The following is a 72,089-nucleotide window of genomic DNA, read 5'->3' on the forward strand; positions in this document are numbered from 1 at the left end:
CACCTCAGCCTGCTCTCGGAATCTGCCATCTGTTGATTCTCCCCTAGCGTCTGGCCGCTGCTAGTGTTATAATACAGGTACTAGTTCACAACCTTCAACCTCCAATTGTTTATGCCCCCTCAAAAAAAACTTTAACAAACAACCATTGGAATAGGCAAAAAGAAGTTGCCAGCATTGCAAGAACAAAAGAAAAATGAGGAAATTTTTTATTGTACATACATTTTTTAATATGGTCGTTCTGTTGGGCATAATGCCTTCTTGGTCATATATAAGGTAACAAAAACGCTTCTGGCACTTTTTTATTACAACTTTTCAGCAAGCTGCACAGCAGCCACACTTCTCTACAGTACAGCTTAAACACATTGGCAAAGTCAATAGCTCTGGCTAAACACCTATAAGGCCCGAAAGGAGAGACCTATTGGCTATGCCAATGCTTGTGCTATATAAGTGGCCGCTCCTATACCTACAATACGTTTCAAGTAATGTATGTTGCACACACACCTTATTTTCCTCTGAAATCGTAAAGACAGGAATGCTTGGTATCTTACAACAATTTTTGCTGTCCCACTCTGTGACTAGTATCATTATACACATTTTCTGCTCCTCCTTTCAACCCCCTAACACCCGCTCTCAGCCAGCACACTCTTTAAAAGAAGAATTGCTGATTGTCCGTGAAGTGAGGCATGTGGGCAGGATCTGTTAGCAAGAAAGAAAGCCCTCCAGTGTCTGCAGCGCCGTTCTGGCTGCACCTCACACCGGTACAGTGCATATGTAACGTGCACGTGCACCCCGATGCTGGCACACTGCAGTGGGGCATCAGCGGGTGATGTACCAGAACCGGAAGCTGGTGGAATCTGGCTCGTCCTCACCGGTCGCAGGCACTGTCAGGCACGCTTTGTGTCACCAGACCCTGTCACTCATCTCATGGTCTCACCGGGCAGCTGCTGTAAGGATAGCGTCTGCAGAGGCATCTGCTGATCTTGCGACCGTAGGCGCTGTATGATGCGCCTAGATGTCATCTGGACCATGCAATGCACGCAGCGCCCAGAGAAGAGGACAGGATCAGTCGGGCAACTGGATATTTAGAGGAAACCTGCACAGAGGAAGGAAGTCAGGGTCATGCTTGTTGTGTTAAGACTCTCTTAAGCCACGGACAAACCTCGGTCAAACAGGCCCATTGACTCCTAGAACAAAGGGAGGAACCCACAGGCAGCATCGCACACAGGTCCGAGCAGCTGCTGGTGGAAACGTGTCAGTGGTGCATGAGAATTCAGCTACTCGCCGATGGGGCGTGAAATCCTTTTACAGGGGCGGCTTCTGTTTTCTTGAATTCCAGCGTTTAATTTGTGAGAATTTCAGCTACGCTAACCTCAGTCTAATTCATGTGTTCTTCCATCTTGGATGTGACGTCGTAATGTACCATGTGATCACTGTCGCTGTTGTTTCTCTTGGTGTAATAAAGAATTGTGAACCTTGCACTGGAAGCCTGAGACTTTCCCAGTCACACTGAACGTGGTGTACCTAATCAAGGACAACCCTAGCAGTCCTGGGCTCATTTGCATATTATGTATCAAGTCGTGTCACCTGGATAGACTCTGGGGACCTCTGAATCTACTTGTGGACTTGGTGAGAGAATCCACAAATTTATTCTGTAATAAATTGTTCCTTTAAGCTTCTTCCCCATTGGTGCATACTTTGAGAACCTTGTATTGGCCTGTTGCATCTATGAAACGCTTTGTCTGAAGTCCTTATAAAAGATCCGCTTTACTCTGTTAGAGCCCCCCCCCTTTTCCCTTTCTTTGAAGGTGAAGCTATGCTGGATTTTCAAGAGAACTTCACTGAGTGCACTTAATGATTTAGAGGCCTACATGCTTAGTTGGCTGATGGCCCAGCTATGTATTTCTGAGTTTACATTATCTGAATCAACTTTTAAACTCTAGCCCTTCTCTGTCATTCTTATTGAGGATGTTTACCACTTCATTCTGATGTACAGAATTTATTAAGTAGAGACGGGTCCATCGGGGAGCACCAAAGTCCGCATAGGGGCACTACAGCGCTCCCGGTCCAATCCGTCGCAGCGCAGTGTGAGATAATGCGAGACAGGTTTTTACGCTGACACAAGTCCTTAGAGAATAGTAAAATAATACATTATAAAGTAGTACTTAATGTTGTCGTTTTTTGCCACTTCAAAGTGCTTTATATAATTATTGTTGGTAGGGCCCAGTTTAATAGTACCCAGTTGATTAACATAGGAAGGGTAAAGTGCTCAGTGGCGCCCTCAGTGAGTTCTCCACCCTCAATCCTTAGCAGGACGCCCTCCACTAGCGTGCTTTCCTTGCTTACATGGGGCCATTCAGGGTATATGTCAGAGTTGGGATGTCTTAGGTGTGGCACAGAACAGAGATCTAGACCCTCCAATTACACACAAAAAATGCAAAGTGAAGCCAGAAAACAGGCAAGGACAGAATATGTGAAGAAGTCACTGTGACAGCATCCCTACACTATAACAATAGCAAACGAGACACAATCAGGCACTGTGTGGCACTGTGTGCTTGCATCCAGACTCCTTAACTCATCACTGTTAAAATGGGATTTTTGGTAGGCTAGGGAATGCGCCAAGAACCAGCTGGAAAGGACCTCTAGTGTACAGGCCCCCGGGCCCGTTACTGGGCTTTACTAACCAGTTATTAGAATTCATCTCTCCTCATGTGATTGCCACCCGCAATTTCCTCCTCTTAGGAGATTTTAACATTCATAGTGAAGATGCCCTCAACCATGACGCCATGTTGTGTCTGAAAGACCTGGCCTCTTCTGGACTTGTAAAAATTGATAACACCCCCACTCATGTAGCTGGTCACACCCTAGACCTCATTTTAACTAACTCCCAGAACATTGAATGTGGAGACACTCATCCTCTTATTTGGTCGGACCACTCCTTGGTGAGCTTCCAACTTACCAGCCCCATTATCTCCCCCAGCCCGACAACTCACCTTAATCGCTGGTATAGACCCTGGCACAAATTAACGCCCGATCATCTTCTGTCCCCTTTTCTTTCCTGGGACATGGACACCGTCTCTTATAATGTAGAACAACAACTATCCCATTTTAACTCTGTCACCCTAAATACTATAAACAAGGCAGCCCCTATGAAACTTCAAACCCACCCTCCTAAATCCACCCCCTCTAATTGGTATTCCCCCGCCTTGCGGGCGGAAAAGAGCCAATGCAAGAAGCTAGAGCGGATTTGGCGACTTTCTCACAATGAGCAAAACAAAGCGAGCTACAAGACCGCTCTGACTTCATACCATAAAAATATAAAAAATGCTTGCAAACTCCACATCTCATTTCAATTGGATCAAGCCGGAAACAATTCTAGGACTCTCTTTCAAATCCTTAAATCTTTTACTAATCCTAGAGCCTGTTATACGGCAGAATCCCCATCGCAATCTCTGTGTGATAACATAGCCTCCTTTTTTATTCAAAAAATTGAAAAAATGTATCAGAAAATTATCTCATCTAATGCTTTCTCCCCCCTCCATAGCGGACCATACTAGCCATCAAAACATTCCCTTCCAACTACACAGCTTTCCTTCTCTCGCCGTCACAGAAGTCATGTCTCTTCTTAAATGTACTAAATCAGACTCCCCCCTTGATGCTATCCCTGCCAAAATATCTTCTAGACTCTCGACTCAACTCGCAATACCCATCTGCTCTATCCTCAACAGCTCCTTGAGCTCAGGCAGACTTCCTTCGGAATGGAAAAATGCTCAAATAATCCCCATACGTAAAAACCTCAAGATTCAGACTCCTGAGCTGACCAACTATCGCCCCATATCCCTGCTTCCCCTACAGAGTAAGCTTATTGAGAGACACATTAATAAGCATCTGTCTGCTTTCATCGAATCCGCTCACCTACTAGACGTCTCCCAGTCGGGCTTCCGGGCCAAACACAGTACCGAAACAGCCCTAGTGGAGGTGACTGATAACATCAGGATGGCACGAGACAATGGTCAGGCAGCACTTTTGGTGCTGCTTGACCTTTCAGCAGCATTTGACACCATTTCACATCAGATTCTGTTAAAGAGACTACAAGACATAGGCGTTCAGGGACTTGCATTGAAATGGATGACTGGCTTTCTAACTGATAGAACCCAGACTGTCACCTTGGGCCCCTTTAAATCTGCCCCTTCCCAGGTCACCAAGGGGGTCCCCCAGGGCTCATGTTTGAGCCCCACTCTTTTTAACATTTATGTGACCCCCCTGGCTAAACTCATGAGGAACTTAGGGTTCAATCCCATATCATACGCAGATGATACCCAGCTCCTCCTCACCTTTGACAAGAACAGACCAGACATCCAACTCATCTTCTCCAAGGGCACGATGGCTATTGCTTCCTGGATGCAAAGTAATTTCCATCAATTAAACACCGAAAAATCTGAAATCATGCTGTTTGGAGGAGCTGCCATATGTTGGTCACCTAGCTGGTGGCCCGAGGAGTTGGGTAAAGCCCCGTCACCTCAGGAAGTGGTCAAGAACCTAGGTATCAGAATCGATCAGAAGCTCACTCTAGATGCTCACGCCAAGACCACTACTGGCACCAGCTATTATATTTTAGGTCTACTCAGAAGGATCTTTCCTCTACTACCCCCTTCCACTAAAAAAACGCTGATGCAAGCCCTGATACTAAGTAGAATAGACTACTGTAATGCCCTGCTTCTTTCGGCCAATGAAGCCTCCTTAACAAGCTACAGGTTGTGCAGAACATGGCTGCCCGCCTGGTTGCGGGCGCCCCTTCTAGAACCCCCTCTATCCCCCTTCTCAAAAAACTCCACTGGTTCCCTGTAAGAAAGCGAGTGAATTTCAAGATAGGCTGCACTGTCTTCAAGGCCTTAAACGACCTCGGCCCGTCCTGACTCTCTAGTAAACTAAGTACACCCCCTCGCGCTCTCTTAGGTCAGGCTCTAAATGCCTACTATGTAGCCCTAGAATAAAAAAGACATGCAGTGGAGGCAAAGCTTTCTCTCACCATGCCCCTGCTTTTTGGAATGAACTGCCTCTCCAACTTCGCAACTGTACGACCTTCTCGCAGTTCAGAAAACTTCTGAAAACTCACCTCTTCTAGCACTTGATTTGACTGTTCAGGATTACCGTCCAAGCGCAGAGATACCCCATTGGGGTGATTCAGCGCTATATAAACCTATAAACTTCAAACTTCAAAGCCAGGCAGAAACCACCACTCTAGTCAGGATAAGGGAGTTACATTCCTAAAACAACCCCTGCTCACCCCCTTGGTAGCTTGGCACGAGCAGTCAGGCTTATCTTAGAGGCAGTGTGTAAAGCATTTGCACATAACCAACAGTAATACAGTGTAAGCACTACAAAAGAACACCACACCAGTTTAGGAATGCACCAAAGTCAGGCAGAAACCACCACTCTAGTCAGGATAAGGGAGTTACACTCCTAAAATAACCCCTGCTCACCCCCTTAGTAGCTTGGCACGAGCAGTCAGGCTTATCTTAGAGGCAGTGTGTAAAGCATTTGTGCATAACCAACAGTAATACAGTGTAAGCACTACAAAATGATACCACACAAGTTTAGGAAAATATTCAATGTTTTTATATACTTAAGACAAGACCAAAAACGATAAAAATGCACCATACTGTATTTAGAAATCTTCAATTATCAAAATGTGCTTGAAAAATAGTTCCTTGATGTAGATAGCTCCGTTTGGGGCTATCACAGCATCGTGAACAAACAAATCCAAACAGTTCTGGCTGACCGCGGCGTCGCGGGCCAGCTAATGTGTTGGGAAGACCCGCAAAACAGTACCTTTTATAAATACAGGGTGTCGACGACCTCTCGTTGAGCTTCCGAAAGCATGGCGTCCGCAGGCGTTAGTTCCGGAGGTTGGTTCCCGAGTCATTGGGGCCCTCGAAGTCACACGCATTGCAGATTGAACTCCTCTCTGTTGAAGTCAGTAGCGCTGGCGTCGCCAGGCATCGGGTGCTGCGGACCGAAGTGCAGCGGTGCGGTGCCCTCAGGTCGGTGTGGGCAGCAGCTTGGTGGCGGCGTCAGATGGCGTCGTGGTGCGAAGTGAATGCGGTGCTCGTTGCAGTGCTGGCATGTCGCGGTGCAAGATGCACCATCGTCGTTGCTGAAGCACTGTCGTCGGCTGATGAACTGGAGTCGATGGCTCCTGCGTCCATAGGCCAAGGCTATGGTGCGGGATGAGGGAGGTGCTTCATGTAACGTTGCGAGCCGTGCCCTCGAACCACGGTGCAAGCAGCGGACTTAGATTTGGGTGTGGAGCGACATCATCAGGGATACCAAGGCGTTGTTATGAAGCGAGGAACCGCAGAGTGCGGTGCTCACAGGTCGCGAGCAGCGGCTCGGTGGCGGCGTCAGCAGGCATCATCGGTGAGACCAGGGTCGCGGTGCTGCATTGCGGTGCCTTCAGGACACGGAGTCGGCAGCTGCGTCATTGACATTGTAGGGTTGCTTTTTCTTCTGTTGCAGCACAAAACACACAGCCCCCAGTGCTGAGGGCAGAAGAGCTTTAAGTCTTTGTTGTTCCTGAGACTTCTTGAAAAGGGGGCAAGCTCTACCTCAAGCCCATGGAGAAACTCACAAAAGAGATTGCAGGAAGTCCAGTCTAGTCCTTTCACTGCCCAAGACAGAAGCAGTCACTGCAGGCCAACACAGCAAAGCACACATCAAAGTGGTAGTTCCTCCTCACAGCTTCTCCAGCTCTTCTTCTTGGCAGTCTTCTTGGTCCAAAAGAATTCTAAAGTTCAGGGTTCTGGGCCCTAATATTTATATCCTAAAATCCTTTGATCTCTTAGGCAGAGAGTGTCTGTGCCCAGCCAGAACCAGTTCTGCCTTCTCTGGTGTGACTTCCTGGCAGGAGGTGGAGAGACGGCATTGTCAGAGGCAGACCATCCCTTTGAGGAGCAAGGAAATCTCCTCCCCCTTCCCCAATTACAGCCCAGGTCTATTCAGCCCTTTCCTGACCAACCCAGACTATCTGGAGCCACTCCTGCTCCCCAGCCTTCTGTCATCCAAAACCCAGACAGGCAATCCACATTCCAGCAGAGGCACACGGGATGGCTGAGCAAGAAAACACCTTCTTTCTAAAAGTGGTGTTTTCAAACACAGAATGTAAAATTCACCTTCACTAAAAGATGCATCTTTAGATTCTGAGTTCAGGCATACTAAACTTTATTTCCCTTCCTAATTCCCCGGGACAGTTATGTTTATAAGATGTTATAAACAAACTCCCCATTTTGTCCTATGCCACACACACCAGGGCATGTCCTACCTTTCACATACACTGCACTCTGCCCACAGGGGTACCTTGGGCCTACCTTAGGGGTGCCTGACATGTAAGAAAAGGGAAGGTTAGGGACTGGCAAGTGGGTGCACTTGCCAAGTTGACATGGCAGTTACAAACTGCGTGCAGACTCTGCAATGGCAGGTCTGAGTTGCCTTCTTAGGGCTACTCACGTGGGTGGCACAATCAGTGCTGCAGGCCCACTAGTAGTATTTGATTTACAGGCCCTGGCACACGCAGTGCACTTTACTAGGGTCTAACAAGTAAATCAAATATCCAATCATGGAAACACCAATCTATAACACAATTTACACAGAGAGCATATACACTTTAGCATTGATTAGCAGTGGTAAAGTGCCCAGAGTCCTAAAACCAACACAAACAGGTCAGGAAAAAATTGGAGGAAGAAGCAAAATGTTTGGGCATAACCCTGCAAAAAGAGCCATTTCCAACAATCACTCATCCTTCTGAGTCTCCTTGCCGGAAGCTTATTGAGTGCAGGAACAGGTAAAGAATTGACTAATGCAGGAACACATACAGAAATGATGAATGCAGGAACGGGTAAAGAAATGATGTCTGCAGGAACGGGTAAAGAAATGATGGCTGCGGGAACGGGTAAAGTAATGATGGCTGCAGGAATGGGTAAAGAAATGATGAATGAAGGAATGGGTAAAGAAATTATGAATGCAGGAGCAGGTCAAGAAATGATGAATGCAGGAACGAGTAAAGAAATGATAAATGCAAGAACATGTAAATAAATGATGACTACAGGAACACATAAAGTAATGATGCTGCAGGAACAGGTAAAGAAATGATGGCTGCAGGAATGGGTAAAGAAACGATGAATGAAGGAACTGGTAAAGAAATGATGGCTGCAGGAACAGGTAAAGAAATGATTAATGCAGGAACGGGTAAAGAAATGATGAATGAAGAAACAGGTAAAGAAATGATGAATGCAGGAGCAGGTCAAGAAATGATGAATGCAAGAACATGTAAAGAAATGATGTATTCAGAAACACATAAAGTAATGATGGCCGCAGGAACGGGTAAAGTAATGATGGCCGCAGGAGCGGGTAAAGAAATGAATGCAAGAACGGGTAAAGAAATTATGAATGCAGGAACACGTAAATATTAGATCGAAGCAGGAACACGTAATTATATGATAGATACAGGAACGGGTAAATATATGATAGATGCAGGAACAGTTAAAGAAATGGCAGTGATCCTAGCAGAGGTGATTCATGTTCAGGAATCTCTTGGATGTGAGAGGGTGCCTCCTTTCTACTGTAAACACACTAATGAAAAAAAGAACTTTGAACAATAGTAAACAGACTACCTATTATTACACACCTCTCACTTTTTTGTGGCTTTTATGTCATGTGTGATGATCGTTAATCATGTAGCAGGGACCAGTTTAGTTAGAGTTTGTGTCACTATTCAGTTTTATAGCTATTGCCATGTAACTTATTAGGTTTTGTCTGCAGATAGCACTTGTACTGTCTTCAGTGGAAGTCTTTTGTAGACTAAAAGCTTAATAGAAGCTTAGAGCCTACTCATTACTTGCCATTGGTGGGCTTGCATGTCATTCTCGTTTACTTGCTTCTTATTGGTCAGTGGTTCCCTGCTTTGCCCTGAGCTTCGAGTTCCATCCCTACCAGTGGAGCATGGACCAATTACAGTCTCCTGTCTGCAGCCAGTGTCCTGCCACTGGCTACGTGCTACCCGAGGTACATCTTTTTTTTACTTTTCGACATGCAGTCTCTAAGAGTGCATGTGTCTGCAGTCAGTCCATCCTCCCCAGGGACCATAGTTTACCTGACTCCCTCTCACCTCCTGCGTCCGTGCTCTTGCTCAGACCTCCTTCTTCCATCCCCCCTCATGTTTCTTTCCCTCCCTCCAAGTCCCCCGGTATCCATTTTCTTTGTGCCCTCCCACCCTCCTACTTCCCTTCCTCGTTTGCCATTCCCTTCCTGTGTTGCTGGCCCATCTCTCCCTACTCCCCCTCCTGCTGTCCACTGTCCCTCCATGCCCCGCTGGCCCTCCCGTCTGCAACAAACAAAACATTAGCATAGCGCCATAACTCGTGCAGAGGTATTGGGCTATGTTAATGTTTTTAAAAGCGTTGCCTAGTAGCGTGGGCTGCTGTGCAACAGAGCTTAAAGTAAACAAAAAAGCACTATGATACAGTCAACACTGGCTTTGCCATAGCGCTTTATTTTTATTTATTTGAAGCCAGGTTGCACAGCAGCCCACACGTCCTTGCAACACCTCTAAACAAGCATTGGCATAGCCAATAGGTCTCGCCTTTGGGACCTTATAAGTGTTTAGCCATGCAACAGTTGCATAACTAAATACTTATAAGGTCCCATAAGCGAGACCTATTGGCTATGCCAAGCGGCGTTGCGGCCGCGAAAGTGAAAGTGATCGCGATTGAGATCGCGATCAAGCATCAAAGCGGCCATGCGGCCGCGAAAGTGAAAGTATTCGCGGTAAAACGCGGCGCGCGCGCCCGCGCACATGCACTGTAGCTCTAGGCTGGCCTGGTAGCACTTTTTGGAGCCCTCTCAATAAGTCTCGCCAGACCAGCGCATGCGCTGGGTCAGGCGAGACCTAAAAAACATTGACAATGCCAATAGGCCTCGCATAGGCGAAACCTATTGGCTTTGCCAATGCTTGTTTTTGTTTAGCCATTCATATCACATTCTTATGCATTCCTAACTGCTTTATATAACATTTGTTATCATTATCTTATTTTGTTGTGCTTATGAATAGTATATGTACTATTACATAGCCCATTATTTATTGTATTTCTTTGAACATTACAGTGAGTTAACAAAATTCTACAAAGATTTGGTAATTGACACTAATCAGACGGTCCCAAAAAAGAAAAGAACATTTTAAAAAATCAGTACATACTAAGCATTTGAGGTTATATGGCAAGCCCAGCAGCAGGGCTTGGAGTGCCCAGGGAGGCACGCGATGAGACCCTTATCAAAGGACCCCAAAAAGATTAGGGTCACGGGCTAGTGCCCACTTTGCCCAAGCCTTAAAACGTCCCTGTAGTGGTCCTCTTCATCACTACCCTGTGCCACCAGAAAGCAATAATATTTTCTTTATAGACCTTAAGATGATGGATCGCTCCAATCAATTCACTATGTTACGCACGCGCCCGCGCAGAATCACACAATGAAGGCGGTCTGCCCACTTTTCAGTTTCAGTTTCAGTGTCTTTCCAAATTAATTACAACTGTTAAAGATCCCAATTCATCTTCACTTTTGGCACAAACTTAGTCAGTTACTCAGAATCAAATTGTGCATTTCATTGAGCTGCCATCCGTAGAATGATGGAGGGAAGTGCATAACTAATGAATTTATAGAACTAAAAATCCAGTACAATCTTACATCTCTGAGTTTTACGATTAATAGCAGTGGTGGATTTTAAAAGTGGTGGGGCAGAAATGTCATACCCTAGTATAATACACGAGCAAGCATAGCAAGTGAGCCCAAATTCAAAAAGGTGTGGGGTGGGGAATCGGGGTATGGAGGTGGAGAAGGGGTAAGTACACACACACACGCATACACACACACACACACACACACGTACGCACTCACACACGCACACACACACGCACACACACACCCTCCCCCTCTACTACCCATGTGCCATCAACACATTCTCCTTTTTTTTTTGCTCCTTGTTCTTGTTTGAGCTCCTCATTTCTCATTCATAAAAAAATGTTTTTATTTTTTATTTTTTTGGAAGGAAGGGGGGGGAGGGAGACAGGTAGCACTAGGCACCAAGTCATAGTGCCAGTCAAGAGGTGGGGGGGAAGCGTGCCAGATGTGAGCAGGGACGGCGATCTGCTCATGGTGGCGTCGGGAGTTGGGTGGGGTCTCGGTGGTGGAAAAGGGAGCATGGGGAAAAAACGAAATAGATATTTTAAATCCATATACATTCACTTTCATTCATTAATAGACTCACATTTTATTAGATTTCAGACAGGGCCATTGATCATTGTTGTAGTCTTTCAGCACATTTCTATCTATGTTATTAGGCTACTTAGATATTACCTTGCCTATTGTTAATGGATACAAAGAGAACTTTGAAAATAGTTTATTTTAATGTTAACGGACCTAATAATAAAAAGAAAATGCGGGCCATTGAGACATGGCTTAAGACAGAAAATGCAGCGGCCATTTTATTACAAGAGATCCATATACTAGCTGGGAAACTAGCAGATTTCTAGGCCTGGGCGGTAAATTTCGTTCCGCTCGCGGAATTTGCGATATTTTGACATTTTCGCACTCCGCAGAGAGCGCGAAAATGTCAAAACTTTCTCAACCTGCAGCGAAACGGAAGTATTTTTCTTGTTCGCGCTTTAAAAATGCATTCTCGCGCGCGCGACTTACCGGGTCCCTGCGTTCGCCGACGAGTTTTCCTATCCGTTTGTGCGCGCCACAAAATGTTGGATTGTTGGTAGCCGGTCGCGCTATCCCGCGAGAGTTTGCGATCGCGAACAAGTCATTGCGATCGCGAACAGGAAATAATCATCGCAAGCAAGATGGCCGCGCCCATTAGCGACCGCATGGGCAAGTTGGAGATATATTTCCCCGCGAGCACGCAAAAACACATCGCGAACGGGCGGGAAAAGCAATCTCCGCATCTTCGCGAACGTTTTGCATGCTTGCTGAGATTTTGCGCAATTTCGCCCAAATTTTTTTGAAAGTCAATTTCACAAATTCCGCCCACCACTACAGATTTCTCAATGTTTAGGTCCTGGGCAGCTTATAGGGGTTTTTCTTCATCTTCGGCATCTAATAGGGGCACGGCGATTTTTAGGCTGATATTGTCAATTCTTTAAATGATCAGAGTGGAAGGTGGTGTCCGGCCACCTGTAACCTAGGGGGCAGGCTTTTAACATTCGCCAGCATATATGCCCCAGTGGAAGAAAACCCTATGCCATATGAGGAACTTTTTCAATCATTAATCCAAGCACCCGGCGAATTGATCTTGGGGGGGGGGATTTAAATTTTTAAATGGACCCTAACATCGACTCCTCCTCTTTGTTTAAAAAACAGTTAAAACCTAAAACATTAAGAGCTTTGCAAAATTATAGCTTGACTATGTATATTTTGGATCATTGGAGGGCTGCATTTCCAACTAAGATTGCCCATACTTGCTCCTCAGGTAGATTTCGTACCTCATCGCGCATTGATCTTTTTCTCATTTCCATGATATTGATTTTTAGCCAGCAGAGAATCCTACAGAATGGGTTTTCGGATCATGCAATGGTGATTCTTGAGTTAGAGCTAGGTAAATACACCATGACCCCTAAAAGATGGATGTTAAATAGGCCATACTTATCAGATGAGAACTGGGTGCTTTTTATTAAAACTGAGATTACAGAATTCTTTGAGCGAAATTATGACTCAGCACCTCCACATGTGGTCTGGGACTCGTTCAAGGCCTTTCTAAGGGGACTAGCCATCGGGAAGGATGACGATAATTTTAGGAAAGCCAAGGAAGGAAAGTGAACATTAGAACAGAAAGTGCAAAGGTCCTTCGATGCATTTCTCAGCAGTCCTTCAGCTTTTAACCAACAGCAATTGGATCAGGCAAAGCGGGATCTTAGTGAAAAATATTATCTCAAAAGTTAATCTTGTTATCAGCACCACAGGCAAAAAATCTATAAAGAGAGTAACTATACCGGGAGGTTCCTTGCGTGGCAGGCAAGGGAGCAGGCCGTAACTAATCAAATACCTGCATTGAAATGTCCTATTACTGCTTCCCGAACTGACGACCCGTTAGCAATAGAGGATATAATGTTACAACATTATAGGAGCATATACAGCCAACAGCAGACTATTGATCTGACAACCCTGAGAAATTTTCTTCAGAAGCATGAACTGCCTGTACTCTCAGATGATGAGAAATAAAGCATGGCAAGTCCTGTAACAAAAAATGAACTGGAGGATGTGATTAAAAATCTTCCGAATGGCAAAGCCTGTGGGCCGGACGGCTTCCCGGCTGAATTCTTTAAAACTTTTTCCAGTACCATCTCGGATTACTTTTTTATTGCTGGCCAACTCAATTTTAGAGGGTGGGGTGATACCATTGTCATTTAGAAATGGGAATATAGTCAGTTAAAAAAAAAAAAAAGACAAGGATAGTGAAGACCCCAATTCCTATTGTCCCATTGCGCTTTTAAACTCTGATTATAAAATAATCACTAAACTTTTAGCTCATCATTTTAACCGAATTGCCTTGCATTTGATTCACCCTGATCAAAATGGGTTCATTGCTGGGAGGCAGCTTGGCACTAATACACACTATTTAGCGGAAGCACTTGATTATTTTGAGACTCGGAAGATACCAGCTCTGATCCTCCTTTTAGATGCCAAAAAGGCATTTGACCTAGTTGTCTGGGAGGCTTTATTTTTTGTCTTGGCAAATTTCGGCATACCTCCTGAGATCACAGGGTTGGTCCAGAAATTATATCTGAATGCAGAAGCCAACAGAATTATTAACACCATGGCGGTCTGCCAAGTTAAGGTTAAACGGGGGACCAGACAAGGATGTCCATTGTCCCCGGTGCTATTTGCCTTTTTTATTCAGCCATTGGCGATTGCCATCAGGAATAGTACGGATATCTGCCCTCCACTGCCAACAATGGCAACATTGAAATTATACGCCGACGATATTTTGCTTATTATAAAGCCTGAGGATGAGGTTCAAGCAAAAACGTTTGACATTTTTAAACAATTCGAATCGCTTGGCGGATATAAAATTTTAAAAAAAGAACAAAAGTTATACAGTGTGGCGGAGCACCTATGGATTTGCATCTCTATATTCTTTCTTGTTTAAATCCAAATCTGAAAAGATATCTTGGGGTTTATTTTTCGGCACAAATCACTGACTTATATGATTTGAATTTTGCCCCACTTTTACGAAAGGTCTAGGATTTATTCTTTCGATGGAATTCACTGCCATTAACCATTTTGGACAGGGCTGCATTGATTAAAATGTCAGTTCTTCCGCAGTTTAATTTTCTCTTCTCAGTGATTCCCTGTGTTTTAATAAGTTCCTTTTTTACTAAAATAGAGTCTATGTTTATATCTTTTTTATGGGGAAAAAAGGTCCCCCGAATTGCCCTTAGCACTTTATATGGGGAAATGGAAAATGGTGGATTAGCTCTCCCAAATTTGAGGGATTATTATTTTGCATATTTTGCACAATACATGTCCAGATTTAAGCCGGAACTGCAATCAGGTCTTCTTATTAATTTTTTTATGAACTTAGGGGCAGATTTATGAGCCCCTTGCGCCACTTTTGCGTCACTTTTCCCATGTTAAAAGTGACGCAAAAGTGGCGCAAGGGGCTCATAAATCTGCCCCTTAATTCTTAAAGAAAGTCTGATCCACTACACACTAACAATTGTTAAATCTCCTAAATTAGTACGATATAAGTGCATACAGTGGTTTTTCCATAAACGCCAGGCCTTTTATAGAAGATATTCTATTCCTGTAATTAACTCTTCAACTCCATTATCTGGCCCTATTTTACAATCCGGGATAAGAGAATCGTCAGTAATCACACAAAAATGGGCAAAGGTTTGGATTTGGGAACATTTCTGATTTTTTAAGGAATGATAGATGGCTGAATCCCAACTGAAATGTCTTATTTAATTCCAAATGACTTTCTTCCCCTTGGGTCATATAATGTCTTTAGTAAGTTTTTAAGTAAACTAGATCTGGTCAAGATCATTGAACGGAAATCCTTAGTTTATGACTTATTAGAAGACATTGTATTGAAGAAGCCTGCGGAATGGAAAAAGCTCTTAGCCTCTTTCAAGGGTATTGATTTGGAGGTAAAGGCCATAGCGAAAATGGCAAAACATGAGGAGATGAAAATTACAGCGAATATGTGGTCAGTAGTTAATAATCTGAATTTTTGTACATTAAGGGGAGCTAATTGGCGTAGGATGATGTTTTTTAGTAAATGGCTACTTAATAGAACTCCACTTTTTCTATCTAAGATTTATTCCAACCAATCTGCACAGTGTTTTCGTTGCCTTAACCATCCTTCCGACAAGTGGACACATATTATATTAACAATGCCCCTTGATTCAGAGGTTCTGGAAGGACATTGTTTACTATCTGGAATAAGAATGTGGAATTTTTACAGGGTTAAATACTCGGTTAATAGTACTTGGCTATGACCCAGACCTTCTCCTTTCAGATAGGCTGATTAAATTATTATATATCGCAATGGCTGTTATAAGATCCCTTTTACTTCAAAGATGGCGATCAGACGCTATACCATCTAAATATGACTGGATTCGGAAAATGAAGCAAGTAAAAAAAAGCGAACAAACTTATGCAATGAGAATGAGAATAGGCGGACTTAAGAAGTTTGAGAGGGTTTGGGCAGTCTATTTTGATTAAGATTTTAGAATTGAGCCTATCTCAGCGCAGGTATTTTTAATATGTTTGACTTTTATGCATAGTAATACCTGTACCTTAATTCATTTTATGACATTCCATATTCTCCATGTATTTTAACCATATTAAGGAATACAGGATCAATCAGTATTTTGAACATATTTATGGATCTGTATGTATATGTCTAAGGTTTAATCAGTTGTTTAGTGTGTAGTAATTATTAGCGGTGGATCCTGTTCCAGGATATAACATGTGGGTCTTCTCTACAAATTTTAGGATGTACTGTTTTCCGATCAATTGGTGCTATTTAACAATTTAACAATTCTGTACTGTTTTTGATATATTTGATTAATTTTATGGATGTATTTATGGATACAAACTTTTTGTTATATGGATTTCAATTAAAAAAACACTCTCTTGGCATGCATGTACCACAAACACATACACTTCAGACAACATTGTTCCCTGCACAGTTTCTTCCTAAGAGGCATGGGCTCCTCTGCCACTCGTGCCATGAAAACACACTCTTGCCACACACCTGTCCATCAACCTTCCACTTCTGACACTTAATCGCCCTACACTCTTGCTTTCCAGGGCCCATACATATGCACTTATGCTGTTCGAGAGCCATAAACATAGCCTTGCCACCCATGTGCTACTTTTACACTCTCTGACACCTTACACACTGCTCTTTTTTCTTAGGAGCCATGTGCATACTCCTCTGCGTCTCACGTCCTCTCTCTGCTCAGATGCCGCTTCCCCCTCCCGCTGTAGCTGTAAAATAAGGCGTGAAGGATGAGTAGTGTGTGGAACTGTTGATTAGGGCCTATGCCTATGTACCATGTGCAGCACCTGGAAATGGGGGGAAAGTATTCACTCGTAGATTAGGAACGATTGGTCAAGCGGCGTCCACCACACACACGCTCACAGAGGGAATATTTGAGAGGTGCATGCTCCCTTGTACTTCGTTCCTTCTGACTTCTCCGCCTGCCCCTCCGTCTCCGATATATGCATAGGTTTCTTTACCTGCAAGCCAGACTCATGGACTCCAATAAGTACATCATGGTGGGGTCTGTTATCTCCCCTGGTGCCAGGATAGGCTCGTCCTGGCTCCTTGAGGAAGTGTGTGGGCAAAGCCGGCCATCTCACAACAGCTCTAATGTCCTCTAGAGGCAGCAGGGGAAGAGAGCAAGGTGTAACGGTGCCCTGGTCACGGCCCTAGCGCAAGTTAGGTGATGGGCCCCTGACTGATGTTTCAATGATAAAATACAGCAATAATCAGGATTCAGTAGGCCTCTTAGGCTTCTGGGTATCCGGTGCCACTACACCTGCTGCACCATTTTAAGACACACCCCTGCCTGCCTGTCTCTTGCTTCCTTGCTGTACTGGAGGCGCCTCGAGCTGCTATTTTTTCAGGCTGGTGAGGAGGAACTGTTCTGTTAAGTTTGCTGCTGACCTGGGCCCCGTAAGGTCAAAGGCTGTTCCAATCATGGGAACATTAATCACAGAGGGGGGCAGGAGCACTGTGAAGCCGCATCTCCATAACTCTTCTATTCGAAAAACCAGTAAAAAGACGTGAACACTCACATGCTGGCACCGAAGGTTACTGGACGAGCAGCTGGACTCCTCCTACAGCCCACCCTCTCTTGATTATGAGAAAACTGTTGCCACTCACTTCTATCATTGTTCATATCGGCCTGCCCCGCCTCCAGCTATTTAAATAAGTGTACATCAGTAAGCGCCTCCTAGGGCCAAGGTATAAATGCCCCAAATCATCCTTATGTGCATGCTTTTCAAATTCCTACACACCCTCTGCTATGACATCACTGCTCTAGCTTCTGCATTCAGGGCAAAGAAGACCTCGCACATGCGCAGCAGGCCGCATCCAAATTCCGACCCCCCGCACTCGATTAAAAACAGATTCTCAGACCTTTCTACCATCGAGAATCAAACAGCCATTTTAGCCTTTTCTTTCAGTTGCTCAGTGTTTCTTTTCCTCTTGTTACCTCTCCCCTTAGGGTAGTAGGGCCACACCCATTTTGCCCATTAATACCAGCTGCCCCTGATTAATAGTCTGTGTTGCCTGAGATTGGAAATTCACTTAGAGCAATGCTCAACATTCTTACAGAAAAATAACTCCAATATTTGGATCTCATGGACATCATTCCAATATCTCACTAATGCGCCGCCCTCGCCATGCAAGGGCTTCTTGGAATCAATACAGTTCCAGAAGTTGTGTCTCTGCTCCGCCTGCAATTTTCATTCTTGCGCGTTGTTTGGCGTCATGAATTATGCAAAACACATTGTAATGATTGCACCGGATGCATTTTAATCCCTCCTGGTTGCCACCCTGTCCACTTTTGGCCCCGCCCACCGGGATTGGATCTTTTACTTGCGGGGGGAGACAGTGTCTCTTAATTAGCCGCTAAGCACTTTTTTGGGGTATTACCGCGTTTATCTTCAACAATGGCTGACGCGCTTTTTATTCCTCTGGCGCGGCTTGTTTTTCTTTGGCATTCAGTTCCAAGCGCAAGCAAAATGCTTTCACTTTCGCGCTTACTGCAGTCCGCTGGTGAATCACTCCTTCGTACACTGTGCTTCATATTTTTTCACGGCTCGTGTTTAGTTTGCTTCATTTCATCGGTAGGCACTATTCTTTTTTTTCCAATGCAGCGTGTTTTGTGTACTTTCGAAGTCGTGGCTGACCCATGTTTGCTGAATGCAGCGTTCCAGAAGAATTCCGATGTAAAAATCTTGAACATCTTCCCCATGTGTGATAGGTTGTAAATTTCCATGCGCCCCTAACGTTCAGACCGCATTATTTCCATTAGATAATTTTGGCGCGGGCACCGATTACATTCAATGGGTTCTTGCACTTAGTAATTATTTAGATAGTTGTGCATGGATCAGTTGCATTGACTTACATCTGAGAAAAACTATCCCAAGTCCAAGACCGGTGAGCACCGTCGCTGTTCTTCGCTGCCGCTCGCTGCTTTCCTTGAAGTTTGTTTCCTTTTCCACACTATCAATATATTCTCCCCAACACAGGCTCTGATCTTGTGAGCTGCAGCCACTGCTTTATTTTCGAGAAACGTATTGTCACTTCCCTCCACTGCAGTTCAGTTCTAGTACTGCTCCTAGTGTAAGCACCGGCTAGAACAAACACCACTTTTCTGAAGTGAACGTGTCTGTGCTCCGTAGAGGTATTTATATGGGGACTGACTGACAAGTTAGATAGAACCAAGAGACCCAGTCAGCTTGTAAGAACTCACTTGTTAGCCAAGCAGACCGGTCTACATTTTTTTTTTAAAGAGAGATAGAGGCAGAGATGAGCAAGAGAACTTTCGCACCATCAGTCGGGCACTCGCCTTACTCCGCAGGAAGTGACGTTGTATTCAGGGATGTAGACAAGAACACAAATAACCAGGGCCACTGGAATTATGAGGGAGGGGAGCACCAAATTATGCAGAACCTGGGTTGACTAAATTATGTATTCAACACTCCACTGCTTCCTAAAAGGTCGTGCTATATAATGATCGTTGAATAAATAAAAACGTAGAATCTCGGACGTGAAAGTGACTAATGAAAGCAGGTGGGATAGATTTTCCAAGGATGATTGTATCCGTCATGCTGTGGTGGGTAGGCTCCTAACACCGTAGGTAGGCATTTCACTAAAGCAGGGCTTTTAAGTGGGCTGGATCCTGCCGGGGCTCAGCACTGGCAGTTATAACAAGCATTGAAAATGCAATAGGTCTCGCCTTTGATTAAGTTAAAGCCATTTGCTTTGCTAATGATTGTGAGAAGTTGGCCTGATATATGATGTCACTAATTCTCACATTGGTGAGCAGTGGTTGGGATCTGAGCTTGCTCTTGTAATACCATTGTAATCTTGAGATACTAAATTGAAAGATCACACAGATATTGTTTAGGTACATATAACATAGTTTAAAAATACTTAAGTCCTACTGGACTTAGTTGTTGTAGGTTGAAGGGCCTAGCACAACCTGACTACAACTACTAGTAAGGTTTAGTAGATACAACTAGTGTAGGTAGGTGCACACACCACACCCTCACTAGATCATGTCTCTGGGAGGAGATCAAGCTGATTCTCTCTCAGGAGGGGTAGATCCTAGAAGGATCCCCTCTAGATATGATACCCTAACTTTTCAGGAGATGAGACAATTGTGTACCTCCAGAAAGTTAAAACAGGGTTCACACCCTACCCTCATTCAGCTAGTAGAGATCCTAGAGGAGTATGATACTCGTAGGGCCTCCCAGGCTAGTACCCTAGGTACAGGTGAGGGTCTACCCACTACAGATGAGTCAGATGGGACTTCAGAAGATGAGGTAGACAGCCAGGTCAAAGTTAGGAGACTTAGCCAGGCTAACTTAAGCCTACATGGGAGTCTGACGGGGGTCCCCCCCCCTTCAGACCCTCAAGTGGGCTTAACCAGAGAAGCAGGAGAGACAGATCCCCTTCAAGGGAATCCATCCACTCCCATGTCTCTAACAGCTCCAAAGCCTCTTCTCACAGGGGAATGACTTCCCCACAGAGAAAAGAGCATGAGGCCAGAATGAGGGAAGCCAATCTGAGGATTGAGAGGGAAGAACTTGCCCTTGCCAAGGAGAGGCTGCCTCTGGCCAGAGAGCAAAAGTTAAGTGGGTTAGATCCCACTGGTGGCAGCAATATCCCTAAGGATAGAGACAGGACCTATGATAATAGAAACCTGAGCAAGATTGTCCCTCCCTACAAGTGTGGAGATGACATCCACAAATGGATAACTGCTTTGGAGAGGGCTTGCAAAGTACAGCAGGTACCCCAAAGTCAGTGGGCAGCTATCTTGTGGCTCTCCTTCTCTGAGAAAGGTAGAGACAAGCTCCTCACAGTTAGTGATGAGGATGCTGACAATTACACTGTCCTAAAGAGTGCTCTGATTGATGGGTTTGGCCTAACCACTGATCAATACAGGTTGTTGTTCAGGGATACCCAGAAGACACAGACTCAGGACTGGACTGACTTTGTAGATTGTGCCACTAAGGCTCTGGAAGGCTGGCTATTGGGTAGTAAGGTTAAGGACTATACAGGATTGTATAATTTGATCATGAGAGAACAAATCCTTAATAACGGTCAAAACCAGCTGTTGCATCAACACTTGATTGACTCTGACCTAACTTCTCCCCAGGAATTGGGAAAGAAGGCAGATAGGTGGATCAGGACTAGAGTTAAGCAGAAAAACCAGAACCAGGGCAGTGATCAGAAAAAGGCAGACCAGAAGGGCAATGAGCAGAAACAAAAAGACCAGAAGTCTTCACCAGGCCCCCAAAAGGCTCAGGTGGAGGGTAGTCCCAAAAAGGATAAAAAGAAAGATGGCCAAAAGAAACCCTGGTGCAACTATTGTAAATCAAACTCACATTGGTGTAGTGAGTGCACCAAAAAGGATAAGCCCCCAGCCACCATTGCCCCTAAGGCAACTGTACCCCCTAGTCCAGCTGTAAGTGGTGGTTCCCAGCAAAAGGGTGTAGTAGGGTTAACCCTGGGAACTGAGGAGGATTCTGGCCTAGTCAGGATACCTACTCAGGCTGTTCTGATCTGTGATGGGGACATAGCTTTGTCCTCTACTGTAGGCCCCAGTAACCTGGGCAAATACAGACAGACTCCTTTTATTAATAATAGAATGGCTTAGTCCTACAGGGACACTGGGGCTAGTGTCACAATGGTGACACCTGCCTTTGTGGACCCTGGACAGATCATGCTAGGTGAGAATTACCTAGTGACCAACGCTAGCAATGCCACTACCTCCCATAGTGTGGCAATTGTTAACTTCTCCTGGGGAGGGGTAACTGGCCTCAAGAAAGTTGTGGTGAGTTCAGACCTTCCTGTAGAGTGTCTGTTAGGAAACGATCTTGAAACTTCAGTTTGGTCTGAAGTGGAGTATAGGACCCATGCAGAAATGCTTGGAATAGATGCACATGTCCTTGCTGTGACCAGGTCACAGGCCAAAAAGTGTAACACTGAACAAGTGCTGTATCCTGGGACAATGGACCAGACACAATCCAAGAGAAAGAGCAGTAGGGTAAAGGCTGTGCCTTCCCCCCTGCCTCAGGTGGTGGATCAGCCCTTCCAGGAGGATGATTCTGAGAGCCCTGAAGGAACTGTCCTAGAAGAACTAGAACCTGATCAGGTTGAGTTTCTTGGGACAGGGGGACCTTCAAGGGCAGATCTGAGGCAGGCTCAATTAGACTGCCCCTCTCTTGAACCCCTCAGACAGCAGGCTGCTGCTGAGGCTGCAGGGAATGCTCAAGGTACCCATAGAGTGTATTGGGATGAAGGGCTACTGTACTCAGAGGCTAGAGACCCCAAGCCTGGTGCGTCCAGGAGGTTGGTCATACCCCTGAGTTTCAGAGGCTTCCTTATACCTTGGCCCATGATATTCCCCTTGCAGGACACTTAGGCCAGAACAAGACTTGGGACAGACTTGTCCCTCACTTTCACTGGCCTCACATGTCAGAAGATACCAAGGAGTTTTGCCGCTCCTGTGTCACCTACCAAGCCAGTGGCAGATCAGGTGGCACCACAAAGGCCCCCCTCATACCACTACCTGTGGTGGGGGTTCCCTTTGAGAGAGTGGGGATAGACATTGTAGGACCAATGGACCCCCCTACAGCATCTGGGCACAGATGTATACTGGTGATAGTGGACCATGCCACCAGGTATCCAGAAGCTATTCCCCTGAGGACCACAACAGCACCTGTTGTGGCAAGAGCCCTGCTTGGAGCATTCTCCAGAGTGGGTTTTCCAAAGGAGGTGGTGTCTGACAGAGGTGCCAACTTCATGTCAGGATACTTGACTGCAATGTGGAAGGAGTGTGGTGTAAATTACAAATTCACTACCCCCTATCACCCACAATGCAATGGTCTTGTTGAAAGGTTCAACAAGACCCTAAAAGGGATGATAAAAGGTTTACCAGATAAGCTTAGGCGAAGATGGGACATCCTTTTACCCTGCCTTCTGTTTGCTTACAGAGAGGTCGCACAAAAGGGGGTTGGCTACAGCCCTTTTGAGCTTTTGTTTGGGCATCCTGTGAGAGGACCCCTATGTTTAGTAAGGGAAGGATGGGAGAGATCTCTCAGACAACCCAAACTTGATATAGTGGATTATGTACTTGGTCTCCGCTCCAGGATGGCAGAGTATATGAAGAAGGCTTCTGAAAACCTTGAGGCAAGCCAAGAACTCCAAAAAGCTTGGCATGACCAAAAGGCTGTGCTGACTGTGTACCAGCCAGGGCAGAAAGTGTGGGTGTTGGAGCCAGTGGCCCCAGCAGCACTCCAAGACAAATGGTCTGGACCCCACACTATTGTTGAGAAAAAGGGAGAAGTCACCTACTTGGTGGACCTTGGGACTCCCAGAAGCCCCCACAGGGTGCTTTATGTCAACAGATTGAAGGCATATGTTGGCAGGGCAGACATGGGCTTACTCATGGCTACAGATGAGGGGCAGGAGGAAGAGAGTGGCCCTTTCCCAGACCTGTTGACTCAGAACCCTGATGATGGCTCAGTTGATGGTGTAGTCTTTTCTGACAGCCTCACTGTTCATCAGCAAGAGGACTGCAGACAAGTTCTGCAATCCTACAGACATATGTTCTCTCTGACCCCAAGTCAGACAAACTGGTGCACCCATGAGGTGGACACTGGTGACAGTCTGCCTGTGAAGAGTAAAATCCACAGGCAACCTGACCATGTCAGGGACTGCATAAAAGTTGAGGTACAAAAGATGTTGGAGCTGGGAGTCATTGAACCTTCAATGAGCCCTTGGGCTAGTCCTGTAGTTCTTGTGCCAAAACCTCACACCCAAGATGGTAAGAGAGAGATGAGGTTTTGCGTGGATTACAGAGGTCTCAATGCTGTCACTAGGATAGATGCCCACCCAATACCTAGGGCAGATGAGCTCATTGACAGACTGGCAGCTGCTAAGTTTTTGAGCACATTTGACCTGACAGCAGGCTACTGGCAAATCAGACTAGCTGAGAATGCAAAGGCCAAAACTGCTTTCTCGACCCCAGGAGGACATTATCAATTTGTGGTAATGCCCTTTGGTTTGAAGAATGCACCTGCCACTTTCCAAAGGTTGGTGAATCAAGTCCTTACAGGCCTGGATGACTACTGTGCAGCTTATCTTGATGATATTGCTGTCTTTAGCTCCACCTGGGAGGATCACCTGGTCCACCTGAGTAATGTTCTAGAGGCCCTGCAAAAGGCAGGCCTCACTATCAAGGCCACTAAGTGCCAGATAGGGCAGAGCAAGGTTGTATACCTGGGCCACCTGGTCGGTGGGGGTCAGGTTCAACCACTGGAGAGCAAGATCCAGACCATAAAGGACTGGACTCCTCCAACTACCCAGACTCAGGTCAGAGCTTTCTTGGGCCTGACTGGGTACTACAGAAAGTTTGTTAAGAACTATGGGTCCATTGTGACACCACTTAATGACTTGACCTCCAAGAAGATGCCAAAGAAAGTTCAGTGGACAGTGAGCTGTCAAAAAGCATTCGATGACCTGGAGCAGGCCATGTGCAGTGCACCTATTCTGAAAAGTCCAGACTACTCCAAAGAGTTCATAGTCCAGACAGATGCTTCTGAGTTTGGTGTGGGAGCTGTTCTTTCACAACTGAATGTAGATGGTCAAGACCAGCCCATTGCTTTTATTAGTAGAAGGCTGACCCCTAGAGAGAAACGTTGGTCAGCTATTGAGAGGGAGGCCTTTGCTGTGGTTTGGGCCCTGAAGAAGCTGAGGCCATACTTGTTTGGCACTCACTTCAAGATTCAGACAGACCATAAGCCCCTCTTGTGGCTAAATCAAATGAAGGGTGAAAAGCCCAAACTTCTTAGGTGGTCCATTTCCCTACAGGGGATGGACTTCACAGTGGAACATAGACCTGGGACGGACCATGCCAATGCAGATGGACTCTCCAGATATTTCCACTTAGAACATGAAGACTCAACTGGTCAAGGTTAGTGTAATGTCCCTAAGTTTGGGGGGGGGGGGTTGTGTAGGAGAGTAGGGTCTGCTTTCTATGTTCACCCCCACTTTTTGCTTTTGCTTCACTGGTTTTTGACTTAGATGTGGCTGTGGGCCTGCTAATCAGACCCACAGCCCAGCTGTTCTCTCTATAAACTGATACTATGTACTTTAGGTGCATAACCCAATTGGATAGGATCACCTTATTGGCCCCTGTACAGTGTACCTTAGGTACCCAGTGCATAGGTGTACCCTAGGCCTACCAGGGGCTGCAGCATGTATTATGCCACCCCTGGCCTGGCCTTCCATTATGACACAACTGGCTGATCACTCAGCTGGGGCAAGGTCGTGTAATCACTCCTTGCTTAGGTGTAGTATTCCTATACCTACCTTATATATAGACACATGTGTACCTATCAGCCACTCCTATGGCAGGCCTTAACAATCCTGGAGGCAGAGTGCTTGGTAACATGTGAGATGGTGCTCTAGCATGAGCTGAGCCTGTCTGCAGCTTTCGGAACCATGTCCTTATAGCTGTTCTATGATATAGCCTACCATATACTCTTAAAGTACCTTATAATCTTAAACGGTTATGGTAACTATGGTTTGGCTTTATTGAAACATGTCGTGTAAGGTGTCTAACACTTTGGAATAATACCCCCATACCATTTCTGGCAATGAGGATATTATTCCCCCCTTCTGGGTTAGATCCCACTGGTGGCAGCAATATCCCTAAGGATAGCGACAGGACCTATGATAATAGAAACCTGAGCAAGATTGTCCCTCCCTACAAGTGTGGAGATGACATCCACAAATGGATAACTGCTTTGGAGAGGGCTTGCAAAGTACAGCAGGTACCCCAAAGTCAGTGGGCAGCTATCTTGTGGCTCTCCTTCTCTGAGAAAGGTAGAGACAAGCTCCTCACAGTTAGTGATGAGGATGCTGACAATTACACTGTCCTAAAGAGTGCTCTGATTGATGGGTTTGGCCTAACCACTGATCAATACAGGTTGTTGTTCAGGGATACCCAGAAGACACAGACTCAGGACTGGACTGACTTTGTAGATTGTGCCACTAAGGCTCTGGAAGGCTGGCTATTGGGTAGTAAGGTTAAGGACTATACAGGATTGTATAATTTGATCATGAGAGAACAAATCCTTAATAACGGTCAAAACCAGCAGTTGCATCAACACTTGATTGACTCTGACCTAACTTCTCCCCAGGAATTGGGAAAGAAGGCAGATAGGTGGATCAGGACTAGAGTTAAGCAGAAAAACCAGAACCAGGGCAGTGATCAGAAAAAGGCAGACCAGAAGGGCAATGAGCAGAAACAAAAAGACCAGAAGTCTTCACCAGGCCCCCAAAAGGCTCAGGTGGAGGGTAGTCCCAAAAAGGATAAAAAGAAAGATGGCCAAAAGAAACCCTGGTGCAACTATTGTAAATCAAACTCACATTGGTGTAGTGAGTGCACCAAAAAGGATAAGCCCCCAGCCACCATTGCCCCTAAGGCAACTGTACCCCCTAGTCCAGCTGTAAGTGGTGGTTCCCAGCAAAAGGGTGTAGTAGGGTTAACCCTGGGAACTGAGGAGGATTCTGGCCTAGTCAGGATACCTACTCAGGCTGTTCTGATCTGTGATGGGGACATAGCTTTGTCCTCTATAGTAGGCCCCAGTAACCTGGGCAAGTACAGACAGACTCCTTTTATTAATAATAGAATGGCTTAGTCCTACAGGGACACTGGGGCTAGTGTCACAATGGTGACACCTGCCTTTGTGGACCCTGGACAGATCATGCTAGGTGAGAATTACCTAGTGACCAACGCTAGCAATGCCACTACCTCCCATAGTGTGGCAATTGTTAACTTCTCCTGGGGAGGGGTAACTGGCCTCAAGAAAGTTGTGGTGAGTTCAGACCTTCCTGTAGAGTGTCTGTTAGGAAACGATCTTGAAACTTCAGTTTGGTCTGAAGTGGAGTATAGGACCCATGCAGAAATGCTTGGAATAGATGCACATGTCCTTGCTGTGACCAGGTCACAGGCCAAAAAGTGTAACACTGAACAAGTGCTGTATCCTGGGACAATGGACCAGACACAATCCAAGAGAAAGAGCAGTAGGGTAAAGGCTGTGCCTTCCCCCCTGCCTCAGGTGGTGGATCAGCCCTTCCAGGAGGATGATTCTGAGAGCCCTGAAGGAACTGTCCTAGAAGAACTAGAACCTGATCAGGTTGAGTTTCTTGGGACAGGGGGACCTTCAAGGGCAGATCTGAGGCAGGCTCAATTAGACTGCCCCTCTCTTGAACCCCTCAGACAGCAGGCTGCTGCTGAGGCTGCAGGGAATGCTCAAGGTACCCATAGAGTGTATTGGGATGAAGGGCTACTGTACTCAGAGGCTAGAGACCCCAAGCCTGGTGCGTCCAGTAGGTTGGTCATACCCCTGAGTTTCAGAGGCTTCCTTATACCTTGGCCCATGATATTCCCCTTGCAGGACACTTAGGCCAGAACAAGACTTGGGACAGACTTGTCCCTCACTTTCACTGGCCTCACATGTCAGAAGATACCAAGGAGTTTTGCCGCTCCTGTGTCACCTGCCAAGCCAGTGGCAGATCCGGTGGCACCACAAAGGCCCCCCTCATACCACTACCTGTGGTGGGGGTTCCCTTTGAGAGAGTGGGGATAGACATTGTAGGACCAATGGACCCCCCTACAGCATCTGGGCACAGATGTATACTGGTGATAGTGGACCATGCCACCAGGTATCCAGAAGCTATTCCCCTGAGGACCACAACAGCACCTGTTGTGGCAAGAGCCCTGCTTGGAGCATTCTCCAGAGTGGGTTTTCCAAAGGAGGTGGTGTCTGACAGAGGTGCCAACTTCATGTCAGGATACTTGACTGCAATGTGGAAGGAGTGTGGTGTAAATTACAAATTCACTACCCCCTATCACCCACAATGCAATGGTCTTGTTGAAAGGTTCAACAAGACCCTAAAAGGGATGATAAAAGGTTTACCAGATAAGCTTAGGCGAAGATGGGACATCCTTTTACCCTGCCTTCTGTTTGCTTACAGAGAGGTCGCACAAAAGGGGGTTGGCTACAGCCCTTTTGAGCTTTTGTTTGGGCATCCTGTGAGAGGACCCCTATGTTTAGTAAGGGAAGGATGGGAGAGATCTCTCAGACAACCCAAACTTGATATAGTGGATTATGTACTTGGTCTCCGCTCCAGGATGGCAGAGTATATGAAGAAGGCTTCTGAAAACCTTGAGGCAAGCCAAGAACTCCAAAAAGCTTGGCATGACCAAAAGGCTGTGCTGACTGTGTACCAGCCAGGGCAGAAAGTGTGGGTGTTGGAGCCAGTGGCCCCAGCAGCACTCCAAGACAAATGGTCTGGACCCCACACTATTGTTGAGAAAAAGGGAGAAGTCACCTACTTGGTGGACCTTGGGACTCCCAGAAGCCCCCACAGGGTGCTTTATGTCAACAGATTGAAGGCATATGTTGGCAGGGCAGACATGGGCTTACTCATGGCTACAGATGAGGGGCAGGAGGAAGAGAGTGGCCCTTTCCCAGACCTGTTGACTCAGAACCCTGATGATGGCTCAGTTGATGGTGTAGTCTTTTCTGACAGCCTCACTGTTCATCAGCAAGAGGACTGCAGACAAGTTCTGCAATCCTACAGACATATGTTCTCTCTGACCCCAAGTCAGACAAACTGGTGCACCCATGAGGTGGACACTGGTGACAGTCTGCCTGTGAAGAGTAAAATCCACAGGCAACCTGACCATGTCAGGGACTGCATAAAAGTTGAGGTACAAAAGATGTTGGAGCTGGGAGTCATTGAACCTTCAATGAGCCCTTGGGCTAGTCCTGTAGTTCTTGTGCCAAAACCTCACACCCAAGATGGTAAGAGAGAGATGAGGTTTTGCGTGGATTACAGAGGTCTCAATGCTGTCACTAGGATAGATGCCCACCCAATACCTAGGGCAGATGAGCTCATTGACAGACTGGCAGCTGCTAAGTTTTTGAGCACATTTGACCTGACAGCAGGCTACTGGCAAATCAGACTAGCTGAGAATGCAAAGGCCAAAACTGCTTTCTCGACCCCAGGAGGACATTATCAATTTGTGGTAATGCCCTTTGGTTTGAAGAATGCACCTGCCACTTTCCAAAGGTTGGTGAATCAAGTCCTTACAGGCCTGGATGACTACTGTGCAGCTTATCTTGATGATATTGCTGTCTTTAGCTCCACCTGGGAGGATCACCTGGTCCACCTGAGTAATGTTCTAGAGGCCCTGCAAAAGGCAGGCCTCACTATCAAGGCCACTAAGTGCCAGATAGGGCAGAGCAAGGTTGTATACCTGGGCCACCTGGTCGGTGGGGGTCAGGTTCAACCACTGGAGAGCAAGATCCAGACCATAAAGGACTGGACTCCTCCAACTACCCAGACTCAGGTCAGAGCTTTCTTGGGCCTGACTGGGTACTACAGAAAGTTTGTTAAGAACTATGGGTCCATTGTGACACCACTTAATGACTTGACCTCCAAGAAGATGCCAAAGAAAGTTCAGTGGACAGTGAGCTGTCAAAAAGCATTCGATGACCTGGAGCAGGCCATGTGCAGTGCACCTATTCTGAAAAGTCCAGACTACTCCAAAGAGTTCATAGTCCAGACAGATGCTTCTGAGTTTGGTGTGGGAGCTGTTCTTTCACAACTGAATGTAGATGGTCAAGACCAGCCCATTGCTTTTATTAGTAGAAGGCTGACCCCTAGAGAGAAACGTTGGTCAGCTATTGAGAGGGAGGCCTTTGCTGTGGTTTGGGCCCTGAAGAAGCTGAGGCCATACTTGTTTGGCACTCACTTCAAGATTCAGACAGACCATAAGCCCCTCTTGTGGCTAAATCAAATGAAGGGTGAAAAGCCCAAACTTCTTAGGTGGTCCATTTCCCTACAGGGGATGGACTTCACAGTGGAACATAGACCTGGGACGGACCATGCCAATGCAGATGGACTCTCCAGATATTTCCACTTAGAACATGAAGACTCAACTGGTCAAGGTTAGTGTAATGTCCCTAAGTTTGGGGGGGGGGGGTTGTGTAGGAGAGTAGGGTCTGCTTTCTATGTTCACCCCCACTTTTTGCTTTTGCTTCACTGGTTTTTGACTTAGATGTGGCTGTGGGCCTGCTAATCAGACCCACAGCCCAGCTGTTCTCTCTATAAACTGATACTATGTACTTTAGGTGCATAACCCAATTGGATAGGATCACCTTATTGGCCCCTGTACAGTGTACCTTAGGTACCCAGTGCATAGGTGTACCCTAGGCCTACCAGGGGCTGCAGCATGTATTATGCCACCCCTGGCCTGGCCTTCCATTATGACACAACTGGCTGATCACTCAGCTGGGGCAAGGTCGTGTAATCACTCCTTGCTTAGGTGTAGTATTCCTATACCTACCTTATATATAGACACATGTGTACCTATCAGCCACTCCTATGGCAGGCCTTAACAATCCTGGAGGCAGAGTGCTTGGTAACATGTGAGATGGTGCTCTAGCATGAGCTGAGCCTGTCTGCAGCTTTCGGAACCATGTCCTTATAGCTGTTCTATGATATAGCCTACCATATACTCTTAAAGTACCTTATAATCTTAAACGGTTATGGTAACTATGGTTTGGCTTTATTGAAACATGTCGTGTAAGGTGTCTAACACTTTGGAATAATACCCCCATACCATTTCTGGCAATGAGGATATTATTCCCCCCTTCTAGAGGGAGAAGACATGTTAAAACCTACTTACCCGGTTAAAGTTAACCAGAGCCCCAGCATCACAAAATGGATGCTGCTGCCACAGACACAAGTCTGACCTCCTGCTGCTGGGAGTCCTTCCAGCGAGGGAGGCTTGGACAATGGGTTTCCTGCCTTGGGAGGTGCGAGCACCACCCTAGACAGGATTTAGTGTATTGGGGCAGGGAGGGTTGAATGAAACGAGACACTGCCTGGGGCACACAAGGTGTCCCATGCATAGTCCAGTTCAAACCGGTGCTGGGGCACTCCAGCCCCAGCTCTGGCACGAAACTGGACAAAGGAAAGGGGGTGTAGCCACTCCCCTTCCTGGTCCCACCCATAGGAGGGACCTTGCAGGTAGCCCAGCCCACTAGCCCAGTATATTAGTAGCTAGTTGGGCCCTGCTAAAATTAGATTAACCTGAATCTGCAACTTGTACAGAAACTCTGGACCTTCGACATTCGACCTCAGGAAGAAGACTGAAGAAATCTCCCTTGTGGCCAAGGAGTGACCACCCTGGGCAACCAGGCACCATCCAGCGACCGCTGCTTGCTTTGCGACTGAATCCTATGAGGGACGACTGCAGAGACTGACCAGCGCCGAGACTTCCAGACACCTCTGACCCAGATCCACATCTCCAGCGAAGCTGAGACCCGTGGAGGCGACGAGGGACGTGGGACCGGCGACTTGGGAAAAGTGGCTAGTAACTGACTAGCGCGACTTCCGAGGCTCCCTCGAGGCTGTGCTTGGGGAATTGAGAAGCCCCACTCCTGAGCACCATCTGCAAAGAAGACCAGCTCCCCACACTTCATGTGTTCTGCGTGGGGCCCTTCTGCACCTGTGTTGCTCGATGTGTTGTCCGGTTGCTGGCCCGTTGGCTAGTAACCTCTGCGACGACGAACCTTTGTTTTCATCTTGCTGGTCCGGCTCCTCCAGATTGGCACCCGCTCCTCTGTGAAAGAGAAGCACCCCAGACCTTCCTGGTCTGCACCAGAAGCAAGTCCTCCATCCTGCGTGGGTTCCGCTTGCCAAGGCTTGTTGGGTCCTGACTCGACTTTGACGCCGCCGACTGCAAGAGCCTTAATGGGACAGCTCACCTCCTGGTCCTGGTTGTCCTCGACGCCTCCTGGTACCCGTGGCTGCTGCGACAAGCTTCACCTCTTCACCTGCATCTTCACGACATCGCCTGGTTCCTTCCTGGTTCCTTCCCGGCTCCTGGCTGGTGACCTAGACTCTGTCCCCTCTGCTTGCAGGTTCCTTCCTTCTTGATCCCCACCTTGAGATCCACCGGACACTCTTCACTGACTGCCTGTCAGCGACTTTCCTTCAGGCATCCATAGAAGTCCACGACGAAACCCGACGCAAGTTCACACCTATGCACCCACAGCCCGTGGACTAGGTAACTTGAGTACTCCGGTGCTCACAAGGGTAGTGACTATCCTAGGGTCTAGTTTCCGAGTCTCGACTTTCTAGCTATACCAGAAGTGTCCTAAAACTGCTTATTTCTAACTGCTAGTGATTCTATCGACTTTTACGCATTAGGCGTGAGAGTTTCCACTCTGCACCTGAATCCCGTGGGCCTCCCACTTCCTAACCTTTGGTAGTGTAGTGTAGCCCCAGCGATTCCCTAGGCCTAGGCCTATCCTGTGTTCATGACAGTGGTCCTTATACCACTTATTTAGTATATGGTTTGCGTGGCCCCTAGGGCCTAACTGTATTACTTACCTGTGTGATTTAATGTATGCATAATTAAGACTGTGTGGTACTTACCTCGAATCTCATAAAGAGTGCTGAGGGTTTGACTAAAATAAATACATTCTATTTTTATATATATCTGTTGTGGTGTCCTTTCATTTGGTATTCAAGGGGTTACATATGGTATAACAGCTGGCTTCACATGCCATTCAGAGTTTAGCCTAAGACTGCTCTTGTCCATGCTACCACTAGGATAGCTGGTCTATAAGGTTGACTTTACAACCAATCACCATAAGGGTTGTTTGGACTGATACAAGGTGTACACTAGAATTAGTGACATCATATATCAGGCCAACTTCTCACAATGATATTGTATAGCAAAGCAAATGGCTTTAACTTAATAAAAGGCGAGACCTATTGCATTTTTAATGCTTGTTCTTTTAAGCACCAGCAAAGTTAGCTGAAAAGTTTGTGTTACCTTGAAACAGCTGTGAACGTAACAGGACAAAGGCCTGGGTGGCCAAACATGTAACTGTTTGACATAATTCCACACGGTTGATCACTTTTGTTGGGCTTGTGAACATTTATTGATGGACTCTGCTGAACTGGTTGTTCCAAAATGGTTAGAAGGGGAGCATTAGACAAACAGCTGGAATCTTTACTTCTGTGGGAGGGGGGATACAGGTTTGAAGATGTAGCTCATTGGCATCTAATGTAAGCCCAGGACGGCTGGATCCATGTCATATTTTCTAGGATACCCATATAAGATGATTTACAAATAATGGATCTAATTGAAAACCATGTACATAGACTGTGGTTATCTTGGGAGTCTAGCATGGGTCTGGCTCTCAAGGACCTATGTTGGATAATGCTTATGTAGAAGAAGAGACAGAAGAGACAGAAGAAGCGATAGAAGAAGAGACAGGCTTAATAATAGGTCTGTTTACATAGCTAATAAGAGCTAACAATAATAGATTAACAGGATCCTCCTCATGCAGTAGCCAGAAAAGTGAGAGATCACAATTATGATATTTCTGATATGTTAGTGTGCACTGTTGAAACTGGTTCTTTCTGGCTGGCTGAGGCGGTGCCCACGCCAGGAAGAACCTACCACTCTCATCCATCAGGGGCGGGTGATTACACTCACTGTATAAGTTGCACTCACCCTTGGGTAGCTTAGCACTGAGCAGTCAGGCTTATCACAGAGGCAATGTGTATTTATCTCAGCAACTCACTGAGAGGCAATGAGTGTGAGAGGGAGATGCATATTTACAACAGCATCTTTAAGGTATGCAAAGATTGATAGTGAAGTCTTTTTTTCAGCAACAAACCAATTAGTTGCCCACCTGTAATCAAATGACAAAAATCTCAGCAATAGACAAAAACAGCACTCCTCTTATTGTATCCGATTTCTTCATGTTTAGATATATCTCTTAATGTATATCCTTCAACTATTTTATAAATGCATTGTTATTGCAAGAGATGATGCATTTCACAATGAATTAATGTCTTCTTCATCAAAGGCCAATGAGGCACACTCAAGGCAATACACTTTGTTAGATATCATGCCGATGAAGTGAAGCATTCTTGACCCAATCTGCATCTAGACGGAAAGAGTTATTCTGCACCAAGGAAATCGTTATTGCCAGGATGCAAGAATGTCTGTGCCACAATGGAATTCACAAAAGTAAGTTTGCATGAGTAGATCTACTAACATGTTGACCTAATCCCACATGTATGTGTAACTGTCGAGTTTTTTGTTATTCACCATTTTCTATTGGAGATTTACACCTAGCTGTAGATGTACATGTCTCCATCCTCTCAAATGAGAGAGTTTAGACTTCTATGAGTGAATTTATGAGGCGAAATTTACTTTTAGTAACTTTCCACTTATTTGAGCAGATAGCCACCACCTAGGAGGTGATCTCCTTATAGAAAAGTATCAGGAAACGTAATTACGTTTTTTAATTATTTAGTTATTTAAAACATAATTGTATTAAAAAAATAATTACACATTTTTAATAGGAAATATAAATGTAAGCTAGTGCAAAAATATAATATTAACCTGGAGTAAACAAAATTAAAAGTTACTAATCATTGCTTTCTCAGATTTTAAGTTAATTATTCAATAATTTGACTATATTAATTTGATGTATAAAAAGTAACCCCAATAAACCCAGAGACAGAAGTCTGGTAGAACAAATAAGGGTTCATCAGCAACCAGACAGTGGATAGACATGTTGAAACACAAGTGCGCCCCCAGTGTTTTATTTGAACACCAGCAGACCTGTCGAGTTGGATTTAAAAATCAAGCAGGATTTGGCACTGCCATGTAAACCTCTGTTGAAACAGCTGGGAGTGGACAGGTCGCTGGTCTTCCTCTTGTTCAGAGAGAGAGGAAACTCCCACTCCACTTCCTGGAATCCAGGAAGTTTCTTATCTGTTTCTCCAACAGATCTTGCTACCAGCTTGGCTCCTGCAAAAGGAGATGAAAGGACAAACAGGTTAGTGCTCCACCAGGACTAAGGCCACAACCAAGACTAAGAGAGAGAAAAGTATGCATTTGCAACCAAGCATCACAGCTTTTCTAGTTGGGTGTTAAAGATTCAAGTATAAAGGTCTGTCACACAGCACTGTTCAAAGGACATTTGCATACACTTTAGAACTGCAGTAATGGGCATTACAGTACAGCACAGATATGCACGGAATAAATAAGAATAACTAGGGATTATATGGAGACAGAGGTTTCTAATAAGATGTGATGCAACAATGGCTGGTCCTTTTCGGTCATTTCATCTGGGCCAAGACCTGACAACTTCTGCACAGAGCTCAACAAGGTGCTAACATTGATTAGTGACTGCAATGTTTGTGGCGTGATTGAGGTGAAACCGTGTTAGTTTACCGCCATTTACCATTGTATATGCAAAATGCAAATCCTTCATTCAGTGCCATATTTTAGTGTGAAATGCAACCATGTGCCAGTTTTTGAGGTGAGGATGCATTTCATGCAAAAAACACGCGTGAAACACAATTGTCGTGAACAACAGCCACTCATGTTCTGGTTTTTCTGGTTGTTGATGTTGTTCCCGCACTCCTGCAATATAATTTTGCCACAAATGCCAGCGTAATTATGCAAGCTGCATAATGGTGTAATTTGAGGAGTTCCGCAGGACAAGTGTAGCATGAGATTCCTGAAATTGTACAAATTACGCTGCCATAATTTAAATTTCTCCTTGTTTAGTTGTCTACTTCATCATTGCCTAGGTCACCAGTTGGATTAACCCAAGAGGAGTCCCCTCACTTAATCTCGCCTTTCAACATTCCATTCCAAATTATCCCCATTTCAGGGCCAGAGTTGACCAATATTTAGTCGTGTTCAGCTCTGGTGATGGGACGGTCACTGGTGAGTTCCATGTCGTAGCTTCATCAGCTCTCCAAGACACAGGTTAGTTTCTTTGACACACTGTGAATTGGTACTTTTGTATGGAGAGGACCAGTAGTAAAGAAAAGTCTATTTTTACAATTTCGACCAGAAAAACATTAAAAACTTGCTCTGAAGTTCCTTTTTAATATTTATTGAAAACTTTAGTTCAATGGTGAAGCTGAGTTTTTGATAACTACATTGGAAAGGCAACTTTTTGAACCCATACTTTGTAAATGAACCTCCATTAGAAATGAGTTCAGTTCTTCTGGCCTTTCCTCCTGGCTATGATTAAACTCACTTTGCAATAAAACCGTGGGATTGCTCCTGAAAGAAGGAAGGCTGGGGAGGAGTACTTGCTAGTCACTCACCTGCAGATGTTCCACTTGGGATTGGGCCTGGCATTTGACGTGGTGATGCCAACAGGGGGATTCTGTGCCAGACGTCTTTCATTAGCGGTGCCCTCTCGACATTTGTGTGTGCTCTCAGTAGGAGAGAAACTTGGTCCCAGATCAAAAAGAGAGTGTGTTCCCTCAATTCCACAGGACTGGGCCCAGAACCCAGGTGTTCTAGAGAGGGGAGTCTGACTTCTGACAATTTAGACAAAGGTCTCTGGGATAATTTGCAGGCAAGGCAGAAATGGCTGCATAAATAGGATGGCTGGTGTTTGGAATTCTGCAGTGACTGGCCCGCGGAATGTCATACGTAATCAGCTTAATACCACGAGCACACTCCTGGACCTGAAAAACCAATTCAGAAGAAAGAATGATCCTGCCTGTGAATGGAGTGCGGTATCTTCTGCTCTCCACTTGAACCAAGGGACTAGAAGTTCTCAGCAGTGGTCAGTTAGCTAGCCTCCTATACTGCCTCAGGCACATAAAAGGCTGAAGAGGGGGGTCCATACTGAGTGGGAGAACCAGCTGTCTGGATGATTGCAGACCGCACTTGACCTTGTGGATAACCAAGATGGAGAGAATCTTGGAGCATAGAGGGCTTCTCTAAAAGCCTGGAAATGTGGGAGCGACTGGGGTGACTTTAACAGCATCTCTAAAAAGTGCCATCAGATTGGTCGCACACTGCTACACCTACCAGTCGTGTTCCCCCAATGAAAATGGTCCCTGAAGGTCAGCGTCGGCGGATACACCTATGCTCAAGAGTGCGTGCAAGTATGCGTGGCGTGTGCCATCCCTGGACACGTGTTTCGAGGTAGTTGCCTCTCGTCAGCAGGGAGTAGGAAAATGAGAGTGGGGTTGCTGTGTAAGCTGCTAAAAACATAATCAGGTCTAGTACCTCTCTTAGCGCGCAGGTGCGTAACCATGAGTCCGTCGACTCCACCGGCTCAAGGGAGCCTGAATATAAAGTTACATCAGATTGGTCGCACACTGCTACACCTACCAGTCATGTTCCCCCAATGAAAATGGTCCCTGAAGGTCAGCGTCGGCGGATACACCTATGCTCAAGAGTGCGTGCAAGTATGCGTGGCGTGTGCCATCCCTGGACACGTGTTTCGAGGTAGTTGCCTCTCGTCAGCAGGGAGTAGGAAAATGAGAGTGGGGTTGCTGTGTAAGCTGCTAAAAACATAATCAGGTCTAGTACCTCTCTTAGCGCGCAGGTGCGTAACCATGAGTCCGTCGACTCCACCGGCTCAAGGGAGCCTGAATATAAAGTTACATCAGATTGGTCGCACACTGCTACACCTACCAGTCGTGTTCCCCCAATGAAAATGGTCCCTGAAGGTCAGCGTCGGCGGATACACCTATGCTCAAGAGTGCGTGCAAGTATGCGTGGCGTGTGCCATCCCTGGACACGTGTTTCGAGGTAGTTGCCTCTCGTCAGCAGGGAGTAGGAAAATGAGAGTGGGGTTGCTGTGTAAGCTGCTAAAAACATAATCAGGTCTAGTACCTCTCTTAGCGCGCAGGTGCGTAACCATGAGTCCGTCGACTCCACCGGCTCAAGGGAGCCTGAATATAAAGTTACATCAGATTGGTCGCACACTGCTACACCTACCAGTCGTGTTCCCCCAATGAAAATGGTCCCTGAAGGTCAGCGTCGGCGGATACACCTATGCTCAAGAGTGCGTGCAAGTATGCGTGGCGTGTGCCATCCCTGGACACGTGTTTCGAGGTAGTTGCCTCTCGTCAGCAGGGAGTAGGAAAATGAGAGTGGGGTTGCTGTGTAAGCTGCTAAAAACATAATCAGGTCTAGTACCTCTCTTAGCGCGCAGGTGCGTAACCATGAGTCCGTCGACTCCACCGGCTCAAGGGAGCCTGAATATAAAGTTACATCAGATTGGTCGCACACTGCTACACCTACCAGTCGTGTTCCCCCAATGAAAATGGTCCCTGAAGGTCAGCGTCGGCGGATACACCTATGCTCAAGAGTGCGTGCAAGTATGCGTGGCGTGTGCCATCCCTGGACACGTGTTTCGAGGTAGTTGCCTCTCGTCAGCAGGGAGTAGGAACATGAGAGTGGGGTTGCTGTGTAAGCTGCTAAAAACATAATCAGGTCTAGTACCTCTCTTAGCGCGCAGGTGCGTAACCATGAGTCCGTCGACTCCACCGGCTCAAGGGAGCCTGAATATAAAGTTACATCAGATTGGTCGCACACTGCTACACCTACCAGTCGTGTTCCCCCAATGAAAATGGTCCCTGAAGGTCAGCGTCGGCGGATACACCTATGCTCAAGAGTGCGTGCAAGTATGCGTGGCGTGTGCCATCCCTGGACACGTGTTTCGAGGTAGTTGCCTCTCGTCAGCAGGGAGTAGGAAAATGAGAGTGGGGTTGCTGTGTAAGCTGCTAAAAACATAATCAGGTCTAGTACCTCTCTTAGCGCGCAGGTGCGTAACCATGAGTCCGTCGACTCCACCGGCTCAAGGGAGCCTGAATATAAAGTTACATCAGATTGGTCGCACACTGCTACACCTACCAGTCGTGTTCCCCCAATGAAAATGGTCCCTGAAGGTCAGCGTCGGCGGATACACCTATGCTCAAGAGTGCGTGCAAGTATGCGTGGCGTGTGCCATCCCTGGACACGTGTTTCGAGGTAGTTGCCTCTCGTCAGCAGGGAGTAGGAAAATGAGAGTGGGGTTGCTGTGTAAGCTGCTAAAAACATAATCAGGTCTAGTACCTCTCTTAGCGCGCAGGTGCGTAACCATGAGTCCGTCGACTCCACCGGCTCAAGGGAGCCTGAATATAAAGTTACATCAGATTGGTCGCACACTGCTACACCTACCAGTCGTGTTCCCCCAATGAAAATGGTCCCTGAAGGTCAGCGTCGGCGGATACACCTATGCTCAAGAGTGCGTGCAAGTATGCGTGGCGTGTGCCATCCCTGGACACGTGTTTCGAGGTAGTTGCCTCTCGTCAGCAGGGAGTAGGAAAATGAGAGTGGGGTTGCTGTGTAAGCTGCTAAAAACATAATCAGGTCTAGTACCTCTCTTAGCGCGCAGGTGCGTAACCATGAGTCCGTCGACTCCACCGGCTCAAGGGAGCCTGAATATAAAGTTACATCAGATTGGTCGCACACTGCTACACCTACCAGTCGTGTTCCCCCAATGAAAATGGTCCCTGAAGGTCAGCGTCGGCGGATACACCTATGCTCAAGAGTGCGTGCAAGTATGCGTGGCGTGTGCCATCCCTGGACACGTGTTTCGAGGTAGTTGCCTCTCGTCAGCAGGGAGTAGGAAAATGAGAGTGGGGTTGCTGTGTAAGCTGCTAAAAACATAATCAGGTCTAGTACCTCTCTTAGCGCGCAGGTGCGTAACCATGAGTCCGTCGACTCCACCGGCTCAAGGGAGCCTGAATATAAAGTTACATCAGATTGGTCGCACACTGCTACACCTACCAGTCGTGTTCCCCCAATGAAAATGGTCCCTGAAGGTCAGCGTCGGCGGATACACCTATGCTCAAGAGTGCGTGCAAGTATGCGTGGCGTGTGCCATCCCTGGACACGTGTTTCGAGGTAGTTGCCTCTCGTCAGCAGGGAGTAGGAAAATGAGAGTGGGGTTGCTGTGTAAGCTGCTAAAAACATAATCAGGTCTAGTACCTCTCTTAGCGCGCAGGTGCGTAACCATGAGTCCGTCGACTCCACCGGCTCAAGGGAGCCTGAATATAAAGTTACATCAGATTGGTCGCACACTGCTACACCTACCAGTCGTGTTCCCCCAATGAAAATGGTCCCTGAAGGTCAGCGTCGGCGGATACACCTATGCTCAAGAGTGCGTGCAAGTATGCGTGGCGTGTGCCATCCCTGGACACGTGTTTCGAGGTAGTTGCCTCTCGTCAGCAGGGAGTGGGAAAATGAGAGTGGGGTTGCTGTGTAAGCTGCTAAAAACATAATCAGGTCTAGTACCTCTCTTAGCGCGCAGGTGCGTAACCATGAGTCCGTCGACTCCACCGGCTCAAGGGAGCCTGAATATAAAGTTACATCAGATTGGTCGCACACTGCTACACCTACCAGTCGTGTTCCCCCAATGAAAATGGTCCCTGAAGGTCAGCGTCGGCGGATACACCTATGCTCAAGAGTGCGTGCAAGTATGCGTGGCGTGTGCCATCCCTGGACACGTGTTTCGAGGTAGTTGCCTCTCGTCAGCAGGGAGTAGGAAAATGAGAGTGGGGTTGCTGTGTAAGCTGCTAAAAACATAATCAGGTCTAGTACCTCTCTTAGCGCGCAGGTGCGTAACCATGAGTCCGTCGACTCCACCGGCTCAAGGGAGCCTGAATATAAAGTTACATCAGATTGGTCGCACAATGCTACACCTACCAGTCGTGTTCCCCCAATGAAAATGGTCCCTGAAGGTCAGCGTCGGCGGATACACCTATGCTCAAGAGTGCGTGCAAGTATGCGTGGCGTGTGCCATCCCTGGACACGTGTTTCGAGGTAGTTGCCTCTCGTCAGCAGGGAGTAGGAAAATGAGAGTGGGGTTGCTGTGTAAGCTGCTAAAAACATAATCAGGTCTAGTACCTCTCTTAGCGCGCAGGTGCGTAACCATGAGTCCGTCGACTCCACCGGCTCAAGGGAGCCTGAATATAAAGTTACATCAGATTGGTCGCACACTGCTACACCTACCAGTCGTGTTCCCCCAATGAAAATGGTCCCTGAAGGTCAGCGTCGGCGGATACACCTATGCTCAAGAGTGCGTGCAAGTATGCGTGGCGTGTGCCATCCCTGGACACGTGTTTCGAGGTAGTTGCCTCTCGTCAGCAGGGAGTGGGAAAATGAGAGTGGGGTTGCTGTGTAAGCTGCTAAAAACATAATCAGGTCTAGTACCTCTCTTAGCGCGCAGGTGCGTAACCATGAGTCCGTCGACTCCACCGGCAGCTTACACAGCAACCCCACACATTTTCCTACTCCCTGCTGACGAGAGGCAACTACCTCGAAACACGTGTCCAGGGATGGCACACGCCACGCATACTTGCATTCACACTCGAGCATAGGTGTATCCGCCGACGCTGACCTTCAGGGACCATTTTCATTGGGGGAACACGACTGGTAGGTGTAGCAGTGTGCGACCAATCTGGTTTAACTTTATATTCAGGCTCCCTTGAGCCGGTGGAGTCGACGGACTCATGGTTACGCACCTGCGCGCTACGAGAGGTACTAGACCTGATAACGATTTTAGCAGCTTACACAGCAACCCCACACATTTTCCTACTCCCTGCTGACGAGAGGCAACTACCTCGAAACACGTGTCCAGGGATGGCACACGCCACGCATACTTGCATTCACACTCGAGCATAGGTGTATCCGCCGACGCTGACCTTCAGGGACCATTTTCATTGGGGGAACACGACTGGTAGGTGTAGCAGTGTGCGACCAATCTGGTTTATCTTTATATTCAGGCTCCCTTGAGCCGGTGGAGTCGACGGACTCATGGTTACGCACCTGCGCGCTACGAGAGGTACTAGACCTGATAACGATTTTAGCAGCTTACACAGCAACCCCACACATTTTCCTACTCCCTGTTGACGAGAGGCAACTACCTCGAAACACGTGTCCAGGGATGGCACACGCCACGCATACTTGCATTCACACTCGAGCATAGGTGTATCTGCCGACGCTGACCTTCAGGGACCATTTTCATTGGGGTAACACGACTGGTAGGTGTAGCAGTGTGCGACCAATCTGGTTTAACTTTATATTCAGGCTCCCTTGAGCCGGTGGAGTCGACGGACTCATGGTTACGCACCTGCGCGCTACGAGAGGTACTAGACCTGATAACGATTTTAGCAGCTTACACAGCAACCCCACACATTTTCCTACTCCCTGCTGACGAGAGGCAACTACCTCGAAACACGTGTCCAGGGATGGCACACGCCACGCATACTTGCATTCACACTCGAGCATAGGTGTATCTGCCGACGCTGACCTTCAGGGACCATTTTCATTGGGGGAACACGACTGGTAGGTGTAGCAGTGTGCGACCAATCTGGTTTAACTTTATATTCAGGCTCCCTTGAGCCGGTGGAGTCGACGGACTCATGGTTACGCACCTGCGCGCTACGAGAGGTACTAGACCTGATAATGATTTTAGCAGCTTACACAGCAACCCCACACATTTTCCTACTCCCTGCTGACGAGAAGCAACTACCTCGAAACACGTGTCCAGGGATGGCACACGCCACGCATACTTGCATTCACACTCGAGCATAGGTGTATCCGCCGACGCTGACCTTCAGGGACCATTTTCATTGGGGGAACACGACTGGTAGGTGTAGCAGTGTGCGACCAATCTGGTTTAACTTTATATTCAGGCTCCCTTGAGCCGGTGGAGTCGACGGACTCATGGTTACGCACCTGCGCGCTACGAGAGGTACTAGACCTGATAACGATTTTAGCAGCTTACACAGCAACCCCACACATTTTCCTACTCCCTGCTGACGAGAGGCAACTACCTCGAAACACGTGTCCAGGGATGGCACACGCCACGCATACTTGCATTCACACTCGAGCATAGGTGTATCCGCCGACGCTGACCTTCAGGGACCATTTTCATTGGGGGAACACGACTGGTAGGTGTAGCAGTGTGCGACCAATCTGGTTTAACTTTATATTCAGGCTCCCTTGAGCCGGTGGAGTCGACGGACTCATGGTTACGCACCTGCGCGCTACGAGAGGTACTAGACCTGATAACGATTTTAGCAGCTTACACAGCAACCCCACAAATTTTCCTACTCCCTGCTGACGAGAGGCAACTACCTCGAAACACGTGTCCAGGGATGGCACACGCCACGCATACTTGCATTCACACTCGAGCATAGGTGTATCCGCCGACGCTGACTTTCAGGGACCATTTTCATTGGGGGAACACGACTGGTAGGTGTAGCAGTGTGCGACCAATCTGGTTTAACTTTATATTCAGGCTCCCTTGAGCCGGTGGAGTCGACGGACTCATGGTTACGCACCTGCGCGCTACGAGAGGTACTAGACCTGATAACGATTTTAGCAGCTTACACAGCAACCCCACACATTTTCCTACTCCCTGCTGACGAGAGGCAACTACCTCGAAACACGTGTCCAGGGATGGCACACGCCACGCATACTTGCATTCACACTCGAGCATAGGTGTATCCGCCGACGCTGACCTTCAGGGACCATTTTCATTGGGGGAACACGACTGGTAGGTGTAGCAGTGTGCGACCAATCTGGTTTAACTTTATATTCAGGCTCCCTTGAGCCGGTGGAGTCGACGGACTCATGGTTACGCACCTGCGCGCTACGAGAGGTACTAGACCTGATAACGATTTTAGCAGCTTACACAGCAACCCCACACATTTTCCTACTCCCTGCTGACGAGAGGCAACTACCTCGAAACACGTGTCCAGGGATGGCACACGCCACGCATACTTGCATTCACACTCGAGCATAGGTGTATCCGCCGACGCTGACCTTCAGGGACCATTTTCATTGGGGGAACACGACTGGTAGGTGTAGCAGTGTGCGACCAATCTGGTTTAACTTTATATTCAGGCTCCCTTGAGCCGGTGGAGTCGACGGACTCATGGTTACGCACCTGCGCGCTACGAGAGGTACTAGACCTGATAACGATTTTAGCAGCTTACACAGCAACCCCACACATTTTCCTACTCCCTGCTGACGAGAGGCAACTACCTCGAAACACGTGTCCAGGGATGGCACACGCCACGCATACTTGCATTCACACTCGAGCATAGGTGTATCCGCCGACGCTGACATTCAGGGACCATTTTCATTGGGGGAACACGACTGGTAGGTGTAGCAGTGTGCGACCAATCTGGTTTAACTTTATATTCAGGCTCCCTTGAGCCGGTGGAGTCGACGGACTCATGGTTACGCACCTGCGCGCTACGAGAGGTACTAGACCTGATAACGATTTTAGCAGCTTACACAGCAACCCCACACATTTTCCTACTCCCCGCTGACGAGAGACAACTACCTCGAAACACGTGTCCAGGGATGGCACACGCCACGCATACTTGCATTCACACTCGAGCATAGGTGTATCCGCCGACGCTGACCTTCAGGGACCATTTTCATTGGGGGAACACGACTGGTAGGTGTAGCAGTGTGCGACCAATCTGGTTTAACTTTATATTCAGGCTCCCTTGAGCCGGTGGAGTCGACGGACTCATGGTTACGCACCTGCGCGCTACGAGAGGTACTAGACCTGATAACGATTTTAGCAGCTTACACAGCAACCCCACACATTTTCCTACTCCCTGCTGACGAGAGGCAACTACCTCGAAACACGTGTCCAGGGATGGCACACGCCACGCATACTTGCATTCACACTCGAGCATAGGTGTATCCGCCGACGCTGACTTTCAGGGACCATTTTCATTGGGGGAACACGACTGGTAGGTGTAGCAGTGTGCGACCAATCTGGTTTAACTTTATATTCAGGCTCCCTTGAGCCGGTGGAGTCGACGGACTCATGGTTACGCACCTGCGCGCTACGAGAGGTACTAGACCTGATAACGATTTTAGCAGCTTACACAGCAACCCCACACATTTTCCTACTCCCTGCTGACGAGAGGCAACTACCTCGAAACACGTGTCCAGGGATGGCACACGCCACGCATACTTGCATTCACACTCGAGCATAGGTGTATCCGCCGACGCTGACCTTCAGGGACCATTTTCATTGGGGGAACACGACTGGTAGGTGTAGCAGTGTGCGACCAATCTGGTTTAACTTTATATTCAGGCTCCCTTGAGCCGGTGGAGTCGACGGACTCATGGTTACGCACCTGCGCGCTACGAGAGGTACTAGACCTGATAACGATTTTAGCAGCTTACACAGCAACCCCACACATTTTCCTACTCCCTGCTGACGAGAGGCAACTACCTCGAAACACGTGTCCAGGGATGGCACACGCCACGCATACTTGCATTCACACTCGAGCATAGGTGTATCCGCCGACGCTGACCTTCAGGGACCATTTTCATTGGGGGAACACGACTGGTAGGTGTAGCAGTGTGCGACCAATCTGGTTTAACTTTATATTCAGGCTCCCTTGAGCCGGTGGAGTCGACGGACTCATGGTTACGCACCTGCGCGCTACGAGAGGTACTAGACCTGATAACGATTTTAGCAGCTTACAAAGCAACCCCACACATTTTCCTACTCCCTGCTGACGAGAGGCAACTACCTCGAAACACGTGTCCAGGGATGGCACACGCCACGCATACTTGCATTCACACTCGAGCATAGGTGTATCCGCCGACGCTGACCTTCAGGGACCATTTTCATTGGGGGAACACGACTGGTAGGTGTAGCAGTGTGCGACCAATCTGGTTTAACTTTATATTCAGGCTCCCTTGAGCCGGTGGAGTCGACGGACTCATGGTTACGCACCTGCGCGCTACGAGAGGTACTAGACCTGATAACGATTTTAGCAGCTTACACAGCAACCCCACACATTTTCCTACTCCCTGCTGACGAGAGGCAACTACCTCGAAACACGTGTCCAGGGATGGCACACGCCACGCATACTTGCATTCACACTCGAGCATAGGTGTATCCGCCGACGCTGACATTCAGGGACCATTTTCATTGGGGGAACACGACTGGTAGGTGTAGCAGTGTGCGACCAATCTGGTTTAACTTTATATTCAGGCTCCCTTGAGCCGGTGGAGTCGACGGACTCATGGTTACGCACCTGCGCGCTACGAGAGGTACTAGACCTGATAACGATTTTAGCAGCTTACACAGCAACCCCACACATTTTCCTACTCCCCGCTGACGAGAGACAACTACCTCGAAACACGTGTCCAGGGATGGCACACGCCACGCATACTTGCATTCACACTCGAGCATAGGTGTATCCGCCGACGCTGACCTTCAGGGACCATTTTCATTGGGGGAACACGACTGGTAGGTGTAGCAGTGTGCGACCAATCTGGTTTAACTTTATATTCAGGCTCCCTTGAGCCGGTGGAGTCGACGGACTCATGGTTACGCACCTGCGCGCTACGAGAGGTACTAGACCTGATAACGATTTTAGCAGCTTACACAGCAACCCCACACATTTTCCTACTCCCTGCTGACGAGAGGCAACTACCTCGAAACACGTGTCCAGGGATGGCACACGCCACGCATACTTGCATTCACACTCGAGCATAGGTGTATCCGCCGACGCTGACCTTCAGGGACCATTTTCATTGGGGGAACACGACTGGTAGGTGTAGCAGTGTGCGACCAATCTGGTTTAACTTTATATTCAGGCTCCCTTGAGCCGGTGGAGTCGACGGACTCATGGTTACGCACCTGCGCGCTACGAGAGGTACTAGACCTGATAACGATTTTAGCAGCTTACACAGCAACCCCACACATTTTCCTACTCCCTGCTGACGAGAGGCAACTACCTCGAAACACGTGTCCAGGGATGGCACACGCCACGCATACTTGCATTCACACTCGAGCATAGGTGTATCCGCCGACGCTGACCTTCAGGGACCATTTTCATTGGGGGAACACGACTGGTAGGTGTAGCAGTGTGCGACCAATCTGGTTTAACTTTATATTCAGGCTCCCTTGAGCCGGTGGAGTCGACGGACTCATGGTTACGCACCTGCGCGCTACGAGAGGTACTAGACCTGATAACGATTTTAGCAGCTTACACAGCAACCCCACACATTTTCCTACTCCCTGCTGACGAGAGGCAACTACCTCGAAACACGTGTCCAGGGATGGCACACGCCACGCATACTTGCATTCACACTCGAGCATAGGTGTATCCGCCGACGCTGACCTTCAGGGACCATTTTCATTGGGGGAACACGACTGGTAGGTGTAGCAGTGTGCGACCAATCTGGTTTAACTTTATATTCAGGCTCCCTTGAGCCGGTGGAGTCGACGGACTCATGGTTACGCACCTGCGCGCTACGAGAGGTACTAGACCTGATAACGATTTTAGCAGCTTACACAGCAACCCCACACATTTTCCTACTCCCTGCTGACGAGAGGCAACTACCTCGAAACACGTGTCCAGGGATGGCACACGCCACGCATACTTGCATTCACACTCGAGCATAGGTGTATCCGCCGACGCTGACCTTCAGGGACCATTTTCATTGGGGGAACACGACTGGTAGGTGTAGCAGTGTGCGACCAATCTGGTTTAATCTCTAAAAAGTGCCATTTATCAATTATTTGGGGATTTGGAGATCTGAGACAAGGCACCAAAGCCCCTGGGAAAGGTGCAACCTTGAAGGCTTAGAACTGCTGCTTTGATCTGCTCAGAGCATTTTCCAGTGAAGATCAAGACTGCTGATAAACCACCCAAAAGGAGTTTCCACCACATGGAGCACTCGTTGGCAAACTCAAAGGCATATTTATGTAGCTTTTATGCAACACAGTGCAGCAAGCCACGTTGCCGCGCTGTAGGAAAAGGAAACGGGAGGAATGCACCCTATTTAACATTATACAATGTAATCCTGTCCTTTCCTTGCACTGGCGCACTTTTGAATGGCTACCGCCAAAGCCGGCACCTTCCTGCACAAAAACAATCCCCTGAGGCATTTTCCTCTTTCTATTTGTGCTTCAGAATGGAGCATGCTTACAAAGAGGAAGTAAAAAGGAGAGATACATGTATTTCTCCTCGTTACACCTCACCTGGGGAGGCAGAGCATTTCCCAGGTCTACCAGTGTTGGTAAATCTGGGAGTCTGTCAGAATCCATGGGTGGATGAGTGGAAGCACCCACGCTCCACTCATGGGATGCCTCCGTGGCACAGAGTAACGCAATGTAGTGATCTGCACTGCGCTGCATTGCGTTACTCTAGATCTATTAAGCCTCGCAGGGCCATGCATGATGGCCTTGAGCGCCTTGATAAATCTCACCTAACAGTTCCGTCGCTCTTGCACCCCATTTTGTGGCACAAGCGTGACGTAATTCTTAAATAAATGTGCCCCTTAATCCGTAGTAAGATCCACGGGATGTATGTCATCCTCAGTGGAATATTATGGTGGAGGGAATCCTGTAGATTCTACTCAGCAGCAGGGAAAGTGTGAGACGCAGCTTGTAAGTTCATGGTAGGTGCGTGGGTACTGCCTGCGGTGGTGTGAATGTTCCTTAGTGACTGTGTGGACACACAGGTTCCAATACACACAGGTTCCAATTCACAAAGGTAAAGTTAGACCAAAGGTCTATGTTTAGACAGAAAGTCTAACTTTACTACTTACAGGTTTCACAAAGGTAAGTGTAAAGATAGAAGACTCCGTGATTCAATATAAGAAGCTTTATTCCATTAAGCTCCGGAACAACAGAGAAACACCTGCGCTCTCTTCCCTCAGCTCACCATCCACAACCCACGCTCTAGAATATTAAACCGACGTGACAAATAATAAAACACAACAGTAAGTCATGAGTAGTATGTTTACTACTGTGGAGTTTCCGCATCCAAGGAGGAATCTCAGGACTGAATCACTTCACTCAGGGAGGAATCTCCACACTCGGGCTGAGTTTCCACACTCGGGGCAGAATTTCTGCACTCGGGGGCTGAGATTCCACCCTGAGTGCGGAAAAATCCACCCGAGTGCGGTTATTCTCTCTGAGTGCAGAGATTCCTCCCAGAGTGCAGAGATTCCGCCCGAGTGCGGCGATTTGCCCCGAGTGCAGAGATTCCGCCCCGAGTGCGGCGATTTGCCTCGAGTGCAGAGATTCTGCCCCGAGTGCGGTCATTCCACCCTGAGTGTGGAAAATCCGCCCGAGTGCAGTGATTCTCTTTGAGTGCAGATATTCCTCCCCGAGTGCAGAGATTCCGCCCCAAGTGCGGTGTTCCCCCGAGTGCAGAGATTCCACCCGAGTGTGGTGATTCTCCCTGAGTGCAGAGATTCCTCCTCGAGTGCAGAGATTCTGCCCCAAGTGCGGTGATTTGCCCCGAGCGCAGAGATTACTCCCCAAGTGCAGAGATTCCGCTCGAGTGCGGTGATTCTCCCTGAGTGCAGAAATTCCTTCCCGAGTGCAGAGATTCTGCCCCAAGTGCGGTGATTTGCCCAGAGTGCAGAGATTTCTCCCCGAGTGCAAAGAGTCCACCCCGAGTGCGGTGATTCCACCCTGAGAATGGAAAATCCGCCAGAGTGCGGTGATTCTCCCTGAGTACAGAGATTCGTCACCGAGTGCAGAGATTCCTCCCCGAGTGCAGAGATTCCGCCCCGAGTGCAGTGATTCCACCCTGAGTGTGAAAAATCTGCCCGAATGCAGTGATTCTCCCTGAGTGCAAAGATTCCTCTCTGAGTGCAGAGATTCCACCCTGAGTGCGGAAATCCGTTCCTGAGTGCAGAGATTCAGTCCCGAGTGCAGAGATTCAGTCCCGAGTGCAGAGATTTCGCCCCCCGCCAGTGTGGAAAATCCACAGTCATAAAGATACTACTCGTAACTTAACTTTGTGAATACGGAAAAGCAGTAAAGTTAGACTTTTGGTTTAACTTAGACATTTGGTCTAACTTCACCTTTGTGAATCGGGCCCACAATTCTTTGCTGCTTCTCCATGTGCAAAAAACAGGGGACTGTGAGGAGGCAATGGCAGGCGTTCTCATTTGTGCCATCCGAGCTGGGATAGCCTGATCCGGCTTTGTCTTCAATTCCAGCAGAAGCCGACGAGGTAAATTAACATTGAAGCACTGTGATGGATATTGTTCTGAAGGATGTGAAATCATTAGGTAACCCCATTAAGTATATTGATTGGTCCCTTGTCTCTTGCTGAGCTGTGCAAGACTTCTTTCTTAAGGTACTTGAGTACACATTGTACTCTGTGTTTGTGACTGCTGAAGTTACTAAAGTGACTATGATAGGTGCAATGGGCGGGATGTCTGGTGTGCTGCTGTCACGCTTGTTTAGCACTAGGAAGACTGAATGTGGGATACCTTATGCCTGGAAATATATTTCGGCACAGTATCCCCACACCTGAATCAAGATACGATGAGGTAATGCCCATCGAATGGGAAAAGACCATGCAAGCTCCATTATTTTCGGCCATATTCTGCATGATAATCCCTATTACAAGTGAACTGATACTAGGATTTACCGCCTGCGGTGAAAGATTATAAACCGGAGCAGCAGCCAGGGCGGGAGAAGGAGATGGGGCCTGTGGCCGGTTACGGGGCCCGATGCCATCGGAGTAGGTTGGCCATGGGCTGAACTGCTCTTGCAGCCTGATTGTCATGTGATTTTAGTGGCAAGATGTCCTGGCTGGTAAAGGTGGACCTGGTGTTTCCACACCTGTGGAACTCTGGCTCATTTGCCCCTTGTCGGAGCGATACTGCTCAGTCCACCTCCAGTGGTGTTTGCTCTCTGGAAGTACCGGGGGACAGGAGTGGTACCAGCCTGGCTTCGGGCCTCCCCATGTGCTTTAATAAGAGGGTTTTGATAAGGAAGTTACATAGGGCACTATATTTCATGAGACTTATTTAATGGTGGTCTTGTTTGTGTTTTTATAGGGTTCATCCCATGCATATACACTTTACCCAAAAGGTCAAAGTCAAAAGTAGGAAAAAGGTAAGTATTTGGTAAGCTGAATCCAGGGGAGGCAACAGGGTTATTCTTTAGGGGTGGACATAACTGATGTATTTCTCTCCAGTGAATTTATTTGTTATTACCTCAAAATTACTTATAATTTTGTGTCATTGTGTGAAAAGCATATAGCAGCATTTATCTACATTTTTTTATTACAAACTGCACCCTTGTGTCCAAAATGGGTTTGAGGATGTATGTTGCAATGACAAATTCTCACTAAAATGCTAGAGAACATGAAGACCAGCAGCGAGCAGCCACTTATCTCTCTTAGGAGCATATTATCGCCGCTTTAGCGGCAGTTTTCTGCCACTAAAGCGGCAATAATTTTAACGCCGTTTCTTGATAATATGCCCCTTTGTCTGTTGTTCCTGTGCTCCTGAGGTAGCATCTTTGCCTTAAATTACTCTTAATTACTCAAGCTGGCATTAACTCGTAATTTTGTTAATTCCGCATCACAAGAGCAATGCGTAATCACTGAAATTACTCCGATTACTCCAGCGTAAATAAAATTTCTCCCAGGCCTACTATTCTCACACCGTCTACCAGAGTACCACTACTCATCCTTTTTCTTTATTTGTTAGATGCGCACAGACACGTGCTGCAGCGAGAAAAAGAACCAGTGAGAAGTGGCTGCACTCAGAAGGATCAAACTACCCGAGAACATTGTTTCTTCTTTACACCCACGTCCCCTTCCCCCTGAGTACTGGCCCTCTTTGAATCTTTTGTCTGGATTCGGAGGGAGTCAGTGGTAGGGTGACCCTTGACCCTGCTCGCAGGTCAGGTCGCTCCCCACGCTGCACGGCTCCTCCTGTGCGCCCGTGACTCCTGTCCCACTGCTGCCGCTGTCGGGAGTTTGCCACTGGTGTGCTCCTGGGATTGTGGTCTGGTGACTGTTTTGTTCTTATTTCTGTACTCCTATTTTATTTTATTTTGTATTGTAGTCGGTTCTGGGCCCTTAAGCACCCCTTGCCCTCTGTTCCCCCCGCTCCCCGCTTCCCGCCGCTGCACCCCTGCAACCCCGCCCCCTTTGCCTTCTGTGTCCCGTCCCGTCCCCCAACGCCCATTGGCCGCCCCGCTCTCGCCTCCCAGCTGCTCCTCCCTCCCACTTGGCCTTTTATGGAGGACGCCGCGCGGCAGTGAGTGTGACCCTTGACCCTGCTCGCAGGTCAGGTCACTCCCCACGCCGCACGGCTCCTCCTGTGCGCCCGTGACTCCTGTCCCACTGTTGCCGCTGTCGGGAGTTTGCCGCTGGTGTGCTCCTGTGATTGTGGTCTGGTGACTGTTTTGTTCCTATTTCTGTACTCTTATTTTATTTTATTTTGTATTGTAGCCAGTTCTGGACCCTTAAGCGCCCCTTGCCCTCTGTTCCCCCCACTCCCCGCCACTGCAACCCTGCGGCCCCGCCCGCTTTGCCTTCTGTGTCCCGTTCCGTCCCCCAACGCCCATTGGCCGCCCCGCTCCCGCCTCCCAGCTGCTCCTCCCTCCCACTTGGCCTTTTATGGAGGACGCCGCACGGCAGTGAGTGTGACCCTTGACCCTGCTCGCAGGTCAGGTCGCTCCCCACGCCGCACGGCTCCTCCTGTGCGCCCGTTACTCCTGCCCCACTGCTGCCGCTGCTGGGAGTTCGCCGCTGGTGTGCTCCTGTGATTATGGTCTGGTGACTGTTTTGTTCTTATTTCTGTACTCTTATTTTATTTGATTTTATTTTGTATAGTAGTCGGTTCTGGACCCTTAAGCGCCCCTTGCCCTCTGTTCCCCCCGCTCCCCGCCACTGCACCCCTGCAGCCCCACCACCTTTGCCTTCTGTGTCTCGTTCCGTCCCCCAACGCCCATTGGCCGCCCCGCTCCCGCCTCCCAGCTGCTCCTCTCTCCCACTTTGCCTTTTATTGAGGACGCTGCACGGAAGTGCAGCGGACGCGAGCAGCGGGCGCGCCGATGGCGTGCCGAAGGCGCGCCAAAGGCAAGCCTCTCTGCACCCGTCCGCGCCTGGACCGTGCCCAGCGCCAGAACCCCAGGATCCCGCACCCCCCGCAACGCCAGAATCCGATACAACGCCAACGCCCTCCTCGCTCTCAACACCGGCCGGGACCGCCGCTGCTTCCAAGCTACCCCGAAACGCACCCACGGACCCTTCTCCTGCCGCACCTGCAGCTTCTCCTGTGACAGAACCACCAAGCCTCCAAGGACCGGACCCAACCACCTCCGCTGCATATTCCTCAACACCCACTCCGCACGCAAACACGCCGTTGAGCTCTGGGACCTACTCGACACAACGGCCCCAGACGTAGCATTCCTGACCGAGACCTGGTGGAACGAATCCTCGGCACCGGATATCGCCATTGCCATTCCAGACAGCTACAAGATCACCCGCAGGGATCGCGCCAACGGAATCGGAGGAGGAAGGGCCATCATCCACAAGTCCACACTCCAGGTCCACACCCTCGCAGATGACTCTCTCAACTCCGCCGAATACCCTCACTTCCGGATCCACACTGACCCCAACACCACTCTCAGAGGAACACTCGTCTACAGACCTCCCGAACCCCGAGCCCTGTTCAGCGACTCCATCGCCGACCTCGCCAGCACCCACGCACTCGACTCCACAGACTACATCTTCCTCGGGGACCTGAACTACCACCTCGAAAACAACAACGACACCAACTCCGCCACCCTGATCGACAACCTCGCCAACCTCGGCCTCCGACAACTCGTCACCGAACCCACCCACGCCGCCGGCCACACGCTCGACCTCATCTTCTCCACAAGCACCCACGTCACCTTCAACCACACCACCGAACTCCACTGGACCGACCACCACTGCATCCACTTCACATTCAAGAAAGCAACCACGCACCACCACACTCAACAGCTACCTCGCCGCAGCTGGGGCAAAATCACCGAGCACCAACTGACATCCGCCCTCACCCTGGACCCACCAACCGACCCCACCAACCCAGACACCGCCGCCCGAAACCTCAGACAGTGGATCGAAGACTGAGCCAACACCCTCGCCCCGCTAAAGAAGCCCTCCATCAACCACTCCAGCAAGAAAGCCGCCTGGTTCACCAAAGAACTCCAGACTTCCAAACATACATGCCGGATGCTAGAGAAAAAATGGCTCCAAGGCCGCACGTCAGACAACTACGCTGCCCACAAGGATGCCATTCGCAGACACCACTAACTCATCAGAACAACCAAGAGATCCTCCTTCAAAGCCCGCCTGGACAACAACGCACACGATTGCAAAGAGCTCTTCAGCATCGTCAAGGAACTCTCCAACCCCAGCGCCAACACCAACGACATCCCGCCCTCTAAAGGACTGTGCGACTCACTGGCCACCTTCTTCCACCGCAAGATCATCGACATCCACGACAGTTTCAACGCACCACCAGCCCCGACCACGACAGACCCCACCCCAAACACCACTTACACCAACCAGCTGACCTCCTGGGCCCACGTCAACGACGACGAGACACGAAAGATCATGAACTCCATCCACTCGGGATCGCCAGCAGACCCCTGCCCACACCACGTGTTCAAAAAAGCAGACGCCACCATCACACCCCAACTACGAATGGTCATCAACATCTCCTTCGACTCAGCGACATTCCCAGAAAGCTGGAAGCATGCCAAAATCAACGCCCTCCTCAAACAGCCCAAGGCGGACCCCAAGGACCTCGAGAACTTCCGCCCCACCTCCCTGCTCCCCTTCACGGCGAAGATCATTGAGAAAATCGCCAACATACAGCTGACCTGCCACCTCGAGGTCAACAACATCCTAGACCCGTCACAATCCGGTTTTAGACGGAACCACAGCACAGAGACAGTCCTCATTGCCGCCACAGACGACATCCAACGCCAACTAGACAACAGCGAAACCTCAGCTCTCATCCTCCTGGACCTGTCAGCCGCCTTTGACACGGTCTGTCACCACACACTAAGAACACACCTCCAAGAAGCCGGTATCCGGGAGAAAGCCCTGGACTGGACCACTTCCTTCCTCTCCGACAGAACCCAGAGTGTCCGCCTCCCACCCTACCGATCCAAAGCTACCAACCTCATCTGCGGCGTACCCCAGGGCTCATCCCTCAGCCCGACGCTGTTCAACATCTACATGGCCAGCCTTGCACAAGTGGCCCGCCAACACGACCTGAACATCATCTCCTACGCCGACGACACCCAGCTCATCCTCTCCCTTACCAAGGACCCGCATACCGCCAAAGCCAACCTCCACGAGGGTATGAAGGCAGTCGCCGAGTGGATGAGGAGCAGCCGCCTGAAGCTGAACTCGGACAAGACGGAAGTCCTCATCCTCGGCCCTTCCTCATCTGCCTGGGATGACTCCTGGTGGCCGACAACACTAGGAACAGAACCGACGCCAGCGGATCACGCACGCAACTTGGGATTCATCATCGACTCCTCCCTCTCCATGTCCAAACAGGTCAGCGCCGTCTCCTCCTCCTGCTACAACACCCTCCCGCATGCTTCGCAGGATCTACAAGTGGATCTCGATCGAAACCAGAAGAACGGTGACCCAAGCCCTCGTCAGCAGCAGTCTGGACTACGGCAACGCACTCTACGCAGGAATCACGACCAAACACCTACAGCGACTACAACGCATCCAGACCGCCTCAGCCCGCCTGATCCTCAACCTCCCCCGACGCAGCCACATCACCCCCCACCTCAGAGACCTTCACTGGCTCCCCATCAACAAGAGGATCACCTTCAAACTCCTCACCCATGCTCACAAAGCACTCCACAACATCGGACCAGCCTACCTGAACAACAGACTCAACTTCTACACCCCGCCCGCCAGCTCCGCTCCGCCAGCCTTGCCCTCGCCGACGTCCCACGAATCCAGCATACCACCTCAGGAGGCAGATCCTTCTCCTTGCTCGCTGCCAAGACCTGGAACACCCTCCCTACCCACCTGCGGCAGACCCAGGACCTGCTCACCTTCAGGAAGCTCCTCAAGACCTGGCTCTTCGAGCAGTAGCAGCAGCAACCCCTTCCCCCCCTCAGCGCCTTGAGACCCACACGGGTGAGTAGTGTGCTTTACAAGATCAGTGATTGATTGATTGATAGGGTGGTGCAGGGTACTGGCTTCTGGGATCCCCTCTCGCTCCCATTCCAGATTCCTCTTGCTCCAACTCCTGTGTAGGGTCAAACCTGATGCAAGTGGGACACTCCAGGTTCCCACCCCGCTATGTTTACGGTCAAAGCAGTTAAAGCAGTCTACGGTCAAACCAGGGCTAAGAATGGCCTAAAAAGTCTCCTCCAGCTCCCTGGCAAGCAAAGAATAGAGATCGAAGCCTTGACTCTAGAGTTCCGAGCCACTCACCGGAAAGGCCCTGTGTGCATCTGCGATAAAACCAAAAGATATCTCCCGCGCAGAGCCGTACGCTCAGCCACTCATAACTTGTAATGCATCCCTAAGATCAAAGAGTCCAGAGCTGGGGGGCGCTCTTCTCCTCTCTGGCCCCGAAACTCTGGAACCTCTTACCAGGCTACATAGAGGTACCAGTTCAGAAAACTCATTTAAGAGTCTGCTTTACAAGCCTATTTCATTCATTCCTTTCAAGGTTCTATTCCCTCTACCCCAAAGCAAGTTTCAACAAAACCCAAGCATGGAGTCCCACGGTTTTCACCGCCTTCCTTCTCTTGAGTCAGATGACAGACAGCGGCGGCCGGCACAGGTTTATGCGGTGACAGTGGCGGCCGGCACAGGTTTATGCGGTGACAGTGGCGGCCGGCACATGTAAACGCGGTGACAGTGGCGGCCGGCACAGCTTAACGCGGTGGGAAGGTGGGGTGGGGCAGGGCGCAGCAGGGGAGAAGCCAACAGACGAGGGAATAGGTGATATTTATTTATTTAATTATACCTATTCCATCGTTTGCCAACTTCCCCCTCGCCCCCACCCCACCTCACCCCCGCCCACCGCATTTACCTGTGCCTGCCGACACTGCTGACAGTTGAGTCCCGCACGCGAGGCATCCACCCTGTAACCCCCTCTACCCCCCATGCAGTTCTGTATGGTATTGAATATGGGATTTTGCTGAATGCACCTGAAGGTTGCTTGGCACCCTGCAACACACAGAAGAGCTGCTATCACACAGTGTGAGCAGAAGGTGGACCTGAAATGTGTGTGTTGAGCTCCTAGTGATATTGCATTTTAAGATATATCAATATATATATAAAACCAAGAAAGTGCAAACATGTCTAACTTCAGCTGCAGGCGAGAGGAGCCTCACAAGTCTGTCCCTCCGCGCGCCCTGTACTTGGTGTCAAGCTGCGCGCGACCCCCGGCACCTCATTTTATAGCTAATCGATGTTATTTCCTCTTGTCAAGGCGCTGAGTACATTCCGTTGTTATGCCAGGGGATAGGAGTGACATTAACATATAAATAGAGCGCTCTGACTTTCTTACATATAACAATGCTCTATAGAAAACTCCGTAAATGCAATTTTAAATCCATGTTTGTTGGAATGCTGCGCGCTCGTTCCGCAGATATTACTTCTCTTGTGTGCGCGGCTCCTTTCGAGGCAGTGTCACGCCGGGCTTGCCTGATTTGTGTCCAGAATTTTTTATACAGTGTCGGGATATTTGTGCACCAGTTAAGCTTGCTTTTTTTTGTTTCTCAATTCGTTATTTTATTTTCAAGTTACATTTTCTGAAATATATAAAGCTAACAATGCACAAAAGAATATTGCATGTCACACATCATAAGTGAGGGAGAAAGAGGCTTCTGATGTGAAGTGCATTCCAAGAATGTTTGCTCTTTGAATCGTCATCAATGCATTTTTTCTTAAATCTTTCCGAATCAGTATGGAAATGATTTTCACAATCTCGCTCAGAGCACACGTGTTTTTAATATATTAAATTAAAGCACATACACATGTAAAACAATGAAGAAGTATTTAAAAATGTTGAGAGCGTTGTATTTCAATTCAATATTCTGTATGTCAATTATTGTGCATTTTATTTGCTCATTCTGTTGTTCACTTTATGTCTTGGGCTGACTGTAACTTTTAAACAAGCATTGGCATAGCCAATAGGTCTCGCTTTTGGGACCTTATAAGTATTTAGTTAAGCAGCACAATATCCTTGGTGCAACAACATTAACTGTTGCATGGCTAAACACTTATAAGGCCCCAAAGGCGAGACCTATTGGCTATGCCAATGCTTGGTTTTTTTTCCTTAAAAGGACAAGCAGTGCTATCAGGCTCCGGCTGCCACTTAGAGGTAGAGAGAGAGAGGTGTGTAGAGAGAGAGAGGTGTGTAGAGAGAGGGGTGTAGAGAGAGGGGTAGAGAGAGAGGGGTGTAGAGAGAGGTGTCGAGAGAGGTGTAGAGAGAGAGGTGTAGAGAGGTAGAGAGGTGTAGAGAGGTAGAGAGGTGTAGAGAGAGATAGAGAGGTAAAGAGAGGTAGAGAGGTAGAGAGAGGTAGAGAGGGAGAGGTAGAGAGAGGTAGAGAGGTAGAGAGACGTAGAGAGGTAGAGAGAGAGAGGTAGAGGGAGGTAGAGAGGTAGGTAAAGAGAGGTAGAGAGGTAGAGAGACAGAGAGAGGTAGAGAGGGAGAGCGGTAGAGAGATAGAGAGAGGTAGAGAGAGGTAGAGAGAGGTAGAGAGAGGTAGAGAGAGGTAGAGGTAGAGAGGTAGATCTATGTATGACCTTATGGTCAGAGGTCGAAATCCGGCACGTCTACTCAGTCTTTCATCCTTCCAAGGACAACAAAAGGAGTGCCACTGAGTTGGTTAAGACCTGTTACACTGCACCAAGATGCTGCAAGGTATGAAAGTGTGCTTTCTTACACACGTTACGCTTTATGTTTGGACTGTGATCCCTAAAATTCGCAGAGTATGTCTAGGGGGCAGGTCTTTTCGTTTTTTGGAAGCCAAACTCTAAAATTTGCTCCCTCTAAATCTCAGACTAGAACCCTCTGAAGTTCTATTCAGGTAAAATCTGAAAACTTGTTTTTTTCAGACAGTCATTAGGTCACTAGTCAGCTTCTAGTTGGCTCTCTCACCAGGCTTTCAGTTGGAATCCAGCGCGGGGACACTCCGAATTGGAGTAACCAGGCGCTTTATAAATCTCTAACATAACATAACATGTTATTGATGGCAGCAATTTGGCGGCAGCATTCTTGACTTATTAAGGTCAGTTTATCAGCCACTTGTAGTATAGTTCAAATGGGGCAGAACAAGTGTGATAGCGGCCTGGACTCTTTGCGCCCGTGCGAGAAAGGGAAACTGTGCTTTAGGCTGACAGAAGCTCGTCCTAATAACCACTTTCATGTGGGTTTTCACAGAGAGCTGGAACTTGAGGAGCTCCCGCATACACAGTCAGTCGTGCGATCAGTTAAGGGTGAGTAGCACATTGTGGTGCGTCACACCATGTACACAGAGAAGGACAATCGGGCTGCCAGCCACTGCGGGAAAGGACAGACATAAGCGTGGGCTTCAAACATATGGATAGCTTTGTTTTACGTCAATGTCTTGGAGCACCAAGGGTGATGAAAAATGGTTTACTTTGGGAAGAATAAGTGAATGTCTGACAGGAAGAGTTATGAGCATCCTTGAGAAGATGCACGAGCACATGCTCTGGGGAAAAAACGTGTGTCACGATGGAGACACCTTATTCTAAGGTCAACTCCATCATGGGCCTAAGCAATGAAAACTCACACACCCTTCAACTGCTGAACTGGTGCACCAGCCCAAGCTGTGCCCAACCAACTCATTATGAAATCACAATGGCAGAGTTTTGGCAGCTCTAACAATTTTTCTATTTCGTATACAGAATCATATTTTTAGTCAGTGAAAAAAATAAAATCCACAAATCGATCGTTTTAGTTAAGTACACAGGGGCATATCAGCAACACCCGGCGATAATTATCGCTCAGCGCTCTTAGCGTGAGGATAAATATCGCTGGGTAATGTGGATTTTTATCGCTGAGATAGCGTGCTATTAGCAACGCTTATCTCCTCAGCGATAAAAATCCTCACGCTAACTGCCTAACGTGAGATTATCGCTGGAAACCCAGCGATAATCTCACGTAGTGTGGCGTTAGCTAGCTGACAGGGCCTCACATACTTAGCCATGATATCCACCTTCCATAGGATATCATGGCTAAGTCAGTCCTGAAGCAGGTGTAAGGAAAGTAGCGATAACAGGGGTTATCGCTACTTTTCTTGCCGCTATGCTTCATAGCGTGGGGCTTGATGATAGGAGAAATGTTGCTTAGTGACATTTCTCCTGTCATGTTATGTCAGGAATGCCCACTTTGCATCTCATTAGAGATGCAAAGCTGGGCGTTAGGAATCCTCACGCTAAAGCAAGGTTTCATGCATTAGCGTGACCTTGCTAATTAGGCGATAAAATTATCACCGCTTTTCGGCCGACAACGGCCGCAAAAGCGGCGATAATCTTTTATCGCCAGCTTGTAAATATGCCCCACAATCCTCTCATTCAATTGTACTAGTTAGGGACACAATTCCCTTGATACTCTCGAATTCCCCTTTTAGACGAACATTAAACAGGCTATAGAAGAAATATATTCAGTGGTCGGGGTGACAAATCGAAATAGACAAAATAACAATTGGATGCCGAAATAAGATAATATGGTCAGGATGTTCAGGGTGTTGCGCAGACTCATTAGACCACAATTGTATGAGACTTTGGAAGCTGCATCGGGGTGGGGGGGCACTAGAAGTTCACTGCGCCCGTTTATGTATTTTTTGGTCTCCTTGTTGGGGATAAAGATACACATTTCATCATGCGGCATAAGATGTTTGTACTTGGCCCGACTGGGTGATACTTTTGGCAAAAACCCGATAAAATTTGTGTTTTAAAATAGACAAAAAACAGGCAGATGGTGGTTGTGTTATGTGTACAACGGTCACCAAATTTTGGGATCGAGCAAGCATTAAAAACTGTTGATGTACACCCAGCGTCTGCCTGGTTCACAAGATGCAGCCCATTGGTGCGCGCCTCTCAATGGATGAGTCTTGAGACAACTGAATGAAACAAACATCCAAACTGTAACCTTAAGTAGGGCACCCCCGGAAAACAATGAAGCAAACATGCCAACCAAAAACCTAAGGGGTGAGTAGCAAGAACATAGAATACAACAAATATTCCAGCCAGTCGGCAGCCCAAAGCTAACAGATGTCATGCCCTGAGGATTAAATGCATCGCTTCCTGCTCCCTAAACCAGGTTCGGTGAGCAGTGCTTCTGTAAGTGTAACCAACATAGTGACGCCCTAGTCATCAGCACTAACAAGGGAGATACTAATGACTTTCGAGCTGTCCTTCATTTGTGCTGGTGGTTGCTGGTCGTAGGCACCAGCACTTATTTTTGGGGGTCGCAATTTATTGTTTATCAGCTTACTTTCAACCAGAGCAAGAAAGGTAAAGGTAGAAAAGGGAGAAAAATAAGGAGGCGGCGAAAGAGTAAAATAGTGAAAAGGCTGAAAGCAGGGATGAAAAAGCACATGCAAGAATGAGAATAACAGACAAGAAGTGTAGTGTGTTGTAAGAAAATAGCATGAGGTGCAATCAACGCTAGGCAGCCTCAGTATTCTCTAACCTTAGCATGCAACGGCACCGACAGTAGGCTTAAAAGAAAAAACTTTAGGCCCTGCACTTATGTATTTATTGTTGCAAAGGAAGCACTACTTAAGTGGGCAATTTCAAGCTTTCATCCAGCTAAAGCTATAGCCGCATGTCTTCTCCGAGAGGGAAGGAAGAACGAAAGTACGAGTAATTATGGCACACTTACTTTCCAAATGTGAGGTTTAAAAAGTAACCACACATATCCAAGATTGTAATACCAGAAAACATTGGTACTCTTACGCAAAAACTCTAAAAGCAAACACCAGATGTCAGCCACACTGTGGTCTCTGAGTTCAGACCCAGAGTTGCAACAGTCTCATTTAGCAGGTGAACATTCACCACATTAGAATGCACGAGGCAATAACAAGCATTAACCTCCTCCTCCTTTTTTCAAGTGCCGGTAAGGAAAACCCGTCCGTTATTTTTTTTTTGCGCACTTAAGTTTCAAAATAAAAACTAAGATTTTTACACTGAGGTTTAATTAGCCAATCATGAACCGCAAACTAACGCCAATCATAACAACGTAACTGAAAAAAATAAAAAAAACTTTAAAGTGATCTGAAAGCGATCTGTGGTGGGGGAGGGGGAGAAGCAGGAGTTGAGTGCGCATGAAAGTGAAACTGATCGCGACCAGGCGCTGAAAGCTGGCGGCTGCGCTCGCGTGCGTGACCGCAAGCTTGAGGCCAGCAAAATCCTCTGGTGGCACTTTTAAAAGCCACTCACTAAATGTCTCGAAGAGACAGCGCATGCGCTGTCTCAGGCGAGACCTAAAAATACGTCCCTCAGTGGAGTAATGTGGTCTAACAGGCTCCTCGGTGAGGTAAAGCTTGGCTCCTTGGCTCACTGTGCCACTGGAACAAAGCTAGGCCTGCCTGATGAGCCCCAAGGAGGGCAAAAACAGTCCTGGCCTGCTTGTGTTCTGTTTCAGGGAGGACCTGGCCAGGCAGTTTGGGCTGAACTGTTCCGATTGGACCAGTGGCAAAAATGATTTCCATATAGCTGGGTCCAAAGTGAGTTGGCACGGTGGGCAAAATAATGAAGGAGCAGGTTGGGGCCCGAATGATCACTAATTGCTGAGATTAATTCAAGTATTACATCCTTCACCATTTTGCATACTTATTGTGTAGCCCTAAGTGAGACGGATGTGCCCAGATGTGGGTCCGTGCACACAAGCTGTACCCAGCTGATGGGCCCATAACTAGAGCAAAACTGGTCCTGGGTTACTTGTGTTCTGATTCAGAGAGGACCATGACTGACATGGCAGTTTGCACTGGAGTATTTGCATTGAAGCAGGGTCCAGCCTCATTTACATATGGCTGGGTCCAAACTGAGGATGCATGGTGGGTCAAAAAATGATGGATTGGCATGCAGCCCGAGCGATTACCAGTGACTGAGATTAATTCAAGCATTCCATCCATCACCTTACTGTTGCTGCAGTTGGCACCCCAAGTGCGACGGATATGCACAGACGTGGGTTCCGTGCTCACTGTCTCACTGGAATCAAGCTGTACCTGGCTGAGCAGCCCTTATCAGTGTGAAACCAGTCCTGAGTTGCTTGTGTTCCGCCTCAGGAAGGACCTGGCTTGGCAGTTTGGGCTGGACTGTTTTTATTGGAGCAGGGTCAAGACTGATTTGCATATGGGGCAAACTGACGCAGCACAGTGGGCTAAAAACGATGGACTAGGATGTGGCCTGAGCGATTGCCAGTGTCTGAGATTAATTCAAGCATTTCATCCATCACCTTGTTTTTGCTCTTTGCTAAAGATGTCAAATACAATTTTTTTTTTTTTTGTTTAAGAATTTATATTAAGTTTTCATAAAGAAACAAAACACAAAAATACATAATAATACAATCAATCAGGATTCCAAAATTATACCTATATAATATAAAAATCATGTAATAGGAACATAGGTTCGGACAGTAAAGAAAGAAAAAAGGAAAGACAAGAGAAGAAAGTAAAAAAAAAAAAAAAAAGAGTAAAAGGGAAGGAGGAAAGAAATGAAGAGCAAAATTGAGGAATAGTAGAGAGTAGAAATGTCCTAAGACAATTATGCAACCAGATAGAAGAAGGAAAATCAAAGTTAATGAGAAGGAGCGCATGAAGAAAGATAAGAAGTAAATGGTAACCAGAGAAGATCAGATTTGATTTTTTTGTGAGAGGAAAGAAGAGGAGACAGAGGCAATTCGATGTTCATCACATATGAAATTCCACCACGTTAGTAACGAAATTTGCGAATTATCTTTCCATGAAGATAAAATATCTTTGAATGCCAATGCAATAAAAAGATCAAACAATAAAGAAATAGGAGTAGAGTCATCCAAGTCAGGTGATAAGGAACCAAGCAAAACATTATGAAATGATGAACTCAAATTACAATTAAAGATGCTCATGCATTTTGCCCAAACTGACTTCCAAAACTTCATAACATTGGAACAATCATAAAGAAGATGTCTCAAAGTGCCAGTAAAATTAGAACAAGACCAGCATAGTGGAGAAGAGGTGGGGGAAAACTTGGATATGCAAACAGGAGTAATAACAGCTCTATTGTAAATAAAATACAAGGATTGAGTTATACGAGCAGCAGCAGAGACTTTAAATAACTTAGACCATAGTTTGTCCCAAACATCGACAGTAAATGAAAGGGATAAGTCTAATTCCCAAGCAAGTTCAGTAGGAGATTTAGGTCTCTCGGTTGAATGTGATAATAACAATTTATAGACAAGGGCTGCTTTAGGTATGTGTAAAGAAAACATACTATAAAGGGGTGTGGGAGGAGTAAGGGAAGGTATTGATCTAGGTACATCAAAGGAAGATAATTGTGATTGTATAGCAGCTGAAATTAAAAGAAATTCAGCACGGTATGTATCAGGTAACTGAAATTGCGTTTGCAAATCAAGGAAGGGAATGATAGAATGCTGAAAGATTAATTGGTGAACAAAAATAATACCCTTCTCCTTCCAATGTTTGTAATAGAATGATTTGCCCTTGTAACGAAGAAATTTATTATACCATATCGTGGAAGAAAGAAAACATTGAAAAGGAGTTAAACCTTTAGTAAACGTATTATAAATTAGATTTTGGGAGTATTTTATAATCGGATTGTTAGAAATAAAAGTACAATTGGACATGTAAATCACATTTTGAAAAGAAAAATCCTTTAGAGAGGATCGTTCAAAAGCAATCCATCTCGGGATAGGGGTGGTTACAAAATCAAAGGAAAGAGCGAAGGATTGTTTGATAAGAAAGGCTGAGTGGTACGGCTTAAAATCAGGGAAACAAACTCCACCTTCGGATTTCGGGCGTTGGAGTTTCGTAAGGGCTATACGTGGGTGTTTCTTATTCCATAAAAATTTTACACAAATAGAATTGACTGGCGAGAAATACTTAAGAGGAATGCGAATGGGCAACATAGACAAAATATAGAGAACATGAGGGACAATCATCATTTTTATAGTGTCTAACCTGCCCCACCAAGAAAGAAACAACGGAGACCATGAAAGTAACAGCGTCTGAATTTTAGTAATTAATGCTGCAAATGTAAATTTTCTCGTGGCAGGTATGGACGCAGAAAACCAAATACCAAGGTATTTAATTTTTGTTGGGCACCAAGTGAAATTAGTATCATGAAACATATATTGAAAGCATAACGAGTTCAGGGGTAGAACTTCTGTTTTAGAGAGGTTCAGCTTATACCCAGAAATGCTGGAGTATAGTCGAACCTCATCCATGAAGTGAGGAAGGGATGTGAGAGGGTTGGACATATAGATCAATATATCATCAGCATAAGCTGATAATTTAATTTCTACTGAGTTGTGTGTAAATCCAAAAACGTGAGCATTAACCCGAATACGCTCAAGGAAGGGTTCAAGGCAAAGAACAAATAACAAAGGGGAGAGAGGGCAGTCTTGACGGGTCCCACGAGATAAAGGAAAGGACTTAGAAAAATGGTTATTTACAAAAATACTGGTCCGGGGACAGGAGTAAAATAATTTAATATAGGAAATAAAAGTTGGACCAAAACCAAACCACTGAAGAGTTTTAAACATAAATTGCCAATTAATATGGTCAAAGGCCTTTTCGGCATCTAAAGATAACGCTGCAAGAGGCGATTTAAATTTCTGTGCATGCGAAATATTATTTGCAAACATTCGAGCATTATCTGCTGCTAATCTACCCTTAATAAAACCAACCTGATCAGTCTTAACCAATAGCGGGAGAAGACTCTCAAGACGGGTAGCAAGAATCTTTGCGAATATCTTACAGTTATAATTAATCAATGAAATAGGGCGGAAATTTTTACACAGTGAATGATCCTTATCAGGTTTAGGGATAATTATTATTAAAGCATCCATAAAAGATCCAGAGGCCTTAGCCTCACTAATAAAGGAATTAAACAGTGTCAGAAGTTTAGGGACACAAATTGATGCAAAGCCGGAATAAAATTCGACTGAAAAGCTATCCGGTCCTGGAGCCTTTGATTTTTTTAGGGAATAAATGGCATTATTAATTTCTTGAGCTGTAATTGCACCCTCCAAGGTTTCGAATTCAGATGGCAGAGATGCGGGGGAGGGAAGGCCCGAAAAAAAGATATCAAAATTTTGATTGGAGGGGTTCGTATCATCAGAGTAAAGGGCCTCATAATAGCTATGAAAAATATTAGCAATATCATCGTCTGAGGACACTAGGCGTTTAGTGGATTCATTTAAAATAGGACCAATATTTTTACGTTCAGATTTGATTTTTAAATAAGTAGCTAACATCTTACCAGCTTTATTTTGGCCACCATGGTATTTGGATTTAATTTTAAGGAGAATATTACATGCTTCCACCGTCGCAAGTTTATTAAGCTCAGACTTGGCCTTAATGAGGTCATGAAGTACCAAAGGCGATTTAGAGGTGAAGTAGTTATGTTCCAGTAACTTAAGCTGCTGTAGCAAAGCTAAGTATTTATTACGGGCAATTTTCTTTTTCTTGGAAACATAAGAAATAGTAAATGCCCGAAATGAAGCCTTAAAAGCATCCCAATTATTGGAAACAGAGGTTGCAAGGGGGTCATTAAACAAAAAGAATTCTTTAGCAAAGGAATGAGCTTCTTTTATGAAAGTAGAATCCGACAATAAAACATTATTAAGTTTCCAACGACAAAATGTTTGGGAGGTTAATGACAGATCCAAAACAGAAAGGACTGGTCAAATACAATTATAAACTGTGCTGCACATGAGTGGTTCAAGGATGTAAATACCCATATGTTGCATGTGATCTTTTATCATCCCTCAGCACCCCCTGTTACTTACAGTGCCCTGTGCCCAGCCAGCAGGACTTGCACTATGTAAGTAGTAACACGGGCAGCAACAGTTTGCTGTAGAGTGCTGCAGCTGCGTGTCCCAGAGAAGCAGCAATCAACAGAATGTAGCTTCGCTGGCAGGGTCCACAAGAGACAGGGTGCCCAGATTTTGGCACTTGACCCGGCCGAAGGACGTGAAGTAAAATGAACCTCCAAATTGTTTTCTATGTGAATCCTGGAAATTGGATCTGAAAAAGACACCTGAAAGCGCTTGTTTAGATGCGCCTAATACTGGCCAAACGGATATCAGGTAAATTGCGTGCTCTATCGACTGCTATCTGAACACTTGTATTACCCCTATAAACTCTCACATGTCTGCCAATAGGTTACAGACCCATAGGAGGGCAGCTGGAATTATGCGACTGTGCAGCTGCTTCGATTTTTGCATAGTTATAGATTTGCCGCATTTGCCATATAATCCACCATCTGCTGCATAATCTGCAGATTTTATTTTAAAAAACTGTTTCTTGCTCAAATGGGACAAACATTGCTAAAAATGCAGAGACGCGTGTTGCCGCGCAGTGGAACGCCCTTTGCAAACTTGGACTGGTCACCTTAATCTTCCGTATTGCTATATTTGGGTGCCAAACTGGTACTAATAAGGTGCAACCAATGCCTGTACAATGTTAGCAAGCTTAAAAATGACTAAATAATGAAGTAGCAATATTACGAAATGTACCGCCGTATGCTACATAATTTGGCCTTTCTTGCTGCACGGGCGTAACACAGGCCCCCGCAGCTCCCGCTGTGAGTGGGCGGGGCCCAAGCTCCAGGGGGCCCCCTCAGCACTGCACTTTGGCCGAAGATCTCCTGATAGAGATCGGAGGGGGTCGTAAGACATGACCCAATCTCGCTTTACCCCTTCGCTGCTGGAAGAAAGCAACTCGAACCAGTGAATGCATCTTTATAGCCGGTGCAGCAAAGCAGCGACAAACACTTCTGTATTTCTAGATGGGGGCAAGCCAGCAAATGAACACAGGAGAAGAGTCCAACTAGTAGTCGGGCTTGGCTTTAAGAGCTCATTCGCGAGCTGAGCCATTCAACGTTTGGCAGGCAGATCATGCAAAAAGGATCAAGTAAAAATATGTGAAAATCCCTCAAAACTTTATTTAAAAAAAAGTGTATTTCTTTAACATACTGAAGCGTTTCACCTTAAAACATCAGATTATATCACTGCACTGAGCTGTATGTATACATTTTTTAAAACCTGAACTTAGAAACATTCTATTTGTCCCCACCGCCCCTGACGCCAATGCACTAGTGAAGTAAGAACCTGTTAGTGTTCGTGCACCCTATGTATGGGGTGGATTATTATTGTAGAAGGAACAATATTATAGTCAAGTCAAACACAAGTCCCCCCCCCCCCCCCAAAACTCATGTATTTAAAGGTGCTCTTGTGCAAGGCTATGTGAGATAAAATATTTGGCCAGGATCACACATTTTCATGTTTCATTGCAATTCAGTAACTGGACAGGTATTTGTTTCTCTCTACCTTTTTAAACCAAAGAGTAAGATTTTCTGTTCCTTTCTTGGTGCTAAAAGTAGCGGGCAGAAGCCACACAAAAGTTTGTTTTGGGCTTGAGGGTCCAAGAGGACCCCAGGCAGAGCCACAACCAGGCATCTGGCTCTAGCTTTACTCAAGCTTTCAGTGGCTTGCCCACCTCTGTTTGTGCTAATGTAGCTCAGTGAGTTAATGGGAGCTGCGGCAGACATCCTTGTGTAACACTGAGGTCACAGGTGGGGAATATTACTTTTTAGGTAAGACAAAACTACGCAGCATGAACATTATGCCCACAGCTTAAAAGCGTGTTTAATTGGCAAATAAAGTCTGTGTCTACCTAGCATCCCAAGACTAGTGCCTACCTCTCATCGCACCCTCATCTGGAGGGTGTCACTCTTCTTGGACACATGTTCCTCCTCCAAACAACCAGAATGCCTATTCTTGACGTCTAGCGAGTCACCTGCCCTTAAAACCTTCCTCGCTCTCCAAAAATGTTTCAAACTCTGTTGATTTCAATGGACTGTCCTTCAAAAACCACTGTCACCCTGCTTGGAGACTCAAAAAGTTGAGATACATTCTAGTGGGACATGAAAAATTAAATTATGTTAAGCTATTATCATCTGTATGGCGTGTCCTCTGTCTCTGTTGTGGCATCACGACGTTTTCAGTAGTCAGATGTGACTTTCAAAATGTGTCTCTTCAAGGCTTTACAGAGGAGTTTTCCTAGTAGTCAAGGTGGTTTCTTTGATGGCTGGAGGGTCATCACAAGGACAATCATATTACAGGACGCTTCTCCATCTGTTCCCCTGGATAAAAGTTTGGAGAAAGGAGCTTACATGGTGGTCAGAACATCAATCTATGGCAACTGCACTGTGCAAAACTTGCTGAAGAATTTTCAGAGATTTGCAGTACGGCGACCAGGGTTTTGTTTTCAGCTACATTTTCAATAATAGAGCAGAATGTGGAATATTTGGTGGACATCTCATATGATTGCCTGGGAACAGCAGCAGCGATTGCAGGTTTGGTGACGGCTGCGAGGAGGTAGATGTACATGGAAGGAGAATTCAAAAGAATTTATTGACGCAGTTGCCCTTTATGACATCAGAGTTGCTCAGAACACAACTAGGACATCATACAAGAGTCCGTAGAAGACAAAAAGCTCATAACTCCACCCAAACCTCCATCCATTTTTAGCGTCTCAAAGACCTTTTTGTCCCATCCTTCCAGGCAAAGTAGATTGACCACAGGGGCATAACACAGGCCCCCGCGGTGCGGGAGGGTGTGCCAGAGCTGCAGGGGGCCCCCTCAGCACAGTACTCAGGCCCGAGAGCTCTGGATTAAATCCGGAGCGGGGTCCCCTCCGGGTACCTTGCAGGGGGGCCCCCTCAACTTTCGTTACACCACTGTCTTGCTGCAGAATTTACCCACTCCTGTAGCATGATTTGGCCCTCTCATGCCGCATAGTTCCAGTGGCCCTGCCCATAGGATAGGTCGTTGGGTAGGTAGAGTCCCAGATTCTTGGCAAAGGAGAGGGGTTGCTTGCCGAATCTGTGGCAGGTGGTAAACATTCTGCAATTTTGTCCACCCTTACACAGCATAAACACATCTATCCATGCAAACCACTGCATCTTAAGAACCATCATAACGGGCAACCATTTCCATGGAATCCCTCTTGTAAGTTATCTGTAGACTGAAGTCTGAGCACAGCACCGGTGTGTTTAGTCCAGGCCTTGCTATTATCCTGCCCCTAGCCTTGTTCTGGGTCCTCTTCTGCAGAGCATGAGGTGATGCCCAGGGGATGTGGCAACCATGTGGCAACCTGCTGCCTTTACTAGTAGTAGACAGGAAGAACCCCAGAGGCCCCGCATGGTGATGTGGAGCTCAGTGCATCTGTGCCACCAGTGCATGTCTGGAAGCACCTTAGTGTGATGCTTGTTGCTAAGATTGCCCCTGTGCGGTGGTGATGGTACAGTCCCTAGTGAGGCATGACCTCAGCTGGCAGTGCTGGGCCAGGACTTATCTGCTGAGAAGGAGTTCAGTATGATGCAGAGATCCTTTCTTGGGAGACATCCTTTACATCGAATGTTACTATGCGAACCATTATATCGCAAGTCGTTTCAACGACTTGCTGTAGGGGGCACACTGGTGTTGGATTCACAATCCAACACCTTCCCTGCTGTTGCACAAACTGGAGTAGGAATAGTAAATTATACTATTCATGAGTCCAGCGCGCCACCTATAGCAGGTCGTTGTAACGACTTGCGATGTAATTCTTCGCGTTGTAACAACGCATTTGTTGTTACGACCACGTGAAATGGAATGGGTTGTAGCGCATTCGTTGTAAAGACATATATTCCCCTTTCTTGGTACTTTGGTAATAAGCCGCTGGGGTAAGGAACCGGCCTGGGTCACTCATGTCTTGGGTCCAGAGACTTTGTATCTCTGTAAACAAGTGTCGTACTTCCGCCACTCTTACCCAGTGATGTAACACACAATGACCCCCCCTGCAGAATGTAGTGTGCGCCCCCTGAGTCTCCTATATCTTACAGATTTTGATTGTTCTTAGGCTACATACCGAGCCCCCTTGAAGGGTTGTGGCCCCTTGGAGAGTTGGGGGCCCAGAAGGGGCTTGCGCTATGCCTTTGCTCTCACACGGCACTTCAAAGCAGGAGTGCAGGCAGAGTGATGGGCGCCTCGGTACACAGTATGTGCAGAGGTGCCCTATGCTGTAGGAACGATAATACCTTTTTATGTAGCGCTTCAAAAGGCACTTCTGCCACCTCTAAGTACTGCAAATAGGAGGTGTTACCCCTATACCTCAAGGGCATTCAATGTACCCAAGTCGGAAGGATGGATAGCTGAAGTCGAGAAGTCATCCTGCCGACTGCATCCCAACACGAGTGGGGGCCACCTTGTCCCTAGAGAAGAAGGGGTGCAAGAGGACCTCAGTTCAGATGGCCCCCAAGGAAATCAGGATTAAAATGAAGGGCTGTAATCAGCCACATTACTATTGAGAGGAGGGCAAGCCACTGAAATCCAGTATTTTTAAAGCGCACAATTACCCGAGGGTGTCAAGGCGCTGGGGGCTGTCGGGAAGATTAAGTGAGCTATTGCCCAGAGTCACATGGTGCTGGACTAACCTGCCGCCGGGGATCGAACTATGAACCCAGTGGTCTGGAGTCAGGCACCCTGGCCACTGCGCCACACCTCTTCCACTAGGCTTGAACCAGGTGCCTGTTGGACTCTCAAGTCCAAAACGAGCCAAGCTTTCTAGTGGCTTCTGCCTGCTAATCAGCTCTAACCGCATGTGCCAAGAACTGAGGAGAAAGCATTGACCTTTGACGTAGAAAAGGAGAGATAAAGAGATACTTATCCAGTGTCTGAAAGGCACATTGTGAAACCAGAAAACCTGGGATCAATCCCTGCTTCCTTCATGACCAAATTGTGTGATTGTGGGCAAATTTGTTTCTACACAGAGCCTCCTTTTTCTTCACTACCACATATGAGATCAGCTTCTATTTCCTGGCATCAAGACGTGTGCTGTACAAAAACATCTTGTGTTGAATTTAATCGACTAAAATACTTTGGAGATTGCAATCAATGTGTAAAAGCCAGTCTCTAATTTCCTTATTACACAAGACTTGTGACACATCTCACCACTTGTAATAAAGAAATGACGTAGCCGGTCAATTCTAGTGCCTTATTACAGCTCAGTTCTGAGTCACAATGCCTACTGCCACAGCCAGCAGCCAAGGGGAAGGCAAGTCAGGAGGCATCACTGCAGCTGCTGTTTAAGCAGCAAAAGGGAATCTTGACTGCCCCTCCTTCTGCGTTCTTATTCTAGATGAACAGGGATGAGCAGAAAGGAGATATTTATGGCAACATGTTTATTTTTTGTGGGCTTTAGGTAATTACAGGAAAGAATGGTTCTCTCCCCTGATAAAACGACAACATTTTTTAATCTGA

The 72,089-nt window shown here is 47.3% G+C and overlaps 1 pseudogene; it reads left to right on the forward strand.

Annotated features, from left to right (window-relative positions):
• The first annotated feature begins 8,144 nt into the window (after positions 1–8,144).
• Positions 8,145–49,536, forward strand: LOC146835385 (uncharacterized; annotated as a pseudogene).
• Positions 49,537–72,089: the final 22,553 nt, after the last annotated feature.

Source organism: Triturus cristatus, chromosome 4_2 (genome assembly GCF_964204655.1).
Source record: "Triturus cristatus chromosome 4_2, aTriCri1.1, whole genome shotgun sequence".
NCBI classification, from domain to species: Eukaryota; Metazoa; Chordata; class Amphibia; order Caudata; family Salamandridae; genus Triturus; species Triturus cristatus.